The sequence below is a fragment of the Nomascus leucogenys genome, chromosome 4 (genome assembly GCF_006542625.1).
Source record: "Nomascus leucogenys isolate Asia chromosome 4, Asia_NLE_v1, whole genome shotgun sequence".
Classification (NCBI taxonomy): Eukaryota; Metazoa; Chordata; class Mammalia; order Primates; family Hylobatidae; genus Nomascus; species Nomascus leucogenys.
This window is the reverse complement of record NC_044384.1, coordinates 7364345-7436433: the sequence shown is the minus strand read 5'-3', so window position 1 is coordinate 7436433 and position 72089 is coordinate 7364345. Positions and strand designations below refer to the sequence as shown.

Genomic DNA, 72089 nt, shown 5'->3' with positions numbered 1-72089 from the left:
TTTTATAGAAAAAGTTCGCTGATCTCTATTCTATGATACATACGTAGATTCCAAAGGCTTACATCGGTATGAGTTTAAAAAATAAAAATAAATAAATCAAATGACTGTGAATAATGTTGTGATAGGTGTAAGTGGTACTTAGATAAAACATATAGATTGCTGTGATAAAAGCTATATATATATACATACACATACACACAAACACACACACATTAGCATTTCTTTTCTTTAAGTTAAAAAAACAGTAAACTTGTAATCACTCCCAGGAAACCAAAATAAAAACAACAACCAAAAAAAAAAAAAGGTGCTTGATATTTATCTCCATAAAATTATAAAGAATATGAGAAATTAATTTCCAAACCAGAAGAAAAATAAAAGATAATATTATATGAGAATACTCAACGCATGAAGCAAAATGTTCTGATTACTTAAACCATGTTAATTTTAGGTCCTTAAAATAAACAGCATCCATGACTTTAACACATCTTTATTTTATCCCTCTCGCTCTCTTTCCTCTCTCTCTTCCCTGTGTCCCCTCCAATTTAATATAGCATTCCTCTGAAGATTTGGCACAATTTCTTCCTCTAACAGGAACTTAAGATTTTAGATCTATTAACAGTGCATACATTATTTATTAACTTGCATCAGGAGTAATTTCACAATTGGCAAGCTTCAGAAAGCAGCAGAAATTATCACACCACCACTATAGTGTGTATTACTTCTCAGCACTTTATGACAGATAAAAACATTTAAAAGGCAGCCTTCTTTTCTGAGAGTTGGATATGGAAACTATAACCTATTGCTTGTTTCATGCACAATTTTCCCTCTGTCCATGTGGCAATAACTTGTGCATTAGCATGAAGGCTTAAAAGTACGTAAACATTAATCTCAGATTGCTCTGGAGGCTCATGTGAATTATTATTATATGTCATGGGTAAATAAAAGATATCTCAAGACACTAGGTGTGATTTTGTAAACTTTGGCAGGTGGGCTATATGATAAGTCACCTTATCATGTAACAGAATCATTGTTAGGTTACACAATTCCCCTGTGATAATTGATTATAAACAGAAGTAACTCACAGAACAGTACCTCCAAATTTATTGTTTTATGTGTCTGCTACTACCCGTTAGGGAGCAGTAAGCCATGCACACGTTTGGGACTTCATTTACAACAGATGACAGCTATTTGAAGCCAGCTATGTATCAGATAAATTGAGTGTATGTGTGTGATAGGTGAGGATTGATATGGGGTGTGAGGAGCATGAGTAGCAGTAGGGATGACAATGTAGGCCATACAGGGACAAAATTATAATTGAGAGATGGTGGAAAAGAGGATAAAATATATATCAAGCACAGGAATGAAATCATATAAGAAGGAAAGTAAAACATTTAGATATGATGGAAAAGAGGATAAAGTATATCTCAAGCATAGGAATGAAATCATATAAGAAGAAAAATAAAACGTTTGGTTTGGGAAGAACGTTTTCTCTCCTCCAGAGGTAAGATATGGTCCAAATGACCCATTTAAGTATAATTTCCCAGTATATCATTTATTGTACTAAAGTGATAGGAACACATTTGACCTAATTTGACTGATGTGGTTAGACGAGTCTCTTTGACTAGCCTTGGTATAAAAATTGTGGAAGATTATTTTATCTCACTATTTTGTTTTACTTTTATTTTAAACCAGGATAGCACAAATGCTGAATGCATATTTAGAGTCTTTGGAAACAGACAATAGTGGAAAATGAATCCTGCTTTTAAGGAGGCAGTTTAAAATGTTAGTCTGCCAAGTATAATTTAGGTTTGATGTTATGTAAAAATGTCTTCATGATTCACGGGGTTTTTAGAAGTTGGTTACCTTAGTGATTTTATTTATCTCTCTGATGCTGTCTGACAGTTGAAATGTGCTTGGATACACCTGCTGGCAGTTGCCAGTTTTAAACTACAGGAAATTGAAAGCAAGTTGCTTCTAGGATATTGAACCTAGAATTCCTTTTCCATTTTGGCAAGTGGTGCTCAAATAGCGTAAGTAATACCATTGTAAAACTTTGTCTTAATATTTAGAGAAGCCTCTCATTAAAATCAGCACATATAGTTACACAGATTTAGATACAGACATAGACATACCTATAGAAAATAATGAGCAGGTGCTACGAATGCAGAGATTAAATCATAATGGGGTAAAGCCAGATTTACACTATAAAAAGGGAAACCTAAAAGATGCAGTAAACTCAAATTATGTTTTTACAATTAAATTAAAAAAATACTAAATGGTCAAAGGTTTCTCAAAACAACCAATTTAATGAGTTATTAATATTTGCATTATTTATATAAGCTTTATTCATCTATAAGATGAGTGGAAATGGTTCTGAATGAAGACTTGTCAAAAATGTAACTTTATTTAAACTAGTCTATCTCTAGGACATCAATGAGATAGCTGATTAGAGATGCCTAACTTCCCCCCATCCCATAACACAAGAAGGAACAAATAAAATAAACGTTTTGATTTGAGTATCTGGACGAGAGCACTGGTGTACAGCAGGGAAGTGGTAAAGATTCAGGATGGCCACATAGAGAAAAGAAAAAAAGACTCTGCTCCTGCCAGCTCATCTTCCCAGTCAAGCTCAGCTTGGAAACAAGAGAGTTCCACGTGCACCACCCACAATTCAATAGGCCATTCACATGCTCCATTTGTTTGTAAACCAACCAAGAGTAGCTGTGGCCATCTGGTGGGCCAGCTCTGCTCCCCTCTGCACATGAACAAGTCCAGCAATTCACTGAAAAGAGAGCAGTGTCCAAGCCAGTGGGCCAGCCTTGCACTCTCTCAACATCCATACAAACCCAGCAACTCACTCCCAATGGAGCTATGACTGAGCCAGCAGACCAGCCATACAAACTCCTACAGCCTAGGCTACTGAGGCACTCACAGGCATTTCTGACATCCTATGAATGTCATTCTATGACATTCTAAAGAAATTGCATTGAAACCATGTCCATTAGAAACCAAAGCCAACACACATTACCCAACTGACACTGTAAAATGTACCTGCAGGTGGAAAACTTGCATTATGAAATCCATCTTATAAAACTAGAAAAGGAGACTGTTTCACCAGATATGTGAAAATCAATGCCTGGACACACACAAAAAATTAAAAAGCAAGGTGACATGATACCACAAAACAAATACAATTCTCCAGTGACTGATCCCAAAGAAAAGGAAATTTAGAAATCATCTGAAAAGAAATTCAGAATAATAATCTTAAGAAAATTCAGTGAGATGTAAGAGAATGCACATGGACAGTTCAATGAAATCAGGAAAATAACTTACTATTTCAATGAGAAATCCCACAAAGGGGTATCATAAAAAGGAACCAAACAGAAATTTTGGAGCTGCAGAATTCAACGAATGAAATAAAAATACAATCAAGAGATTCAGCAACAAAAGATCAAGCAGAAGAAAGAATTTCTGATTTTGATTTTGAAGACAAGTCTTTTGAAATAACCTAGTCAGATAGTCAGAGACACAATTAGATTAAAAAACATATACTAACTGGGCAAATTTTCTCAAAACAACTGATTTAATGAGTTATTAATATTTGCATATTAGAGATACAAAAAAGAATGGAAGAGAAGAAAATCTACAATATTTATGAGATACCATTATGTGAACAAATATTTGCATTGTGAGAATTTCAGAGGGAGAATAAATGAAGAAAGGCATAGAAACCTTAATTAATAAAATGATAGCTGAAAACTTCCCAAGTTTTGGGAGAGATATGAACATCCAGATCCATGAAGTTCAAAAGTTTTCAAATAGATTCAACCCAAAAAGATACTCTCCAAAGCACATTATAATCAAGCTGTCAAAACCCAAAGTCAGAGAGAGAACTCTAAAAGCAGCAAAAGAAAAAACACTAAGTCACATATAAGATTTTCAATAGACTATCAGCAGATTTCTCAGCAGGAGCAGTTAGGAGAGAATGAGAAGACATAAAGTGTTGAGAGAAAAAATCTGTCGGCCAAGAATAGCACTCAGCAAAGCTATCCTTCATAAATGAATTAGAAATAGTCTTCCCCAGACAAGCAAAAGCTGAAGGAATTCATCAGCAAAGACCAGCATTACAAAAAGTGTTTAAGGACATTTGGGTTGGTTCCAAGTCTTTGCTATTGTGAATAGTGCCACAATAAACATATGTGTGCATGTGTCTTTATAGCAGCATGATTTATAATCCTTTGGGTATATACCCAGTAATGGGATGGCTGGGTCAAATGGTATTTCTAGTTCTAGATCCCTGAGGAATCGCCACACTGACTTCCACAATGGTTGAACTAGTTTACAGTCCCACCAACAGTGTAAAAGTGTTCCTATTTCTCCATATCCTCTCCAGCACCTGTTGTTTCCTGACTTTTTAATGATCGCCATTCTAACTGGTGTGAGATTGTATCTCATTGTGGTTTTGATTTGCATTTTGATTGCAGGCCAGTGATAATGAACATTTTTTCACGTGTTTTTTGGTTGCATAAATGTCTTCTTTTGAGAAGTGTCTGTTCATATCCTTCGCCCAATGTGGCACATATACACCATGGAATACTATGCAGCCATAAAACATGATGAGTTCATGTCCTTTGCAGGGACATGGATGAAACTGGAAACCATCATTCTCAGCAAACTATCACAAGGACAAAAAACCAAACACTGCATGTTCTCACTCATAGGTGGGAATTGAACAATGAGAACACATGGACACAGGAAGGGGAACATCACACTCTGGGGACTGTTGTGGGGTGGGGGAGGGGGGAGTGATAGCATTAGGAGATATACCTAATGCTAAATGACGAGTTAATGGGTGCAGCACACCAACATGGCACATGTATACATATGTAACAAACCTGCACATTGTGCACATGTACCCTAAAACTTAAAGTATAATGATAATAAAATAAAATTTTAAAAAAAGAAGAAGAGTTGGTACCATTTCTACTGAAACTATTCCAAAAAATTGAGATGGAGGCATTCCTTCCTAACTCATTCTATGAGCTCAGCATCATCCTGATACTAAAACTTGGCAGAGACAAAAGAAAAAAAGAAGACTTCAGGCCAATATACTTGATGAACATTGATGCAAAAATCCTCAACAGAATACTTGCAAACTGAATCCAGCAGCACATCAAAAAGCTAACCCACCATGATTGAGTAGGGTTTGTCCGTGGGGGACAAGGTTGGTTCAAAATATGCAAATCAATTATATGATTCATCATATAAATAGAACTAAAGAAAAATGACATGATCGTCTCAATAGATGCAGAAAGGCTTTCAATAATATTCAACATCTCCTCATGTTCAACCCCCTCAATAAACTAGGTATTGAAGGAACGTACCTCAAAATAATAAGAGCCATATATGACAAACCCACAGGCAACAACATACTAAATGAGAAAAAGCTGGAAGCATTGGCCTTGAAAACTGACACAAGACAAGGATGCCCTCTCTCACCACTCCTATTCAACAGAGTAATTGGAAGTCCTGGCCAGAGCAATAAGCCAAAAGAAAGAAATAAAAGGCATCCAAATAGGAAGAGTAGAAGTCAAACTATCCCTGTGATTCTATATCTAAGGGATAAGAACTGAAGGATAAGAAAACGATTTTTGTAATGGATAAAACATCCCTAAATCCCATAGGTACATTCTAGTGGGAAAGGGCATCTCCTATAATAAATATGCTAATGCAGATCTTTATGGAATTTATATAAACTGCTACCAGGAACCACTAAGAATTGGACAACTTAATATATTTATAAAGCAAAAAGTGACTATTGTTAATTCTACCTTGAGTGATAGCTAGACTCAACATGCTCACCTTTTCAAGTTGATCTTTCCAAAATAAACATATATTATTTACTACAGTCTGTCTCATAATTTTGCTCAGCTAGGCCTATCTTATTTATTCATGTTATAGTTACCTAGTTCTATTCATTTGTAAATATTAAAAAAATACTCTTCTAATCATAAAAAAAAGTGTTTAAAGAAGTACTTTAACTGAAGGAGAAAGGATGATAGTTACTATCCTGAAAACATATGAAAGTATGAAATTCACTGGTAGAGATAAATTCATAGACAAATTCACAATAGTCTATTACTGTCATGGTAGTAATACCTATTACCATTACAGTATGGTAATACTACCATTACAGTATTTAATGTTATTACAGTATAACATATTACAGTATGTAGTACCACCATTCCAGTATTTGTAGTATAAATATTTCTAGTATGAAGGTTAAAAATCAGATTTCTAGTATGAAGGTTAAAAATAAAAATCGTCAACAATAACTGTAGCTAAAAAACTTGTTGAGGAACATATAACATAAAAAGATGTAAAGAAATGAAAAGCATAAATTGTGGGGCAAGGGCTGATGTCTAGAATATTTGTATGCAACCGAAGTTAAGTTGTTATCAACTTTAGAAATTCTATATGAGAATTTTTATGTAAGCCCCATAGTAACCACACATAAAAGGTACAGTAGTCACACAAATAAGAAAGAGAAGGGAATCAAAGCTTACTGCTACAGAAAATCACCACAACACAAAGGTAAATAACAAAAGAGGATGAGAGGTTCATGGTTGCATGACCTTGGTCTGAGCAAAGATTTTTTGGCTAAGTCCTCAAAGGCACAGGTGACAAAAGCAAAAATAGACAATTAAATTTACATTGAACTCAAAAGCTCCTGCATGGCAGAGGAAACAACAGAGAAAAAGAAACAACCTATAGAATGGGACACTATATTTACAAACTATACATCTTATGAGGAGTTAATATCCAATATATATAAGCAACTCAAATAATTCAATAGTAGGAAAACATATAACCAGATTTTTTAAATGAGCAAAAGAGCTAAGTAGACATTTCTCAGAAGAAGACATACAAATGGTCTGCAGGTATACAAAAAAATGCTAAAAGTCACAGATCATCAGGGAAATACAAATCAAAAACACACCGAGATATCACCTCATGTCTATTAGAACAGCTAAAATTAAAAAGACAAAAGATCACAGGTGTTGGCCAGGATATGGAGGGAAGGGAACACTTGCACCCTGTTGGTGGGAATGGAAATTAGTGCAGCCATCATGAAAAACAGTATAGAACGTCCTGAAAATATTAAAAATAGAACTACCATATGATCTAGCAATCCCACTACTAGGTATATCATCAAATGAAATGAAATAAGTATGTCAGAGACATTTGCACTCTCATGTTTATTGTGGCATTATTTACGGTAGTCAAAATAGAGAATCAACTTAAGTGTCCATCAACAGATAAATAGATAAAGAAAATGTGGTATACGTGCACAAATTCAGCCATAAACAGGATGAAATCCTGTCATTTGTGACAACATGGATGAGCCTAGAAGACATTATGTTAAGCGAAATGTCAGGCGCAGAAAAACAAATACTGCGTGTTGTCACTCATGTGTGGAATCTAAAAAGGTCGATCTCATAGAATTCAATAGAGTGGTGGTTACCAAGGCTGTGGAGGGCAGGAGCAAGGACAAGAGAAGAGATTTGTTGATGAGTAAGATGTTACAGTTAGATAGGAAGAATACGTTCTGGTATTCTATTACACAGAAGGGTAATTAACAATAATGTATAATTCAGAATAACTGAAAGAGAGGAATTTGAACATTTGCACCAAAAAGAAATGTTGTTGTTGTTATTATTATTATTATTATTATTACTTTAATTGAGACAGCGTCTCGCTCTGTCACCCAGGCTGGAGTGCAATCACAGCACACTGCAGCTTCCACCTTCTGGCTCAAGTTAGCCTCCTACCTCAGCTACCTGAGTAACTGGGATTTCAGATGCTTGCCACCATGCCCCACTAATTCTGTACCTTTTGTAGAGACGGAGTTTCGCCATGTTCTCCAAGCTCGTCTGGAACTCCTAGGCTCAAGCAATCCACCTGCCTCAGCCTCCCAAAATGCTAGGATTACAGACGTGAGCCACTGCGCCTGGCCAAGAAATGTTAAATGTTTAAGGTGACAGATATGCTGATTATGCTGATTTGATCATCGCACAGTGTGTGCATGCATTGAAACATCATACCGTATTCCATAAATATGTATGATTATCATATGTCAATCAAAAATAATAATAAGAAGAACTAAACTAGGATATTTCTGTTTCTGGAGATTAAAATGTGAATTCTTTTTAAAAAAATCCATTATGTATTCTATGAAAGTCCAAAGCTCTTCCTAAAATGTATGTGAGTGGTTTGGAAGCTAGCATTCTGTCAGTCACCTCTTGTTCTAAATTACTGCTTGTCCAGAATTATTATTTCCGTTATATGTCATCGCGATGCTGTTAGATCTGAGTTTTCTCTCTCAGGCATGTCCATACACAGACTCAAGCACGTTAGCTGATACCCGCACACAAATGCACATGAAATATAATGATACAGAATATGGAGAAGTGGAGGGTTACACAGACAAGTCAATTTCAAATTAAATATTTCATATTCTTATGCATTATTTCACAAAGTCTCCAGCCTCTAAGATGAGTTCTCGTCTTCCCTCTTTCCTTTTCTCTTTCTCTTCTTCTTTCTCCTGGATTACTCTCCGAACTCCAAAACTCCTATTACACAGATGCTCTCCCATGCCTTCAGGCTTAGCTTAGGCTTATTTTGCACATCAGACCCTTCAAGAAGTTTAACAGATCAAAAGGCCTTTCTCGTAATAAGATCTTAGAAAGCAGTTGCAAGCATACATTGCATTTATATTTATCTATTGCACAAGTTAAAATCACACAAGAAGCAATAATTTTCCATTAGAAATAAAAGCCTATAATAAAATTATTGTTAGGATTAACATGACATCACAGTTCTTTTTTGTTGTTGTTTACATACTCATTTTCACCTCTTTTCTCACTCGGAAGCTTTGATTTCATATCTTGTCACTTTTTATTTTGTTTCAGTACTCAGTTCTTCTGTCAAATGCCGCTATATCCATTATTCATTCTGTAAGTTTGATCTGTTGTGTATAACCAGTCACGTTCTAAGCCACTGGGACTCTCCAGGATCACTATCATCCATGCACTGGCTCCAGGGTTAAAACGAATGACTTCTCTATCCTCTAACAGGGTAATTCTCAAACTTTGGTCTCAGGATCCTTTAACCTTCATAAAACCATGGAGACCCTCAAATAGTTTCTGTTTATTAAGGTTACATCCATCGACGTGCTGGAGCCGAGAAGCATCATCAGCCAAAACTGATTCTGAACATCTCTCAACTGTGCTTGCTGTGACTTCATGTCGGTAGCTTCCAAATGACCACGGCAGGCATATTTCAATAGTGTGATGGAGTCAGCTAGCAAAAATGATTATTTATTAGATTTTCAGGAATTTTGCAAGCCAGTCTTTAAAAATAATTACTATAAAAAATTAAATTACATAAACTAAAAAAATAACTAAAATAAAAAATAAAAATAATAAACTAAAAAAATTAAAAACAAATGTAATAAACATTTCTTATTATTGTACTATTACCTATTCTTTTAGGTTAATTTCTACTATATTTGCACAGTGGAAATGCTATTTAATGTTGTGTTATTGTGCATCCCTTTAAGACTCCCTGTTCTGTGATGTTAGGTCCATGGCTTGAAATCAGCCACGGTAATGTTTATACCACAAAATTGGCAAGTGCTACAATGCAGGGCTTGATTTGTTGTTTTGTCGATTTAAGAAAATGTATTTTAGGCAGATTATATTTAAAATGTTTCCAGTCTCTAACAGTTATATTAGGAAGAGTGAAAAAAAACTGAGGAAATAATCTAATACTCAAAACATATCACATTCAGCTTAAAAGTCAATCCCTATGAATGAGTGAAGCTCCGATTTGTGGATTTGCTGTTTCCCATTTGTCTCCCTTGTTAATGCAGACATTCATGTTGAAACTTCTTTTGGAAAACTAGTTGTTAAATATTTACTATGATACTGCCGGAGTCTTTACCACAGGAAATCAGGACTTTTTATCTTTTTAAGAGAACCAGTTTACCAGCATGCCACTAGTGATACCACTGACATTTTGGACAAAATTTTTTTCTTTTTAAAAATAATAATAGTAAATTTTTAGATGTTAATATAACAATAATTTATAACCACTAAAATTGTAATATAAACATCATTTTAAGATAGCTGTATTTACTAAAACAAAAAACAATTTAATGAAAATAATGATATTTACATTTTTCCAAATCTTTTCAGTATCTGGTTTAATAAAAGATAGCTAGATTTTTACATCTCCCTCTGGAACCAATCAGTTATGATAAATTATTTTGATTTAATATATGAAAACAATTATCTTAGTGTGTTTGAAAATAAAGGAATACCTGAGAATGAGTAATTTATGAAGGAAAGAGGTTTAATTTGGCTCTTTAATTTCGGCAGGCTGTACAGGCAATGTGGTGCCAGCATCTGCTTCTGGGGAGGCCTCAGGAAGCTTCCAATCATGGCAGAAGGTGAAGGGGGATCAGGCCCCACACACGGCAAAGGGAAGAGCAAGAGAGAAAGGGAGCAGGTGCCACACTCCTTTAAATGGCCAGATCCCGTGTGAACTACCAGCGTGGGAACTCACTCACTCATCACCAAGGGAAAGGCAATAAGCAATTCATGAGGGATTCTCCCCTATGGTCTACACACCTCCCACCAGGCCCACCTTCAACACGTCCAACACTGGGGGTTACATTTCAACGAGAGATTTGGAGGGAACAAACATCCAAAGCATATCATCAATACAGTGTCATAGAGATGTATAGTTTAAATGGGAGACTCACAGATTCACAGAAATGTCTCAGAGACTGAGAAGAGTCCTTACATTTGTCACATTTAAAGGCTTAGAGGGTGACATTAAATTTCCAGAGAGTGTATACATACAATTGATTCTCATTATTTGTGGTGGTTATGTTTTATGAAGTCACTGTGAACATTGACTCATTAAATCCTAGAGGAATTATAGATTTTGTGAATCTATGGTCACATTTTTACAAACTGATTGATACTTAACCTTATATGTGTTTCTGTTTAAAGACACCTATTTAATATGTATTTTTGATTCATTAACTTAGCACTCGTGGCCAACAGCACTCTTTTCTTTCTTTCTGTTTTTTTGTTTGTTTGTTTTTTTGTTTTCACGGCTTACTGCAGTCTTTACCTCCTGGGCTCAGGCAATAGGCCCACCTCAGCCTCCCAGGTAGCTGGAACTACAGGCATATGCCACCACGCCTGGCTAATTTTTGTATTTTTTTTGTGTGTGTGGAGACGGGTTTCACCATGTTGCCCAGGCAAGTCTCGAACTCCTGGGTTCAAGCAGCCCACTCATCTCAGACCCCGGAAGTGCTGGGATTACAGGCGTGAGCCACTGTGCCCAGCCAGCCAACAACATTGTAACTCATGCCTGAATGAGGCTTATCTAACACATGCATTTTTTTCCATAAAGCACCTCACAGCCTTCCTGTGCTTGGGAAGACTAGATAGCACATCAACACTATACTTGTAGGACATCCAAGCATCAAAATCATCAACACAAACCCCACAATTTCATGAAACTCATGGCACAAAGTAAACTGCAGAAAAGGAGATAGGTTTCCAGTAAGAGAGCTGCAACAAGAAGGCAGAGTGTGCCATTTTTCAACCTCAGCTGAGATTGGCTACTAACTTTCTTACTGCTCTGAGCACATCCATCAAAGACTGCAATGGAGCCACCAAGTATTGATTTGAGGCTCACAAACAAATTTTAGTGATTAGGCAAATTCACAAATATATAATTTATGAATAATGAGGATTGACTCTGTGTCTGTATACCTTATATCTCTCTCCATATATTTGTTTGGATGTTTATCATATGTTATATATGTATATTTATATATTATGTATGCATATGTATACATTATATTTTAAGAAAATAGAAGATAAATATTTTATATTGATAGATGATAGAGAGTATCAGGGCACTTCTAATTTCTTAAAATAAGAGAGAGTGAAGCATAATTTCAAGGATGTCGTTTATCTAAATTAATACTTATTTTAAAGTCTGCAATATCAATTTTTTGAGCACAAATTTTAACAAGAAATCCTAAACACATAAGGACTACAAAATGATTAAAAATTAGTTTTACTAAAGGAGAGTGCAATGTAATTGGGCAGTTCTTCAATCAGTCATGTCACATGCTCATTGGCTAAAAATGGACACAGAGGACAAACTGATTGGTGACAGATGGAGAAGCCAGAAAAAAAGAAAAAGAAAAAAAGAGAGAGAGAGCATTGCCTAGAAGGTGGCAAGCAGTTGAAAAGAGCAAAAGTGGCAAAAGACATGGAGAAATTTATGGAGTAAGTAAATAAATCAGCCTGTTAAGTGCAGTGAAAGAAAATGAGTGGAATCATTGGTGCTTTGACAATTAGCTGTACATATTCTAAGAATATGATGAGATTTAATTCTGATGTGAACAGGCCCATTAACTACTTGATTCCACCACTTTCCGTGGCGATTCAGTATAGAATAACAGCAAACTAAACCTATTCAGTTATACACAGAGAAATGTTAGGACAGATCTAAGTGTATTTGAGCTGAATGTTAGCCATATGGAATCTTCCAGTAAACTGCAAAGACAAAGAAACATACATACAAAAGCTGTGTCAGACTTAAATGAGAGCGTTGACTTCTTAATCTAGAGAGATGAAATTTTTTTGCTATATTATTGATTAATGTAAGAGTAACATCATTGCAAGATATCAAAATCAGGAAGAACCTTCTATATCATTAAAGATGAATCTCTCATATTTAATTAGATTATATAATACCTTGACTATACAATACAATTTATCATACATAATTTGCTAGAACATGCACTGCTAATTTTAACATTGAGGCTGTGCTCTCTAAATCTTACCATAGTTACTGTGGAGCCCATAATCTAGGGTTTGGGCTCTGAAGACAGAAACTTCAGCTGGTCATTCCTCCCCATCTTCTGCATTATATGAAGCTCGTGGTCATTGTTGTATCATGCATGTGGCTCAACTGAGATTTTCCATTTATTTATAAGAACTAAGGATCCATTATCTGGCAGAATCATTGATTTTTTTTTTTACAAAAGAGTTTTATGCAAAAACATGAATCAAAGGAGTTTTATGCAAAAATATGAATATATTTTCAGAACTGTGTCTTTGGCATTTCATAGTCACTCTGTAGCAACAGATGACTAGTGGAATCTTTTAAAGTATAATTAGAAAACTACAAAATTTAAAATAATTTAGAATTCTTTTAAGAAAAGTACTTCTTACCATAATGTGATTGTTAAAGTTTTCAAATGTCCATTTATCTCTCCTGTTTCTGAATGATGGTCAAATTTATCCATGGCAGTAATCAACAAATTGATTTTAACTTGAATTATAATCAGTTTTACTGCCTTTTTTTGAGATTGGGTCTCACTATATTGCCTAGGCTGGTCTTCAACTCCTGGCCTCAAGGAATCCATCCACCTCAGCCTCCTAAGTAGCTGGGATTACAAGTGCATGTCACCATGTCCAGCTTGCTTTTGATGAGATAAATCTAATAAATTCTATTTTTAAGAGAGCTTCATGAATAGAATATTATCATAGTTTTTTAATTTAACAAGTCTTATGTGTTCATTATAAGACACAAAAAAGATTATTTTTATTATATATGAAAAAACAAAAATAAAATAATTTTTTAAAATTTAAGTATGCCAAAGGATAAGAAAGAGTAATTTGTATTGATAATTATACAGTCTCTCATATAAATTCCAAAACAGATTATCTTGATTAGTGAAGGAGTTTTTCTCTAAAAGGTAGTTCAAAGACCCAGAATTTTCTGTTTATTTTGTGGCTTTGTGATTTTCTATAAAGTTGCCACACTTGTTTTCAATAAATCGTGGGATGATAAAAGTGTGGGAAAGATATCAACATTGTAAAACTCAGGGCAAACACACATCACTTCTGCTCAGATCCTGTTGTTAAAATCTGCTCAGATGGCCCTACAGAATTTCAAGAGCAGCTGGAGACTGATGCAAGTTTTATTGCTGGGATCTAGCAAGAAATATTTGTTATTTGAAATAAATATCTTGGAGGGAAGGTAGATGTATCTATCACAACTGAAAGGTAAAATTTTAACATTTAAATCTGACATCCAATTAAAAGGGAATTATTAAATAGAACAGTAGGAGTGTCACACGGAATAGTTCCATTTCCCTGTAAACCTTCCGTGCTCTGCCTATTCATCTGTCCTCTCCTCCCTCCTTCTCCCCTAAGCCCTGGCAACCACTGATCTTTTTACTATCTCTACATTTTGCCTTTTATTAGATTGTTATATAGTTGGAAGCATATGTATGTAACAGTATGTAACATTTTCAGATTGGCTTCTTTTACTCAGTAATAGGAATTTACATTGCCTATGTCTATTTATGGCTTCATAGATCATTTCTTTTTAGCAGTGAATAGTATTCCATTGTGTGTTGCACCATAGTTCATTTATCCATTCGACTACTGAAATATCTTGGTTACTTTCAAGTTTTGAAAATTATGGATAAAGCTGCTATAAGCATCTGTGTGCAGGTTTTCATGTAGATCTACAGTTTTCAAATCATCTGGGTAAATACAGGTGGGTACAACTGTTGCATCTTATGGTAAGTCGCTTTGTAAGAAACTGCAACACTATCTTCTGAAGCGTTTGGACCATTTTTCATTCCAATCAGCAATAAATAAGAGTTCTTGTTGCACCACATCCTTGCCAGCATTTGCTGTTTTCCTTATTTGCTATTTTCGCCATTCTTATAAGTGTGTAGTCGCATCTCAAGCTGTTTTAATGTGCAATTCCCTAAAGGAATGTGAAGTTGAGCCTCTTTTCATATCCCTATTTGCCACCTGCATATTTTCTTTGATGAGGCTTCTGTTCAGGTTTTTCGCTCATTTTTTAATTGAGTTGTTCATTTTGTTTATTGTTGTGTTTTAAGAGTTCTTTATATTTTTTGATAATAGCTATTTATTAGATATGCCTTTTGCAAATACTTTCTTTCAATCTGATCTTTATATTCTCTTGATAGTGTCTTCACAGATCAGAATTTTTTAAATTTTAATCAAGTTTTACGGATTGTGCATTTGGTGTCATATCTAAAGAAATCATCGCCACTTACAAGGTCATTTCAATTTTCTCCCATGTTTTCTTTTAGGAGTTTTACACTTTAGACAACTGTTCTGAAGACTTTTGCTGCCACAGGAACAAAGAAACGGGGTAGTACCAGGAGAAGGGGGCTGTGGCCAAGAACAACATTAACTAAAATAATTATATCAAAAGCAGGGGGTTGCTGAAGGATATCCTTGTGTATGTGAGAGGTGATGGAATCCAGTGTACAGATGGAGGGGATAGTCTTAGATTGGGATCATGGCTCATTCATCTGTGTGAACAGCAGGAATGCAAAGTATACAGGTGCAGATGTTAGAAAGTGAATGGATGTGATAGTGAGAGGCTGCAAAGTTATATTCTAAAGGCTTAATTTTCTCAGTGAAAAAAAAATAGAGAACAAAAATGGGAAAGTGGTGCTGGGTGTCTGGGAAGAGAGGAACAGAAAAAAAGGGAGTAAACGAGCTAGGAAAGTATGTCATGATTACCATGAATCGCTAAGGACACTTTTGCAGTTCCCAGTGATAAATTTGAAGGGCAAATTCAGTCATCATGGTTGCATATATTTCTCCAACTATGTGAACTATGGAAATGCAAGCAAGGCTTGTGGATTATCTCAGGTTGTGGTGTTCTCCAGTGAGGACGATGAAACAGGTCGAGGCAAGGGAGTTGAGAGTGTATGGGTGGAAGTGATTATATTGAGTAAGCAGAGAGGGTTAAAAATGAAAGGAAAGGAGGCTTTCAGATGTAGAATCAACAGATTAGAGAACCTGGGAGGGTGGAAGTACGGTTGGAACTGGGCTGCTAAAGGGATGGAGCTGAAAGTATGGGAAGTGGTGGTTGGAGAATGTGATGCAGGTGCTGAGATAATGGAGGGTCTGGCATTGTTGCTGATGGCAAAGTCAGAGATTGGCCATGGCTGTGAGTGAGTGAGGTCGGGTGTGTGCCTGTCAAGATCATCAGAAGAGAGGATTTTAAATACCTTGAGGATAGGGTGTTGGAAGGATCATCCATGTTAAGACAGGGATATTTTGGACAGAGTGGCAATGAGTCAGGAGCTAAAAACATCGAAATGAGAGAGAACCGCTACGGGATATGCATATGACAATAACTGTAAGGAACAGTGGCTGACACAATCTGCTGAGGCGGGATTCAAATGGGAAGGTTTTTAGGAAGGGGGCGTGGTGTGATCTGAGAGCAGCAGTAAGAAGGGAGGTCCATGCCTCCAGTTCCTGTAGTAAAAGCCCTGTGGCAGGAAGAAGAGCCCCTGTTTCAAAGGGCTGCCGGGGAAGCCGGGCCCCCAGGAGGCGACTGGACGGAGTCCATAGGAGCCAGAGGATGAAGGGCCAGTCTCTGGAGAGGCTGAGGATGCAGGCGATTTTGTTGATGCTGGACTGGGATTCTAAAAGGGCCAGGGGTAGGACTTGGGGTTTGGAAGGAATGAGACAAGGAAAGAGAACGGGAGATGTGCGGTGACCTGATTGGCTGAGTAATCATCCCTAGAAGGTTAATTTTGTTTGCTAATTGCTGGAGTAAAACCATTTGATTCTGACCACTGGAATAAAAATAAATGAGGCAAGTCAGAGGAAAACAGGTTTTTCCTGGAGTGTAGCACCCTTTAGCCCTTATCACCCTAAACCTGAACCCTATACTTCCATTTTGTAAGCTATCAGTTACGTTATTCATTCAATAATATTTACTGAGAGTATACCATAAGTCAGGAAGTGAGTAGATGTTAGGGAATGGAGAGAAATTTGTTAGCTAAAACTAACATTAAACTAAAACTTAAACTAAAGCTCCGCAGTTTGCATGTTTACAACGGCAGGTATTTCTATGCAGCTTCTTCTTGTTTTCTCTGCTGGCCTTAGTGCATGTGGTTTTTTAATGGTGACTTTGCTTCCTATTTTGTTTAGAATGTGAGCCTTCTGACATATAACAGACTATGCGAAAGAGTTATGAAGTAAGCACACATTTTTTGCCTTAGAACGCTTAAAGCAACTTCACACCCAGTCCAAATGAGTATTATCATCAAGGCCAGAACATTGCACCAAATAGAGGTCACAGCTTGTCCACCTCAAATTTTGCCGATATTTAAAAAGTGCGCAGCAGGCCATATCATAATGAAAGCATAGATAAAATAACAAGTAAGTAAAAAGGAGCAATCTCTAATCAAAGGTTATACAAAATGAAATGAAAAGGTAGTGGTTTTAAAACTTATAAATGTTTTATAATACATACCCTCAATGCTATTATAACATTGTTTTCATATACTGCTGTCAAGGGTATAAATTGGTTCCATTTGCCCAAACAATACCAGTCAGCTCAGTTCTAAAATCCTTTTATTTAGTATCTATTCTGTGCAAGAGTCTGTGCTGGGATATGAGAGCAGAAAAATAAATACTAAGGGTTTTTTAAAGGAGATTTTAGTATTTTGGAAAATTAAAACCACATTTTAAGAGTTTTAACAATCACCATTTATCCTGACACAAAACTCCATATGTAAAAACCTACCTGGCTGTTAACTTTAGAAAATTAGTGATATATATATATACGTACATTTATTTTCATTCTAGAATTTTATATATATATATATATAAATGTGAATATTTAGAATTATAAAAAGTATTCGGTCCTTAAAAATTATATGTACAAAGAATGTTGATGGCAATAGAAATGCTTGTGATAAAATATAGGCTTTAAAATGGAGTTTCAATACTATATAAACATAAATATATATGAATATGAAAGAAAAAATATTGTGCTAATATATTAACAATGGTTATCTGTAGGGCATTTTTATTTTCTTATATATAATTTTTCTTTTAAAAAACCAATTTGCCACAAATTAGTTTTAAAATTTTTTTAAAAACACATTTTAAAGTGTATAGATGAGGAGAAGCTTTCTCATAAGTGTATCATTTTATTCTAGTTTATTCCATATTTTATTGTATTGGTGACTTAAGCTAAATAAAGGGGAGTATCTGAGGACAAGAGGTCAGAATTCTTAATAAGTCCATGCTGATCCCTGTTCTCCACAGCAAAGCATCCCATTTGAATGTGAGCTTCAGCAATCGAGAAAAACAGTTGCGGGGACTGAGAAAAACAATTGCAGGGATTTTCACTGTCTAAATGACTCCATCCTATCTTGTGAAATTAACACCTGGGTATTAACTATTTCTCAGATACAATTAGCCTCCATGGGCAAGAGCCAGTGCCAGTGCATGCAAGGTTTCCCAGGTACGCTCTGACTTGGTGCTAATTGGTGTCCTTTTATTTCTAATGTGCTTTGGTGCAATAACACAGATGGATCCATCACAACTGATTTCATTTTCATCTCGTGAGTTGCACATTTCAATATGTAGACGTATATGTTGTTCACTGAATATGATGAGCATTTGTAATGTAATAGTTTGTACTAAGAATTATACTATTGCCATCAGCATTAGAGCATTGTGAAGTGAATAAAGCATAATAAGACCACTTTCAAATCTCATTCTGATCATCGATTAATAATGATATGTTATGCTTCAAAGACCATATTATTTCATTTTTCTGTATTTGGCATACAGATTCTGCAGTCAGACAGATTGGGGTTGCTAGGTCAGCTCTGCGTACTCCTTGCTGAGGGAATCAGCGACCAAGTTCACTTTTTGAAGCTTCAATTCACTCATTTCTAAAATAGGGATTTTAGTACCCAGAGTATTGTTATAGGGACAAGCACCTGGTATACTATAAACATTCAATAAATGGTAGGTGTAATCTTAAAGTATTTAAAATTTAATTAGTAAAGTTTTCACACAAGTGTTACCATTTTAACAATTCCCATAACCCTATAAAGCCCGTGATCAATTTACTGTTTAAAGCTGTCTACCTGGAAATTACTACTAGAATTGTTTGAACACTTAATGTGTATTCAAAGATAACATGATGTATACATACAAAACATATTCTACTGATATTGAGGTAATGGAGACACCACCACCGCAGAACAGCTGTGAGCTGTATGGCTTGAAGTCATTCAATAACGAAAAAACAAAGATGAGAATAACTTTCTAAGCCAAAGTCAAAACCACCGGTGAAGATCATCATTTCTACTGTCTGGTACACTCTTTGTCCCCTCCTTTTTCTACTAAGTATGCTTATGAAGTTTTGTCTTTTAAAGGCTTACAGTGTTTCACATTTAAACCATTTTGTTTTTTATTTGTGTAAATCCTTATTACCAGGCTATTAGAGTCTGTGGTAGTTACTATGCAGTAATGTGGAAAGAACTCTCAATCCATTGATTTTTCATTCTTGTCTCCTGTAGTCACTCTTTAGTGTGTTACCTGCCTAGAAAAATGCAATAATGATGAAGGTTTAAGAAAAACATGCTTTTCTAAACTATATTCAGTTGCATGGCATAAAGTAAAATCAATATTCATGATGGAAATAACTTTCCTTTTTCCTCCTGAAAGCACCCTTCACCTTTCATTTCTTCTAAACAGTGACGCTGTGTCGCTATCTGTGCCGCTATCTGCGTCACAATCTGTGTCACTATCTCTCTGAGACGGAGCTGTCCTACTGTCACCAAGCCTTGGTCTAAGCTTGGTCAATTACAAATGATGTTCAATATCTAATGCACTGTGGTCTATGGTAGACATCTATTTGTTGTTTTTGAGTAAGAGAAGCAAGACATTGAATGACACCACTAATTGAACTGCTGGAGTAACACAATACTATTACTGCCTTTTAATGAAGTATCATTAAATAAGATAGTAAAATCTTCTCCAAAATTTAAAGTATAAATCACTCTGATGTGAATAAGAATTCCCACTAATGTTTTCAAATTCTCAAAAGCATAATGAAAGTATCAATCATAAATATATACATATATAACTCGCCATAATTAAAATGACTTATTTGCTTGATTTAATGCTTTTAGATAAGCTTTTAATAGTACTAAATCAAAGTAAGAAGTCTAGCAATTTCCAATTTCAAAAACACAATGTATTATTGAGCTGGAAGAATTTAGGCATATTCTAGGAACTAGTAATACCACGCCTGTAATCCCAGGACTTTGGGAGGCTGAGGTGGGTGGATCACAAGGTCAGGGGTTGGAGACCAGCCTGGTCAACATGGTGAAACCCCCATCTCTACTAAAAATACAAAAATTAGCTGGGTGTGGCAGTGGGCACCTGTAATCCCAGCTACTTGGGAGGCTGAGGCAGGAGAATTGCTTGAACCTGGGAGGCAGAGGTTACAGTGAGCCAAGATCATGCCACTACACTCCAGCCTGGGTGACAGAGCAAGACTCTGTCTCGCAAAAAAAAAAAAAAAAAACTAGTCATAAAAAAATAAGTCTACTCAATTTTTTTCAAGGCCTTCCCAGAACCACTAAATTGATTGAATGAAGATTTTTGGTCATATTATGTTTGTCTCCAAGGCTGTCATTTAGTCTCTGAGTCTTAACGCAAAGTTGGCCCTGCATTAAGGAAATGGAGAATTTAGGGGATAATAAAAATAAAGTATTTTGAAATTTAAATAGGTCAATAATTAACACTTCTGAAAAGAAATATGAAAACTGGAGTTTTATTCTCCTTTTTCAAAAGAAGATATGATTGTAGCAGTGCAACTACTTTTTTCCAAATTATAGCATAATATATATACAAGAAAAAATAGTAGGAAAAAATGGCATGGGTGACATTATAATTAATGATATTCTGACATTATAATTAATGATATTCTGATTTTCTAGTCATTGAAAAATGACTAGAAATTGTTCTTAAAAGCTAACAGGAAACTCAACTCTAAATATTATACTTTATAAAAATGCTTAAAAATTCATTTAAATAGAGGTGTCAACCCTTTTTATTGTAAAATACTAACTCATGCCGAAAAATACATTAAGGAAAACTATTCAGCTATTGACTTATTCCATTGCAAACACATACATAACTACTACCTAGAGCAAGGACTAGAATATTGACAGAAAGCCAGCATACCCTCAGAGGTTTGTTTCTATCATAACCCTCCCTTTAACCTCTAAAAAGTGACTAGTTATCTAAATATTATGGCATCAATTCATTGTTTGCCTTTTCACTACCCAAGTTTACATTCCTACATACTATGGTATAACTGTGGCTAATTTTTAACTTTACAGAATTGGAATCACACACACACACACACACACACATATATATATATATATACTTTTTGCCTTTCATCATTTGTTCACATTAAATATGATGCTTTTGAATTCATTTGTATTATGTTTTATAATTATATGTCATGCATTTCAAAGTATTTTATTGTGTAAATATACCACATTTTATTTATTCATGCTTCTGCTGATCAACATTTAGATTATTTTGAAATTATGTCAGTTATGAATAATGACCCTATGAACATTCACATTTTATCTCTCCTGGAACACATATACCTGTATTTTTGTTGAGTATTGACAGTCTGTCTTCTTAACCAAACTTCAGTCAGGCTCCTTTGAGCCCTCTTCTCAATAAGGCTTCCACCTTGGCCCCATTCTGCCTTCAGCCTCCTTAGTCCAGTATTAGCCAGTATTCGGCTAAGCCAGTTTGAGAATCCTCCCACCCTTGATATCTGACCACGTTTTATGTTTAAGTCCTTGGCTTGCCTTTTGCAAGAAAACTGTTAGGTCAGTTTATCAAGAATCCCCCTACCCTTAGTAATTTTCTATCCACTGACCACCTCACTCTGCTCTTTGATATAAATCCTCAGATATCTCTCCTGTATCAGGAGCCCAATCTATTTTCCCTTCACAGCAGTCTTGAATAATGTCTTCCTAACTTTTTTAACGTGTGTCAGAATATTTTTAATTGTATACCTTGAGGAATAAATTGCTTAGTCATATGACATATGCATTTTAAAATTAATCAAGAGTTCCTATCTTCTGCAATGATTATAACAATTTATATATCTACTATCAATATATGAGAATTTTGTGATTTCTCCTTGTGTGCCATCCCCTGGTTCTTTAAATTCTAGCCATTCTTACGGATGTTATAATAAATTTTATTACTCTTTAATTTGTATTTCCCTGGTTACTGATAAGGTGAAGCACATTTCTTTATGTATACTGACCATTTAAATCATTAGAATATCCCACTTTGTGTCTTGTATACGTTAACTTACACCTGTTTGGAGCTTTAGCTTATGTTCTCATGAGTTTTCTCTCTTTTTCTTGTTTACATGAAGTTGTCTGTATATTCTCAAAATAAGTCTTTGTGATTACATGTGTTGCGCGTAACATCTTTTCCCCTCTTTATTTTTTTTATTTTTTATTTATTTTTTATTATTATACTTTAGGTTTTAGGGTACATGTGCACAATGTGCAGGTTTGTTACATATGTATCCATGTGCCATGTTGTGATTTACATTTAGAGATGTTACATTTAATGCCATTTTGTTTGTAAATTTTTTCTCTATGATGAGTGTTTTTTGTATTCTGCTTAAATATTTTTCTAGCCTGAAGTCATATTCTATTAGTTAAATTAAATTCATTTGTTTGCCTGTTTAATTGGTTAGTTCGTGTATGTTTGTGAGTGTGTTTTGCATGTCTATGTTCAGTCTCTGTGGGTTTCAGATTTTTTGTGTCCAATATGCAAATAACATTCAAAGTTTTGGGGTTTTGTTTGTGAGGAGCTTCTCTTGTCTTCGCACCATTTATGAAAGGACTGCCTTTCCTCCACCGCTTCGATGTGACATTTCTGTTGTAAATCAAGTGTCCCAATCTCCACAGGGCTATTTGAAGCACTCTATTTTTTCCCTGTTCTGTCATCTACCCTTGCATCAGAACCATATGCTTTGGAACTTGGCTTTATATACGGCAGTGCAAATCCTCCCACATTTTTCTCTAAGAGTGCTTTGGCTATTTTTGGATCTTTGCATTTCCATGTCAATTTTAGACATACCTTGCCAAGTTTCATATAAAATATTGTGAATGAATGATTTAATTTGCAGGCAGAAGCCTTTTAGTGTCTCCTAACTGACATGATCTGAGTGTGGTGGAGCATCCGGGAACAGTATGGAGTTTGTAGGAAGATAACATCTTTTAAGGTAATTGACTTCTATCACTCAAGCTGCCCCGTACTCTGAGGCTTGTTCATTCGGATGTCAGCAGACAGGCACACTTGCCATAAAAATTCCCGGTTCTGGGAAGCAGAAACCTACTGTTTCTGATATGAGGCGAGAGATGGGAAGGAGCTTTTTCCTGGGGTCTGAGGACAAGATTAATAGGAGAGAATGCATGAGTTGTGCTGTGCCTCCTGCACTCTCTGGGAACCAAACCTTGAGTAAAACAGGTGCTCACACATCCTTTAATAAATGCATATAATATGTGCATGAGATATCGAGGACTGTTTAAGAGCAGGGGCCCACATACCCAAGTCTAAAGCCAATATACTTAGACAGATTGAAAAAGCAGTTTCCCTGGGATTTGTGGATCATGCTCAGATTAAACTCCAGTGGAAACTTGAGACCTAGAGTTAGACAGCAAACAGTCCTTAAGGAAGTACCATGATTTTACTTGGAATTACAATGCTTAATTTAGACCTACATCTTATGTTGCATGCTACATCTAAATATTTAAATGTTTCCCATAAAAACGCTGGTATCTCAGCCTGCCTTCCCAGGCAGGGTCTTCTTGCACCCTCTGTGAGATGGACTAGCTTTCTCCCTTCCAACATGAGTGGGAGTGAGAATTTGCAGAACTGAAGTGAAGAATGGAAGCTGGGCCCAGGCCTCGAGGGCAGGGACTAGACATGCCAGGACGAGGGTGGGGTCTGATCAGATTAAGACTCCCAGGTTGCCTGGCAGGCAAGTTTCTCCTTAAACTGAACATGTTTACCTGAAAATTTCCAATCCTTTTTCTAAGCCCCAGGCATGGTTAAAACCTTGAAAAGAGAGGAGGGAAGAAGTGCAGCTCTCTGGGATACCTCATCTACCTGGACTTTGGAGCAGCTCATGTTGAGCAAAAGTAGTGGCTCTTTCTTGGTTTTCTAGAGCAGAGCCTGCTATTTCCTCTCCATCCTTCACGCCCAGTCCCTCCTTGCAAACACAAACATACACTCATGCTATACTTTGGGGGCTCAATACCGCTCGCAGAGTGTTACCAAATCAGGAACTTTGCCAAAGCAGGTGTGAATGAATTCCATTTATCCTGGACATTGTAGAAACCATTCCACTTTAGCTATTTTTTCAACTTAAAAACATTAATTTCATAGATTATCATAACATTTATAACCTTATTTTGATATTTATTCTTTTTAAAAATATATATACCAGAAGCTTTAAAAAATGAAAATGGCCCAGAATTCTATTAATCTCTCAGAAACCCTTGTCTATAAAGCAACCAAGTGAGCATTCTTAGCACTTATAGAAATAATAAAATGTAATAAAGTACTCTGCAAAATACTTTGTGCAAAACCTTTGCTACATGTTAGAATCATGGCCTGGCCATCCCACTCCTGGCATTTTTCATCTTTGAGACTCAGGCTCTTTTAAAAGTTGCCCTAGCAATGTGATTGCACAGTCACACTTGAAAGCCATTGATCTCATGTTCATTAAACTCCTGTTCTGTGCAGGACACTGCTAAACTCCGTGAATACATTTTCCTTTTTTTCTGTAATAAAACTTCATCATCACTTTGCTATCATGACCTGGAGGGCCTGAAGGACCTGGTTCCTGCCTCTTTCCTCGCTCAGTTTTCTCCAGGACCTCTGCCTTCTGTTTGTGCATTCAAAGCACTAGCTGCAGACAAAAGGCCACACACATTGACTGTGCCTAGGTCACTTGTCCTGTACATAGTCACAGTTGCTGCTTGATTCTCCTTCAGGTCTCAGTTCAAAAGCCTTCTCCTCAAATAGGCTTTCATGACTCTTAGTCAGTGGCCTTCCTCCTGTCACTCTTTATCACACCACACCACCCTCTTGGCTCTCTTCAGAAAAAAAATTACCAATCCTTTTTTTTTTTTTTTTTCAAGACGAAGTCTTGCTCTGTCACCAGGCTGGAGTGCAGTGGTGCAATCTCAGCTCACTGCAACCTCTGCCTCCCAGGTTCAAGCGATTCTCCAGCCTCAGCCTCCCACTACAGGTGCACGCCACCACACCCAGCTAATTTTTGTATTTTTTTAGTAGAGATAGGGTTTCACCATGTTGGTCAGGACGGTCTCAATCTTTTGACCTTGTGATCCACCCACCTCAGCCTCCCAAAGTGCTGGGATTACATGCATGAGCCACCATGCTTAGCCTACAATCCTATTGTTTATGTATATAAACTGCTTATACATTCTTTTATAGGGAGAGAACTAAAATTGCTTATTTTATTTGTTACATTGCCAGTAGAAAAAAGACTGCTTGGGACATAATAGGTACACAATAAATATTTGTTAAATAAAGATTGAATATATAAACCTTAAAGTATCACAGGATCCTTGGGGTGTCACTTCACCAGTCAGAAAACTCTGTGGGCAGTGGCATCTTTGCCCAAGTTTTGATAGGCCCCACTGGGCTCATTCTGCCCACTAGGCCTGGCAGGCTGTGCTCAGCTGATACTACCAGCTGGGATCCCACAACTGCCAAAGGCAAGCCAGGCACAGAGCAGTGAAGGGTGTGTGAGCAAGTGAGCACAGGGTCTGTTCACTGTGCACAGCCAGACACACCAGCTCCCTGCAATGCTGCATCCGGACCAGGTATACCACAAGCAGCTTCCACTGCAGGTGCCAGGGAATGCAATGGTGCCCAGAAGCTTGGAGACGACAGGAACCACAGAGCCCCAAAAAGGGTGTCACGACCCTGACTCAGGGAGCTCCTAGATTTGGGCTCCCCAAAGGGCTGCAGCTCTTCTCTCCTTCTGTCTTCTCCTCTTCTCATCACTCGCAACACGGTGAGTGGAGGTGGACGTGTTTCAGACCCATTTGTGTTAAAGCTCTTTTAGTCCCACAGTTTGGCAGGTCCTGAGTTCCTGTCTTGCATCCAGGAAGAATGAGGTAAGCAAACAACTGGAGGTTGAGCAAGGTGAAAAGTGCTTTACTGAGGACAGTACCGCGCTCAGAAGATCTGAAGTGGGTAGCTCCTTTCCACAGGCAGGTCACACCATTGTCTCTACAGCCATCAGGGAGAGGAAACCCTGAGTAGGTAGCTCCAAGCCACAGGCAGGTCATCCCATCATCTGCCTGAGTGTGGCTGAGTCTGGGGTTTTTATGGGCTTTAGAGGGGAGGGAGTGCATGCTGATTAGTCCATGGGTGGTGATAAGTTCTCACTCCAGTTTGTGGAACTGACAGTCCAGCCACCAGGCCTCAGGCCATCCCTGGCTTGAAAGTGGGACTTCACCAAGGACCCACCCCTCTCCGCCCAGGAGCCTGTCTGCCTTCTGCTGCTATCAACCTCCAGGGTGCCCAGGCTATTCATACCAATGGACACCTGCAGACACATGCCAAGCCACCCTCAGTGCCCCCCTTGGCCTCCCTCTCATACCCATTGGCACACAAAGTCCAGAGATGGCCAAGACATCAGGGAGCTGGCATGTCAGCACCACCCCAAGTGTGTGCCCACATGGCCAGATTGCAACAGTGCTGGGGCTCAGCCCCAACTTCACTCCAAAATCAGAGTGAGCACCAGGAATGTGCAGATGCCAGGCAGCGGGAGCTGCCTGTGGGGGCAGGAGGGCTTCCCAGGTTTCCCAGAGTGCAGGGATACCCAGGTCTGCAGCTGCAGCTCGGCAGCTGCAGCTGTGCCTAGGAGGGCGGGGCTCCCAACCCTCCAACTCAGAAGGGGTGGGGCTTCTGCCTGTTCCTGGCTCCCCACTTGCTCCCTGGAGCATGCAGCCCTGGGCATGCCTCCCCTGCTGCAGCCAGTAACATGGCAGCAGTGCTCCAGATGAGCTGTCGTGGCCATCAAAATTATTCTTGTTTCCTCTCTCCCTTTTCCTTTTCACATTATTCCTCCATTGTATAAGTGTGGCTGGCTTTTTCTACTCCTTTTCTTTAATTTAATATGTATTCTGCAGGTGGAATATGTAAGTTCTATACACTAAAGGTGGGGGAATTTGCCAGAAATTTCTTTACCAACACTGTTACGTCCAAAACTTCTTAAATGGAACTAAGAGGTCTACTGAGGCTAGAAGAGAGTGAAACAGTGACTGTGGAAAGAACATAACTGTCATGTGGGCTAGTTTTCTCAAGGAATCACTGAAAGAAAAGTCATGCCCCATGCTTCACAAGTATTCTCTCATCTCATTTTAATTCATGAACGGTTAAGCATTCAGCTTAAGCCAAACTTGAACATTTTATTGATTCGTTCAGTACTATTCGTGAAGATCATTTGTACTCACACAGTACGTTAGTGACTGGTGTTATTAGGTGAAAATGGAAATCTAGCTGAAAAGAGAAAAAGGAGACATATATTGGGGAGCAATTACCATATAAATAGACATTAACTATCTAAGAGAATTCTCCAACACAAAATAAGTGAAATAGGTCTTTTGGGGTGTTATTTCTGAGATTTCAAGTTGAAATGCTATTTTAACACACCCTCTCTCTCTTTGGCATTAGCAGAGGAAGAAAATCCTAAGGTTAAAATTTTCAAATGTTCATACTATAGCTATTATATATATATATATATATATATATATATATATATATATATAAACATGTTATCCAGTTACAGTGTATAAAAGGGTACAAAGTTGGAAACACTGCTATAATTTTTTATATGGAAATCAAAATAGCATATCATCAACATTCAAATCACATATAACATATATATTATGGAGGTTTAATAAAATCATGCAGATTAAAAATACTCAAAGTTTTAATTTATTTTTTGTCAGTTTTTAAGGGTTATAGAGGAGTTTCCTGAAATCAGTTTGGTATGAGGTGGTGATATTTTCAAGATAAACAGAAAATACAAGAGAATATGAAACCTTTTAAATGTAAGTCCTTATGGAATTTGAATACATGTATTGATTTGCTTTGCCATTAACTTAATATGCATCTTGAAATATAAGTTATTCCTTTACTTTGTTTATCAAAAAAGTGAATTAAAGTTGTTACACAATAAAATAAATTTTTTAAAAGAAAGAATAATTTATTGCAGGGACTTTTTATTCTTTTTATGTATATGTTCAAATATATTTTTCTATAATCTCCCCAAAAAGTGAATTAAGTTTATTTAACTATAAAGAAAGTAGGTTTTAAAAAAAGACTACAAAGTTAGGAAAGATTTTTCTCTCTCCTTTATTTCTAATATCTGTTTTTTATATTTTGAAAATCTTATGTAACAAACCTGCACATTGTGCACATGTACCCTAAAACTTAAAGTATAATAATAATTAAAAAAGAAAAAAAAGTAAAAGTTACAGTAAACTAAGGTTAATTTATTATTGTAGAAAAAAACGTTTAAAATAAATTTAGTGTAGCCTGTCTACATTATTAATAAAAAAAGAAAGAAAATCTTACAATTTTTGCATATTTGTTGAAGATACAGGTTACTCTTTCTGTTTGACTTCAAAGACAATGATCGTTTACATTTGAATAATCTCACATTTCACAAAATCAATTTAAATTTTGTAGAACTGATAATAACTCTGCAAGGAAATTAATGCTCAAAGAGCATGTGCAATATAGCTAGTGTCTAAAGTTAAGTAAGAATTACTGAGACACAAAGCCAAGTGTAAACTTCCACTTCTGTATTATATCCAGTATACTAAACTGCTTCTGAAATAACAATGAAATTGATAATCTTTTTAAATAATAAATTATGCCTTCCTTGCAAGTATATACATTGGCTAATGTAATTTATAGGGTCCCTGAACATTAGCCAAGTCGATATTTGGCATTACCTAATATTCTTATAATAATTATCGTAGAGATTGCATTGTATTTGAATAAGGCTTTAGGGTTTATAAATCGCTATTATGTAAGTTGGCTCATTTAGCTATAACCAAATGTATGGCTTAGTCATTTGCTATATGACCTCATCCCAGTTCACATAGGAAAATTTCCATCCTGTCACTTATTCAGAGCTAAAGATTTCCAGGGCGTCTGTGATAACAGTCTTTGGAAATTCAAACAAGTGTGAGGAGGTTATGTTTATTCAGCAACAATCCCCTCTCCAAATCAGTTGATACTGACCTCCAAAACATTTCAGTGCCTTCTAAATAAGGTTTATTCACCCACTGAATCCAAATGTTTTGAATGAACCTCTAAACAAATATACATCTTCTCTTTTTCTTTTTTATTCAGGTGAAATTTTTATAACATGAAATTGATCATCTTAAAGGGAAAAACTCAGTGGCGTTTTGTACATTCACAATGCTGCGAAACCACCACCTCTATCTAGTTCAAACACGTTTTGTATTTTCAGTTTTGACTGTGTTCCACTCACTGTGCTAATGCTGACTGAAGGCTGAAGAGACATCATTTCTGAGCTCAAGAAACTCCCAGACTAGTGGGGAAGACAGACTTCGACAGGACAGTTTCCAGTGCTCTGTGTTGGTGCCAGGACAGAGGAGAAAACAGAACCCTCTTGGATGGGAAAGGAAAGCTCCTCCTGAGGAAGGGAAAGTGTTGGCGAAAGTGAAGCTTATCACATCTGATTAGATCTTTAAAGGCTAGAAAAGAATTATCCATCCCAAAGAGGAAAGGAAAACATTTGCCAGGCTCAGAGAATGCAGAGATGAAACTATGGAAGCTTGGAACAGCACCGTGTAGGGAACATTAAGTACTTCGCTCAAGCTGGAGCATAATATTTGGAAGGCAGGAAGGAAAAGTGCACGGAGATAGGACTAACACGTGGGCAGAAGCAGATCATGAAACACAGTGAAAAGCACTCTTCTTAGGAGCTAGAAAACATTATCTGGCATGAAATAGGCAAATACTGAACCATTATAGCTGCTCTGGTCAGGTGTTCATTTTGCATAGATCACCTCTTTGCGGTATAATTCACTCATCGGTAGGAGGCAAGAGTGGAGCCAAGGATGGCCACAAGAAGGTCAATTGCAGCTATTACTGAAATCCTGGATGGCCAATGGCAGCCACAGAAACAGAAAAAGAGCATTTAAGTAATAATTGGGGAGTAAAATCTATGAAACATGGACATTTTAGATATGTTTGCTGAGAGTAAGAGAGGCCAGAAGTAGTACCCATGTTCCTAAGTTGATTGACAGGAGAAAAGCTCATACCAACAAATTCAAAAGTAAATTCAAGTATAAAATGAGTTAATTTCATTTGTAATGAGTTCTGTTGAGATACACTGTATTTGCAATGCCCGTGGTCCCTCCAGTGGTGTAACCCTGGAGTTTGGGATAGAGGTGGGCCACAGATACAGTTAGCATACCAAATATGGGCTGTGGTTAAACTCAATCTCAGGCATGGATGAGACAGTATCAGGAGATAATGTAAACTAAGTAACTGGGTAAAAATCAAAACAACGTCACAGTCTAGAGATATTAAATAAAGATTAAAAATGAACATTTAGCAACTAGCAAATTCCTAACAAATCTATCAGAATCTTTATCAATATAATTATTGCTTTGCATAACTTTTTAAAAACCTTATGTAGGTATGTGGCAAGTGTATATATTTATGGTGTACATGAGATATTTTGATACAGGCATACAAAGTGTAATAATCACATCACTGTAAATAAGTTATCCATTACATAAAGCATTTAACTATTCTTTGTGTTACAAATAAGCCAATTAAACTCTTTTGTTATTTTGAAATGCACAATAAATTATTGCTGATTGTAGTCACCCCATTGTGCTACCAACTACCAGATCTTGCTCATTCTTTGTATATTTGTACCTATTAACCATCCTTATTTCCCCCATGTCCCCACTACCCTTCCCAGCCTTTGGTAACCATCATTCTACTCTTTATCTCCATGAGTTCAATTGTTTTCATTTTTAGCTCCCACAAATAAGTGAGAACATACAAAGTTTGTCTTTCTGTGCCTGGTTTATTTCACTTAACATAATCTTCTCCAGTTCCATCTGTGTTGTTGCAAATGACAGAATCTCATTCTTTGTTTATGGCAGAGTAGTACTCCATTGTGTATATGTACCACATTTTCTTTATCCATTTGTCTGCCGATGGACACAGTTTCCTTCCAAATACTGTCTATTGTGAATAGTGCTGCAATAAACATAAGGGTATAGATATCTCTTCAACATACTAATTCTCTTTCCTTTGAGTATATACCAGTGGATTTGGCAGCTCTGTTTTTAGTTTTTTGAAGAGCCTCTTTACTGTTCTTCATTCTAATTTACGTTCCCACAACATGCACTGATTTATATTCTGACAATTAGTGTACAAAGATTGCTTTTTCTTTACCTTCTCATCAGCATTTGTTATTGCCTGCCTTTTGGACATAAGCCATTTTAACTGGGGAGAGATGGTATCTCATTGTAGTTTTGATTTGCATTTCTCTGATGATCAGTGACGTTGAGCAACTTTTCCTATAACTGTTTGCCATCTGTATGTCTTTTTTTTTTAAATATCCATCCAGATCTTTGGCCCATTTTTAGTAGAATTATTGCATTTCTCCCTACTGAGTTGTTTGAGCTCCTTATATATTCTGGTTATTGATCACTTCTCAGATGAATAGTTTGCAATTATTTTCTCCCATTCTGTAAGTTGTCTGTTGATTGTTTCCTATGCTATGCAAGGGCTTTTTAATTTGATGTGATCTCATTTGTCCATTTTTGTTTTGGTTACCTGTGCTTGTGGGGTATTACTCAAGAAATCTTTGCCCACTCCAATGTCCTGGAGATTTTCTCCAATTTTTTCTTATAGTAGTTTCATAGTTTGAGGTATTATATTTAAGTCTTTAATATATTTCAATTTGATTTTTGTATATGGTGAGAGATAGGGGTCTAGTTTCACTCTTCTGCATATGGTTATCCAGTTTTCCCAGCACCATTTAATGCAGAGACTGTATTTTTACCAGTGTATGTTCTTGGTATCTTTGTCAAAAATTAGTTCACTGCAGGTGTGTGGTATTTCTGGCTTCTCTATTCTGTTCTATTGGTCTATGTATCTGTTTTTGTAACAGTACCATGTTGTTTTGGTTACAATAGCTCTGTAGTATAATTTGAAGTCAGGTAATGTAATTTCTCCAGTTTTATACTTTTTGCTCAGGATGACTTTGTCTATTATGGGTCTTTTGTGGTTCCATATACATTTTTAGGATTTTTTTCCCTATTTTCACGAAGAATGTCATTGGTATTTTGGCATGGATTGCATTGAATCTGTAGACTGCTTTGGGTAGTAGGGGTATTTTAACAATATTGATTATTGCAATTCATGAATATGCAATATCTTTTTCTTTTTTGCTGTCCTCTTTAATTTCTTGCATCAATATTTTATAGCTTTCATTGTAGAGATCTTTCATTTCTTTGGTTAAGTTTCTTCCTTGGTATTTTATTTTGTTTGTAGCTATTATATTTATTTGTAGCTATTATTGTAGCTATTATAAATGGGATTACTTTCTAGATTTCTTTTGCAGATTTTTCACTGTCGGCATATAGAAATGCTACCAATTTTTGTATGTTGACTTTGTATCTTGAAAATTTTTTGAATTTGTTTATCAGTTCTAACAGGGTTTTTTGGTGAAATTTTTAGGTTTTTCCAAATATAAGATTATAACATCTACAAAAAAGTATAATTTGGCTTCTTTCTTTCCAATTTAGATGTACTCTATTTCTTTCTCTTGTGTGATTGCTGTAGGTAGGACTTCCAGTCAGTGTTGAGTAACAGTGATAAAACAGGCATTCCTGTCTTGTTCCAGATCTTAGAGGACTGGATTTCAGTTTTTTGCCCTTGAGTATGATACTAGCTCTTGGTCTGTCATATATGGGTTTTTATCATGTTGAGATATGTTCCTTCTATACCCAGTTCTTTGAGCATTTTCATTATGAAGGCATGTTGAATTTTATCAAATTTTTTAGCATCAATTGAAATGATCATATGGTTTTTGTCCTTCATTCTGTTGAGATAATGTATCACATGGATTAATTTGCATGTGTCATGCATGCATAAGTTTATTGCAACACTGTTCACAACAGCAAACTCTTGGAACCAACCCAAATGTCCATCAATGATAGACTGGATAAAGAAAATGTGGCACATATACACCATGGAATATTATGCAGCCATAAAAAAGGATGGGTTCATGTCCTTTGCAGGAACATGGATGAAGCTGGAAACCATCATTCTCAGCAAACTAACACAGGAACAGAAAACCAAATACCACACGTTCTCACTCATAAGTTGGAGTTGAACAATGAGAACACATGGACACATGTAGAGGAACATCACGCATTGGGGCCTGTCAGGGGTTGAGGGGCTAGGGGAGGGATAACATTAAGGGAAATACCTAATGTAGATAATGGGTCGTGAGGTGCAGCAAACCACCATAGCATGTGTATACCTATGTAACAAACCTGCACATTCTGCACATGTATCCCAGAACTTAAAGTATAATAATAAAAAAAATTGCATGTGTCAAATCATACCTGCGTACCTAGGATAAATCCTATTCTGTCAAGGTGAATGATCTTTTTAATGTTTTGTTGAAATCAGTTTGCTAGTATCTTGTTAAGTAGTTTTGCATCAATGTTCATCATGGATATTGGCCCGTAGTTCTCTTTTTTTTTTAAATGTGTCTTTGTCTGGTTTTGGTATCAAGGTAATACTGTCCTTGCAAAATGAACCTCAAAATATTTTCTTCTATTCTGTATCTTGGTATAGTTTGAGTAGGATTGCTATTATTTATTTATTCTGTTTTTTGGAATAGTTTGAGTAGCATTTTTTGGAAATGTTTGGTAAAATTCAGCAGCGAAGCTGCGGAGTCCTGGGGTTTTCTTTGTTGAGATTCTTTTTATTATGGCTTTGATCATATTACTTGTTGTTTGCCTACTTAGGTTTTAGATTTCTTCTTGTTTCAATCTTGGTAGGTTGTATGTGTCTAGGAATTTATCCACTTCTAGGTTTTCCAATTCATTGGCATATAGTTGCTCACAGTAACCTCCATTGATCCTTTGAATTTCTGTGGTATCAGCTGTAATGTCTCCTTTATCCATACTGATTTTATTTATTTGGGACTTCTTTCTTCACTTCTTAGTCTTGCTAAAGGTTTGCCGGTTTTGTTTATCTTTTGAAAAACTCAATTTTTAACTTTATTGACTTTATTAACTTTAATGAATTTATTAACTGTATTGTGTTTCTTTTCAATTCAATTTCATTGATTTCTCTTCCGATCTTTATTATTTCTTTTCTTCTACTAATTTTGGGTTTGGTTTGCTCTTGCTTTTCTAATTCTTTAAGATGCATAATTAGGTTATTTATTTGAAGTTTACTCCTTTTTTCTCATAGGTGCTTATTGCTATAAACTACTCTCTTAGGAGCGCTTTCTCTGTATCCCAAGGTTTTTGTACATTGTGTTTCCATTTTCATTTATTCCAAGAAATTTTTAAATTTCTGTCTTAATTTTTTTTATTGACCAGCTGGTCATTCAGGAGCATATTCTTTAATTTCTGTGTGTTTGCATAGTTTTCAAAACTCCTCTTGTTATTGATTTCTAGTTTTATTCCATTGTGATCAGAGAAGATAACTAATATAATTTCATCATTTTTGAAGACTTGTTTCGTGGTCTAGCATATAGTTTATCCTTGAGAATAATCCATGTGCTGAAGAGAAAAATGTGTATTCTGCCGCCATTGGATGAAGTGCTCTGTAAATATCTATTAGGTCCATTAGGTCTATAGTGTAAATTAGGTCTGATGTTTCTTTATTGATTTTCTGTCTGGATGATCTGTCCAATGCTGAAAGTGGAATGTTGGCATCTAGGGCTGTTGTCGTACTGGGGTTTATCTCTCTCTTTAACCCAAATATTACTTGCTTTATATATGTCTGTGCTCCAATGTTGAGTGCATATATATTTACAATTGTAATATCCTCTTACTGAATTGGCTCCTTTATTGTTACATAATGACTTTCTTTTTCCCTTGTCATAGATTTTGTCTTGAAATCTATTTTGTCTGATATAAGTATGGCTACTTCTGCTTTTTTTTAGTTTCAATTGGCATGGAATATCTTTTTCCATTCCCTTATTTTCTGTCTATGTGTGTCTTTATAGGTGAAGTGTGTTCCTTGTAGGCAACGGATTGTTGGGTCTTATTTTTGTATCCATTCAGCCACTACATGTCTTTTGATTGGAGAGTTTAATCTATTTAAATGCAATGTGATTATTGATAAGTAAGGGTTTACCCCTGCCATTTTGTTACTTTTTTACTGGTTGTTTTGTGGTCTTTTCTTCCTTCTTTCTTTCCTTCCAGTCTTCCTTTTACTGAAGGTAATTTTCTGTTGTGTTTTGTACTTTTTGTGGATATGTTGTATGTTTTTTGATTTGCGGTTACATGAGGCTTGCAAATAATATTTTATTACCCATGATTTGAAACTGATGACAACTTAACACTGCATAAAAAAAGAAAAAATTAATAAAAACTCTGCACTTTAACTTCATCCTCCTACTTCTTAACTTTTTGTTGTTTCTGTTTTTATCTTATTATACTTCCTGTGTTTCAAAAAGTTGTAATTATTTTTGATCAGTTCATCTTTTCATCTTTCTACTTAAGCTATGAGTAGCTTACTCACCACAATTTCAGTGTTATAATATTCTGTGTTTTCTGTGTACTTACTATTACCAGTGAATTTTTTTTTATATATTAGCAGCTGATTTTTATTTTTATTTTTTTTCAGTCCTGATACCAATGCAGTAACATCTTTTTTTTGCTGAGTTTTTCATCATATGAATTTTCCAAAATACTGTAATCATTCACCAGTTGATGGACATTTGGGTTGTTTCCAGTTTTTGGCTACTATGAATAAAGTTGCCACGAGCATCTGTGTATGTCTCTTTTTTTTTTTGTATTTTTTTTTTATTATACTTTAGGCTTTAGGGTACATGTGCACAATGTGCAGGTTTGTTACATATGTATCCATGTGCCATGTTGATTTCCTGCACCCATTAACTCATCATTTAGCATTAGGTATATCTCCTAATGCTGTCCCTCCCCCCTCCCCCCACCCCACAACAGTCCCTGGAATGTGATTTTCCCCTTCCTGTGTCCATGAGTTCTCATTGTTCAATTCCCACCTATGAGTGAGAACATGCGGTGTTTGGTTTTTTGTCCTTGCGATAGTTTACTGAGAATGATGTTTTCCAGTTTCATCCATGTCCCTACAAAGGACACGAACTCATCATTTTTTATGGCTGCATAGTATTCCATGGTGTATATGTGCCACATTTTCTTAATCCACATGATTATCTCAATAGATGCAGAAAAGGCCTTTGATAAAATTCAACAACACTTCATGCTAAAAACTCTCAATAAATTAGGTATTGATGGCACGTATCTCAAAATAATAAGAGCTATATATGACAAACCCACAACCAATATCATACTGAATGGGCAAAAACTGGAAGCATTCCCTCTGAAAACTGGCACAAGACAGAGATGCCCTCTCTCACCGCTCCTATTCAACATAGTGCTGGAAGTTCTGGCCAGAGCAATCAGGCAGGAGAAGGAAATAAAGGGTATTCAATTAGGAAAAGAGGAAGTCAAACTGTCCCTGTTTGCAGATGACATGATTGTATATCTAGAAAACCCCATTGGCTCAGCCCAAAATCTCCTTAAGCTGATTAGCAACTTCAGAAAAGTCTCAAGATACAAAATCAATGTACAAAAATCACAAGCATTCTTGTACACCAATCACAGACAAACAGAGAGCCAAATCATGAGTGAACTCCCATTCACAATTGCTTCAAAGAGAATAAAATACCTAGGAATCCAACTTACAAGGGATGTGAAGGACCTCTTCAAGGAGAACTACAAACCACTGCTCAATGAAATAAAAGAGGATACAAACAAATGGAAGAACATTCCATGCTCATGGGTTGGAAAAATCAATATCGTGAAAATGGCCATACTGCCCAAAGTAATTTATAGATTCAATGCCATCCCCATCAAGCTACCAATGACTTTCTTCACAGAATTGGAAAAAACTACTTTAAAGTTCATATGGAACCAAAAAAGAGCCCGCATCGCCAAGTCAATCCTAAGCCAAAAGAACAAAGCTGGAGGCATCACGCTACCTGACTTCAAACTATACTACAAGGCTACAGTAACCAAAACAGCATGGTACTGGTACCACAACAGAGACATAGATCAATGGAACAGAACAGAGCCCTCAGAAATGATGCCACATATCTACAACTATCTGATCTTTGACAAACCTGACAAAAACAAGAAATGGGGAAAGGATTCCCTATTTAATAAATGGTGCTGGGAAAACTGGCTAGCCATATGTAGAAAGCTGAAACTGGATCCCTTCCTTACACCTTATACAAAAATTAATTCAAAATGGATTAAAGACTTAAATGTTAGACCTAAAACCATTAAAATCCTACAAGAAAACCTAGGCAATACCATTCAGGACATAGGCATGGGCAAGGACTTCATGTCTAAAACACCAAAAGCAATGGCAACAAAAGCCAAAATTGACAAATGGGATCTAATTAAACTGAAGAGCTTCTGCACAGCAAAAGAAACTACCACCAGAGTGAACAGGCAACCTACAGAATGGGAGAAAATTTTTGCAACCTACTCATCTGACAAAGGGCTAATATCCAGAATCTACAATGAACTGAAACAAATTTACAAGAAAAAAACAAACAACCCCATCAAAAAGTGGGCAAAGGACATGAACAGACAATTCTCAAAAGAAGACATTTATGCAGCCAAAAAACACATGAAAAAATGCTCATCATCACTGGCCATCAGAGAAATGCAAATCAAAACCACAGTGAGATACCATCTCACACCAGTTAGAATGGCCATCATTAAAAAAACAGGAAACAACAGGTGCTGGAGAGGATGTGGAGAAATAGGAACACTTTTACACTGTTGGTGGGACTGTAAACTAGTTCAACCATTGTGGAAGTCAGTGTGGCGATTCCTCAGGGATCTAGAACTAGAAATACCATTTGACCCAGCCATCCCATTACTGGGTATATACCCAAAGGACTATAAATCATGCTGCTATAAAGACACATGCACACGTATGTTTATTGCGGCACTATTCACAATAGCAAAGAGTTGGAACCAACCCAAATGTCCAACAACAATAGACTGGATTAAGAAAATGTGGCACATATACACCATGGAATACTACGCAGCCATAAAAAAGGATGAGTTCATGTCCTTTGTAGGGACATGGATGAAACTGGAAAACATCATTCTCAGTAAACTATCGCAAGGACAAAAAACCAAACACCGCATGTTCTCACTCATAGGTGGGAATTGAACAATGAGAACTCATGGACACAGGAAGGGGAACATCACACTCCGGAGACTGTTGTGGGGTTGGGGGAGGGGGGAGGGACAGCATTAGGAGATATACCTAATCCTAAATGACGAGTTAATGGGTGCAGGAAATCAACGTGGCACATGGATACATATGTAACAAACCTGCACATTGTGCACATGTACCCTAACACCTAAAGTATAATAAAAAAATAAAAATAAAATAAATAAATAAATAAAGCTGCTTGGTGTTCTATAACCTTCTTGTACTTGAATATAGATATCTTTCTCTAGGTTTGGGAAGTTCTCTGTTATTATCCCTTTGAATAAATTTTCTACCCCTATCTTTCTCTCTATCTCTACTTTAATACCAATAATTATTAGGTTTGCCCTTTTGAGACTATTTTCTAAATCTGGTCAATGTTCATTGTTGTCTAGGCATTGAAGGGTTAGGTATTTATTGTAGTCTTTGCAACCTGGGCTTGTCAGCACCCATCCTTCTTAGGAAGGCTTTCCATATATTTGAAGCGACTCCGTGTTGTGATCTAAGTCTTTGGTCACTGCAGCCATATCTACATTAGGGGAAACCCCAAACACAGTAAAGCTGTGGCTTTTGCAGACTTGCAGAGGTATTACCTTGGTGGTCTTGGGTAAGATTCTCAAGACTTTCTTAAATTACCAGGCAGATACTCTTGTTCTCTTCCCTCACTTTGCCTGAACAAACAGAGTCTCTCATTCTGTGCTGAGCTGCCTGGAGCTGAGCTCGGGGTGGCACAAGCAACCCTGTGGCCACTATCACAGAGATTGCACTGGGTCAGACCCAAAGCCCGCATAGTACAAGGCCTTGCCCAAGCCCCATGGTAACCATTGTCTAGCCACTGCCTATGTTCACTCAAGGCCCAAGGAGTCTATAATCAGCAAGTGGTGAATCCAGCCAGGCTCGTGTCCTTTTCAGAGAGACAAGTTCCCCCGTCCCTGAGAAGGTCCAGAGATGCTGTCTGTGAACAACGGCTTCTAGTCGGAAACCTTTGGGATCTACCTGGTGTTCTATTCTACTGAGGCTGAACTGGCACCCAAGTCACAAGACAAAGTTTTCCTACTCTTCCTTCTCCTTTACACAAGCAAAGGAGTCTCTCCCTATGGCCAGAACTGCCCCAGGCCCACAGCAAGTACTGCCTGGCTGTCATCAATGTTCAGTCAAGGCCAAAGGGCTCTTCAGTCATCTTGCAATGAATGCTGCCAGGCCTGAGTCTCTTCCTTTACAGACTTGGGTTCCCCTTTGGCCCAGGGCAAATCCAAAAATGCCATCCAGGAGCCAAGGCCAGGAATTGCAGATCCCAGCTGCCCACTTGGTGCTCTACACCACCGTGGCTGATCTAGTACCCAGGCTTCAAGACAGAGTCCCCTTCACTGTTCCTTCTCCTTTCCTCAAGCAGAAATAGTCTTTCCCCATAACCACCATATCTTGGGATGTGCTAGGTCACACATGAAACCAGCATGGCTCTGAGTTTCATCCAAAGTCCAAAATAGGTACTTCCTGGCTCCCACTGCTCATTATTCAGTGCCCAAGGGCTCTTTAGTCAGCAGGTGATAAATCCTGCCAAGACTGCATCCTTCCCACCAAGGAAATGGGTTCCCTTCTGGCCCAGGTTGTGTCTAGAAATATCATCTGGAAGCTAGGGTCTAGAATGAGGGCCTCGAGACTCTGCCTGTTGGCCTATTCTACTGTGGTTAAGCTGGTATCCAAGTTGCAAGACAAAGTCCTCTTTCCTATCCTCTTTCCTCTCCTTAAGCCTAGAAAAGAGGCCTCTTCTGGAGCAGTGAACTGCATTACCTGGGATTGGGGCAGGGGCGATGCAAGCACTCCCTTGGCCACCCTGGTTGGTGTTTCTGTAGGTCACATGCCCCCCAAATCCACTGGCTTTGAGCCCAGTTCAGCACTAGGACTCATCCAGGAGTTGTAGTCCTTGTGTCCTAGACTGTCTTTCTAGTTTGTTTTGGAACCCAGAGCATTTTAGCTCATGGTGGCAGGGTGCTCTAACTCAGGTTCTGACCACTCAGATGGAAAATTTGCTTCTGGCTATAGCTGATCTAAATGCTTCTTGTATGGACATCAGCTGAGTTCTGTCCTGTGTTACTTTCCACTGAGATAGGGCAGCACTGAGTTCCAGGGCAAAGTCCCACAATTGCTGCACTCTCTCTCCTCTAAGTGCACAGATTTTCTCCATGCCACACAGTCACTTTCAGGGAATGAGAGAAGGGTGTTGTAGGCGATTCAAGGCTGCCTTTCCTACCCTCTTTAGTGCCTGGTTCCTTAACATGATGTTAAAACGAGGTACTGTGATCACTCACCGGATTTTGGGTTCTTATGAAAGTGAATTTTTTCTGTAAATAAGATTCATTTTGGTGCTCCTATTGGAGGAACAATTTCTGGAGGCTTCTATTTGGCCATGGTGCTCCACTTCCCCCTCACTTTTAATTTTTTTAAACTCAAAGCTATCAATAAAATTTCTGCAGTAACACTGTGAAATTCCATGTCATTATTAATTTTTTAATTTTTAATGAAGTACATTCTTTACAAATTTTGTCATTAAAATTTGTTACTTTATAATTAAAAATCATTTAAAAGACAGTATTAGATAAGAATGGAGTTAAAACTTTTCAACAGAATAATTCATGGGTGGTAATACAAAAATGGATGTACCCATATTTGTCCATGATTTTACTAATGCAAAGGACTCTAGGATAACTTAAAATGTGAAAATATATGGGTATATAAAGGATATAATCTTCTTATGACAGTATCTAATTTTAATTTAGATTTGAACTTTTCACTTCCATTTATAGAACTAATTTTGTGGAGTTTTTTAAAAGGTATATTACTTGCTGATTAACCAAATTTGATATTTATATGGGGCAAATAAATTCCTTATGGTTAACATGGGATATTCATACCAGAGCCCATTTTTATATAGCTGCAAGAAAGATCCAGTAGAAAAAAAAAGAACAGCATAAGATACTGGAAAAAGAAGGAATAATTGATAAATCAAGGTCTGAAATGATCTGAGAGAAAGGGTCAAGAGCACAAGTGATGGATCTGGCTTTCAATCCAAGTAGGGATGCCCTGCATCTTGTGAGATTACAAGGAAGGCAGGTAATAAGAGAGTCCCTGAAACAGTTTGAAAGCAGAGAGTTACCTCCTCAGTGTCTCAGTTTTCCCAGTGAGAGGTGATGGCCCCAGGGCCAAGGCTGAGTGAGCTGGGATTCTATGGGAAGCTTGGAGAGTGGGACTGCCATGGCTATCCCTGAGAGGGACTTGACCTGCACAGGTTGGAATGAGAGCCAAGCCCCACCTGTGGTGAGAGCCTGCTCATTTGCCACTGCAGAAGCACGTGTGGCCACACCTGTTTCCCTAGCATCACAGAGAAACCCAGGTTTCCAGTTGGAATATGTTGGGTAAACAAATTTTGGTAATGTGAGTTGATCTTCCTATTGCTACAATAGATCAATCATTTGGAATTATAAATTTTAGTTACCAAAATTACTCAAAAAGAAGGAATCCGTATGATTATAAACTTGATCCTGAAATTGGGGTGTGTTGAGTAGGTTTTTGGAAAGTACGGTGGGAAAGGAATTTGAGATGGAAGAGGAAGTAGTTTCTGTGCTCAATATATGATTCAAATAGGAATGGGGCAGTGAAGAAAGTCAGAGGAATCAAAAAACGTGGAGCTCTGTAAGGCCCAGGAATAAATACTATGGGAATTTGGATGTAAAAGAATGGCAAGGCTAAATGTGAGACTAAGTGTAGTTTATTAGTGTTTCACAAATAAAATATTTCCTTTTGCAGACAAAGTCCTTGGCATGGCTGGAGAAGTCGTGGAGATAAGAATGATGAGAGTTAAGGGCCTGGAAGGATATGGAGGGAAAAGGTGTAATCTCCTAATGGGGTCTTCCTGCTCACTACACAGACAAAATCATTTCACTGAGACTGCAACACTGCAGTAAAGAAAGAGTTAAATTGACATGAGGCCAGTCACATAGGAGAAGGGGTTATTACTCAAATCAGTCTCCCCAAAAGCTTGAAGGTTAGGGTTTTGTAAGGATGGTTTGGTGGGTTGGGGCTAAAGAACTGAGAACAGTGATTGGTTGGGAATGAAATCATAGGGGTGTGGAAAACAGTTCTTGTGTGCTGAGTCACCCTCTGGGTGGAGTCACATGACCTATTGAGTCACAAGTCAGGGGTCCCAGTAGAGTCTGCTGTCACCAGAAATTCAAGTCTGAAAAGGCATCTCAAAAGGCCAGTCTTAGGTTCTACAATAGTGATGTCACCCACAGGAGTAAATGGGGAAGTCACGTAGCTTGTGACCTCTGTAACTGGATGGTTTTCATTTAACTATGCCTATATCTTAATAGAATTCAGGCCCTTCTCATAATCCGAACCTTGTGGCTTTTCATCGGTTTTACAAAGGTGGTTCATTATCACTGTTGTAAGGGCTATTATCATCCTTGCTTTAAGGTTGAAGCACAAACTCAATTTCTTCCCAAAGTTAGCTTGACCTATGCCCAGGATTGACCAAGGACAGCTTGGAGGTAAGAAGTAGGATGGAGTCAACTATGTCAGATTACTCTTACTGTCACAATTTTGCAAAGGTGATTTCAAAGGTTGGGATGGACTATTTCTGTAAGAATGTAGGATTCTCTCAGGTAGATAGAAAGGTTGAGGGTAGAGGGAGGTGTATGCCAGGTGCCAGCAATTCCATAAATAGATGTGTCCAAGAAGGAAATAGATTCTCCTTACACAGCAAGCAGGGGTCTCCATGCAGAGGGGAAGGTTTCCCACATAAATAAAGGAGTGGAGGTGCCTGTTAGCCCAAGTCACACCATTTTGCAGATGCTCACCATTTTACAAACTTGGGTCAAAGTGGAAAATTCCACCAGGGCGTGGGCCGTGAGAAACATCCTGTTGGACAGGGGACAGGTCCCAGGCCCAACCCCTGACTGAAGTAAATTCCTTCCTTATCAGCAGCCCAAGACACTGTCCCCACCCCATTTTGCAACAATCCCAGGCCTCTCCTGCCTGGGCCTATAACTGCCCCAGCCTATAAGCAGGAGGGGGGCTCCAGCGCTCACTGGTGCTCCCCCTCCACAGGCTCTTTTGTCCAATAAACCTGTGTTACCCTTGAGCTGCTTCTGTTCCGTTCCTTCTCCCTTTGGCTCTAACAGTACCCAGTCAGCCCTGCAGTGCCTTCCTCCATCACACTCTACTAGAGTAGCCAGTTTACAGCCCCTCAGAAGCTCCTGTATCTGAAGATGCCTTCCCTGGAAGTGCGCCGAAGCCTGGAAGGCCTATGGCCCTGCTCTAGCCCCTGCGGAGCCACATCTGGGCTCACTGGCAGATGAGACTGCGGGCTGACTGCACCAGGCTTGTTTGGCTGCATTGTTTGAAGCAGAACGAAGACATCCCCTTCCGGTCCCCCCAGAAGTGGTGCTGGTGGGACTTTTAGATGTCGGTTCAATTCTCGTGGAAACACTATTCATTTCACAGTTTAGATAACATCTTCCTTCAAGGACATCCTGGGATCACACAGGCCACTGCAATAAGGGAGGGGATGGCGGATGGCAAAGCCTGTTGCTGGCGGCTGTGCTCTAGGTCTGGTGAGGAGACAGCCTCTCTTCTCAGCATCCCCGTGCTGTCACTATGCTTCTGGTATCCCATTCCAATATTATTTTCACTTTGTTTCAACAGTTTCTCTTTTTTCTTTCAACATTTTTTTTCTACCTTTATTTCAAATTTTTATTGAGGCCTCTTTTTAACCCCTCATCCCCAACTCACCCCTGCATGAAAACACGCTGTGATGGTCAGTTGGATGCCAGCTCATCTTGGCGGCAGTCCCCAGCCAATCAATACAGCAGTTGTCATGGTGCTGCCGTGAAGGTGTTGTACAGATGTGGTTGAAGCCCATATTCAGTTTATGTGTAAGTGAGATTTTCCTAGATAATCTGGGTGGGGCTGATTCATTCCCTTGAAAGAACGTAAGGGAAGAGCTGAGATTTGCCACAGAAGAAAAAATTGTGCCTGGAGACAGCAGCGTCAGCTCCCGTTGGAGTTTCCAGTCCAACAGTTCTCTTCCTGACTGACAGGCTGCTCTAGGGGTTTTGGTCTTGCCTAGCCAGCTTCCTAATCAAGAACCCATTCCTTGCAGTAAATCTCTTAATGTTTATCTCTTACTGGTTTTGTTTCTCTGGTTGAACCCTACCTGATTCCACCTTTTTGTTTTCTCCCTCCATGGTGTGCTGGAGGCAAATAGAACACCATTTACTAGTGGGACAGGTTGCCTAAGCGATTCCATCATCTGTAAAAAACCAGCATATGAAAGCTTGTCTTCAACGCTCACTGAGAGGATTAAATGGTGTGTTACATGTATATGCCATGCCGCAAGGCAAAATCACAATCCTTTAGTTCTATTTTCTTCCTCTGTCCTGTTTCTTTTTCCTCTTATTTACATTGTTCCTCTTCTAGTAACATCTTTTACAATGTGTATTTGATTTTATAAAAATCTTTCTCATTTAAGTCTCCAATATCCATAAATAATAAAGTATCTTTTCAATGGCATGGGACTATTAGCACTTGAAATAACTGAAATCATCAGAATTTGTAAGCAGATCTCTTCATTTTTCATTCCAATTCAATAAGTGAAAGCTGTGGGTCCCTTTTTTTTCTCCTAACAAAGGATTCAGAGTGTAGATTACTGAATAGGCAGCATAGTAGAGATCAGTAGGTGAAAAGTAGTCACTATATATTCTTGAAACGGTCAAAGCTTTTCAACATTCCCTTAAAATGCTAATTCAAGCATTCATATCTCATTGTTTTTCTGCTCTTGCCTTGCTCAGGATAATGGATTCTTGGTAGTAAAAATCATATATTTCTTCCTTTTTGTAGAGTGTGCCTTTCCCTCCTCAAGTCCGCCTGCAACCTCCTTTCATTCATCATCAGTTTGAGCACTTCACTGCTAGACGTTCTCTTTGAAATGTTTCAGGAGCTAAACGTCTAATCCCAAATGCTCTATCCAGTGTATCATCAAAGAAAATAAAACCATACAAACTAAACTTAATTATAGATTGCCTAAATAATTTCAGTGGGAAATCAAAAACAGAAAAAATACATGGAATACACACATAAAGTAGCATAATGCTTCATCTTTCAATGGGAAGAAAATGGCCTCTAGAACTCACTTGCTCCAAGTAATAATCCTGTTATTTCCTAAAATGTGGAGCACAGTCTACACTAGGAGCTCTCTGAGATGGCTACACATGGAATCCCACTAGGTTGGAAACATCTTGACTTTCAACTTGCATCCAGCACCAATTACATCGGCATCCCTGAGGGTGGGGTCTAGGAGACAGTACTTCTCAAAAGGTACAATGGAATTTGAGACTCTGATTTACACTGATCTCTTCTTCCTCAAAGTGTGGTTCAGTGGTTCAAGGCCCACCAGCACTGGAGACTTGCAGAATCACGGGCCCCTCCTCAGACCTGTTCAAACAGTCTGCTTTTTAACAAGACTCATAGGTGATGCACTGCTCTAATTAAAGCAATGCTTCATTCCTCTACTTGTTTTGCTCAAAGGTCTTTCACAATTTTTTTTTTGTTATTTCCTGCACAGTAAGGAGTGGGTTTCGATTCTCCAGTATTCTAAGAAATCACTGTTTTGGTCATATTTATTTTGCATAATTCACACTTTTTATTTTATCAAAGTGTCTATTTACCTGACTGGCTAGCTTTTTAAGGTGGAATATCCTATGTTTTAAGCGACACACAATTTATTAAACAGTCATATTCTGTTGCCATGATTTGAGTGTTTTTCCTCTCCAAAACTCATGTTGAAATTTAATACCCAATATGGCAGTATGGGGGGGCGGGTTAGAGATGATTGAATCATGAGAGTTCTTTCTTCATGAATGGACTAATCCATTTGTTGATTGGGGATTAATTTGTTGATTAATGGATTAATGAGTTACCAAAGGAGTAGGACTGGTGGCTTTATAAGAAGAAGAAGATGAACCTGAGCTAGCATTCTCAGCCTCCTTGCCATGTGATGCCCTCTGCAGAGTCCTAAGGCCCTCACCAGATGCAGGCCCTCAACCTTGGACTTCACAGCCTCCATAAGTATAAGAAATAAATCTTTGTAAATTACCTATGTTGTAAGCAACCAAAAACGGACTAAGACATTTTTCTTTAGCAAGATTTTCAATCTGGCTAGACCAGGAGGAATGGCAAGCATATAATTATAACCTAAGTACAAAAGAATATTCCTTTAGACCTCAGCCTGTCACAGAAGAAAAACTGGCAGATTAGAGAAAATTTCTAGGAGAAATGTCCCTCCATTTTGTATCTAATTCGGTTCTTGTCATATCTAAACACTTGATCCTGCTTTTCACAATGAATTAGCACCTTTTCTTTCTTCCTCTCTTAAAACTTTCCAATTGAATTTAATTTACAGTCAATCAAAATATGATGGCCTTACCAACTTCCTCACATGCACATCTTTTTTTATTTTATTTTATTGTTCTAAAGTAATATTCATACACGCTGTGGAAATACAGGCATTGTTGTATTTAATTTATGACTCTACATGCTCTTCACTTTTACTTCCCCTCTTGGTAGAGATACTTAATGGTTTTTTAAACAAAATTCAGAAGTTAATTACTGACCTTCTCTTAACAGAAGGCAAGTTTAGAAACTAAACCCAACTGGCCTTTGCTAAAGTTTTTTCAACTTCTTATAATAGATGCAAAGGGATAATACAATAAATAATTTGAAACATAAAGTAACAAATTTTTATTAACGCATTTTTCTAACTTTAGTAAAGTGCTTTTTAAAATTTTATGTCAATTATGTCACTTCATACTGACACAGCTGGTGACAAGAAAGATAAGTCAAACAATGGAGGAATTTAGGGAATGTTTTCCAAGGGTCTGGCCCTGGTGATATTTATGTCTGGGGCTACTTCAAATTCACATTACATGTGGGTAGAACAAAAACTGATGCACTATGTAAGAGTTTTCTAATATATAATTTTCCCTCCTTAGGAGAGTTACTACTAAGAAAATAAAAAAACAAAGTCAACTTAAAGATGGGCCTCACAGCCCCAGCCTTCCTTCTTACTCTGATTTTAGATGTTACTTTTATTTCTATCTTGTCTACACATCAGTGCACACACAGAATAATTTGTGGTACAGCCAAACACTACAACGGCACCTGTGTGACTGTACCCTAAATATATTTAAAGAATACCAGAGCCTCATTTCCTTTTGGTCAAGTCTCAAAGCATTCAATCACTCCAGTGCCAATGTGGTTGATGGTGTGGAATTAAGCAGCCAGTCCCTTTGGGAGCGAGGCTGCCTGCTGCATTTGCTGTCACCACATCCTTGAGATTCTTCCCAAAGTAGAAAGCTTTTCCTATTCCTTAGGATTCCTTCAGACATAATAGCTGTGTTGTTTTTTCTACCTTCTTTTTTTGCCTTTTATTCCAAGACCCAAATCCAGTACAATTGCAACACTTTGGCCACAATTTTCATAATTATTGTACCATTTCAACACAATAGCTCTCCAAATCCGCTGTTACTACTATACATTTTCTCTTCCACTAATGTAGAACAGGTTAATGACAGATTGGCATATTAACCAATATTGAAATAGTTTACCTGTATAAGAATCTGTATGATATTTTCCTTTGAGGGTATAGTAGTAAGCTGTCAACTCCCCTACATATGCCCTAAGATATAGACATATTTGGGCATGTCTGTGTTTTCCGTAGAATGTTTTGAAAATGATGATTCTGACTACAACAAGATGTTTCCTTATGTCAGCTCCCTTAGAATCATATCCTAGTGTAAAATCTAAAATCTCTCAGAGAAACTCAAATCAAAGGGCACAATATCTTTTAGTCTTCTTTAGTGGTTACTAATGACTTCTTAATTGCGCATAGAAGAGGCTTAGCTGCTTAAGAAACAGGGCACAACAGAACACATCTGGACTGGAGAAGATACCAGCTCGGCCAGGAGTGTGGGGACCTCCATCCAAGGCCTCAGTGAGGATAAGTGGGACAGAAAGCTGCAGGTCTCACATGGTCTGGCAAGTAAAGTACTTGGCAAAAGCCATCACACAGAGGGTCAAGAGTGGGGAGGAAGAAACTGGAAGATTCCAAAGATGAGGCCATGGACTGTGCTCTTTCATGCACACAGTATGTCTCCCTCTTGGGGGTTGAATTGTATCCCTGTAAATTCAAATGTTGAGGTCCTAATCCCCAGAACCTTGGAATGCAAAATTATTTGAAAATAGTCACTACAGAGGTCATAGGTTAAAATGAGTTCATTAGGATGGGCCTTAACCCAATATTATTGGTGTCCTCAATAAATGAGGAAGCTTGGGCACAGGCATGGTAACAGGAGAACGCCCTGTGAACATGATCATCTGTGAAGCAGGAGAAAATCCTGAAACAGATTCTCCCTCACAGCCCTCAGAAGGAACCAACACTACCAACACCCTGATTGTGGATTTCCAGCCTCCAGAACTGTGAGATAAATGCCTTTTGTCTAAGCCATCCAGTTTGTGGTACTTTGTTAAGGCAGCCTTAGCAGATGCACACAAATCCGTTGAGGATCTCTGAGGTTAGCACCTGGGAAGGCATATCCGCCCCACTTGGAAATGCAAATGTGTTCATTTCCCACTCAGGAGATAATGAGCATCTTTTCTAAGGAGAAAGAATAGCAACTGTTCCCTTTCTCCTGTAGGATCAGTTGTGGCTACTTTCTTTTTATTCAAGCATTAAACACAAAGTCTAAAAGCTCTCTTCCTTGTTGCTTCTAGAGCACCCCACCAAACACAGATTTCATGGCTTCTTTTCTGACATGCTATGCTAATTACACTTTATTCTGCAACATTTTCCTTAAGTGTATCACCAAACTGAAGTGTTAGCCAAAATAACATTTATAGGAGCTATGTAGATACCTCTCTCTCTCTCTCTCTCTCTCTCTCTCTTCCTCTAAATTTAAAAGACTGAGTGGAGGATTGGGTCCCTTCTTTCCTTTTCAATTCATATTTTGAATTCCATCTTTTTAGTCTACACCCCTAATCAGCCATCCATTCCCCTCATCACACTGTCACTTTTATTGAGAGCATGAAACACATTACAAGCTTTTTTTCTAGCCACATCCAGCCGTAGTCTAATCAGTACCTTTCTGGCAGCTGTTTTATTTCCAAAGAGAATTGTATTTAGCACAGGCATATTTAAAGGCATATTCCCTGAACTCTTTCAACAGGCTTGCAACTTCTTATCTATTTTCCACCAAAATGAGCCATTCATAAATCTGTAAGGTTTTTTTTCCCCCTAAGGTTCATATGACTGCAAAAATATCTTAGAATTATACGTGGTGAATTTATAATAACAGTTCCCACACTACTTTTCATATGACAACTGCTTTATTCCTTGTAGACAAATCCTAGAAAGAAAAGTCCTTCATAAGAATCCATTCCTTTCCTTCATAGCTTTTGAAACAATGTACATTTCTGTTTTAGCCTCTGACTTCTTTTCTCCTGGAGGGATAAGTGCAGGGAGAATAAAAGAGTCAGAGGTTCCTGTCTTTTCATACTTTCCCTCCCCACTCTGTTCTTCCTTTGGGGCTCCCATGCACAGTGTCTCACATCATTGGCTTCTTTCTGAAGCCCTCGCCTGCCAGCTGCCTTCTTTTCCTGGGGTGCTGACACTCAACAGGCACCTGGCTGCACTTAAACCTTCATAAATTCAGTCTCACATTTCCTGATCTTATGGATTTCACATTTTCTAAATTCCTGATTAGTATTTTATTAGTAAGCAGCAAGTTGAGCCTGAAAGAGAATCAAACAAGCCTTCATCCTCTGTTGAAATGATATGAACCCCATCTTCTCATGTTCATGTGTAAGGAACCATTTTCACAGTGGGAAGTGATTGTGAGAAAGATTTGCTCCCACGTGCCTAGGAGCACCAGTGTTGGGGCTGAGGGGCCGTTTATTAGTCTGTTTTCATGCTGCTAATAAAAACATATCTGAAACTGGGTAACTTATAAAGGAAAGAGGTTTAATGGGCTCACAGTTCCACATGGCTGGGGAGGCCTCACAATCATGGTGGAAGGTGAATGAGGAGCAAAGTCACATCTAACATGGTGGCAGGCAAGGGAGATTGTGCAGGGGAACTCCCATTTATAAAACCATCAGATGTCATGAGACTTATTCACTACCATAAGAACAATATGGGAGAAACCACCCCCATGATTCAATTATCTTCACTTGGCCCCACCATTGACATGGGTATTATTACAATTCAATAATACCCATGTGGGTCACAGCCAACCCATATCAGGCCACAACAGAAAGGATGGAGAGAAGGTGTCTGTATCTCAGCAGAGGCCAATAAGGTAAATTTGACTGACTCTTTTATAACTTACTAATGCATATACATAAATAAAAAGTGTTATGGGCTGAATTGATAGAAATTTTTGTGGGCCTCCCATAATTTATATGTTGTATCCAAATCTACAGTACCTCAAATATGACTATAATTATAAATAGGGTCTTGAAAGATATAACTGTGGTAAAATGAGGTTATAGGGGTGGTCACTAATGCAATATGACTTATGTCCTTAAAAGAAGAGGGCATTAGACACATACAGAGGAAAGACCATTTGAAGACACAAGAAGAAGATGGCCATGCACCAGCCAAGAGAGGTCTCAGAAGAAACCAGGCATGCTGACACCTTCATCTCAGACTCTAGCCTCCAGAACTCTAAGAAAAAACTTTCTTTCGCTTAAACCACCCAGACTGTGGTACCTTGTTATGGCAGTCCTAGCAATCTGAAACCTATCCTGCATAACCTCTACCTACAGCTATGAGAAGCTGTAAAACAGCAATGTTTCTTCAACATGTCACACATCAGTTTCAAAGGAGGTTTCAATTTGCCATCCCCAGGTGCCATCCTTGTCACTCCTAATCACTTTCTGTAAGTTGGATGGGACGAGTAAGCATTTAGTTAACTCCATTTGAGAGCAAACTTCAGAAGTGCCTACTTCTCGATTGTCTTCCCATGACTGGAAATCGTTGTCACTAGCTGGCGTACAAAGCTTCTACTCCCTACTTCATGCCATTGGGCCCTTCGGGCAGTTCTGCTTTGCTCACAGCTGTCATCTGGGGATGGTATTCCCTGGGTTGTCCTGCCACAGCTGCGCCTGTCTCACGGACAGTTGTTGCCATTCTGTGTGTACAGGCAGGACCATTAATGTTCCCTAATGTTCCACAGGCTCCCTCAGCTGGTTGTCAACCCAGGGCCACCCACACTTTTGCAGGTTGAAATAGGACATACTCAGCTCTTCGCACCATGACCATCCTAATGTTTCTTTCTTTTAGAAATAAATGACGTAGGCTCTATTTATGGCTTTTCTGAGATGAGCTGTTGTTGCTGTTGTTGTTGTTAGCCTGAGCCTCAGCGCACTCCTCTCCCCCATCTCTCTTCCGCCCTGGCCACCCCTGTCCCTTCAATGCCAAGCACACTCCATTCTGAGCGTGTGTCCAGTGCTGTTTCTAGGGTACCCACCACTGGGAAGACAATGGCTCTTTCTCTTCCTTTCTTCAGGTCTTTGCTCAAAATGTTTCCCTTCCTTTAAACTTTCCTGATTATCTTAACTTAAAACACATCACTATCATTTTCTTTCTTTCATCTAGATTTATTTTTGTGTAATACTATTTTTCACTGCTCTGATACTACATCAAATATCTATGTATCTATTATTGTGCATTTACCTCCATTGGAATGTAAACTACATGAGGGAAGGGACGCTGTATATCCTGTCCACTACCGTAATCCCAGCACCTAGAATAATATTGGCTCATAAATGCTTCAGAATGTTACTCCTCTGAAGCAATGCAGAAATCAATAAGGAGCATCCCTCCTTTAAAGCAGTTCCAAGTAATTCCAAGACACAAACCCAGTGGTGGTAAATCTGGCTTAAACCATCCAACGACTCATTTAAAAATAGAATTTAAAACTTTTATTTTAGATCGGGGGCACATGTACAGGTTTGTTAACTGGGTATATTGCATGATGATGAGGTTTGGGATACAATTGGTCACTCGGGTACTGAGCATGGTACCCAATAGTTAGTATTTCAACCCTTACCTCCCTTCCACCTCTAGTAATCCCCAGTTTCTGTTATTATTATCTTTATGTCTATGAGTACCCCCTATTTAGCTTCAGTGAGAACATGTGGTATCCGATTTTCTGTTCCTGTGTTAATTTGCTTAGGAAAATGACCTCCAGCTGCATCCATGTTGCTGCAAAGAACAAGATTTCATATTTTTTATGGCTGCATAGTATTTCATGGTGTATATGCACCATATTTTCTTTATCCAATCTACCACTGATGGACATGTAGGTTGATTCCATATCTTTGCTATTGTGACTAGTGCTGTGATGAACATATGAATGCATGTGTCTTCCTGGTAGAAGAATTTATATTCCTTTGGGTATGAATCTAATGTCATCCAATTGCTGAGTCAAATGTTAGTTTTGTTTTAAATTATTTGAGAAATCTCCAAAATGCTTTCGACATGGTCTGAACCAATTGACATTCCCACCAGTAGTGTATAAGCATTCTCTTTTCTCTGCAGCCTCACCAGCATGTACTTTTTTTTTTTTTTTGACTTTTCAATAATAGCCATCTGACTGGCATGAGATGGTATTTAACCATGGTTTTCATTTACATTTCTCCAATGATTAGTGATGTGGAGCATTTTTTCATGTTTGTTGGCTGCTCATATGTCCTCTTTTGATAAGTGTCTGTTCATGTCTTTTGCCTGCTTTTTAATGGGTTTTTTTGGCTTGTTCCTTATAGATTATGGATTATGATTTTTGCTTAAGTTCCTTCTAGATTATGGATATTAAACCTTTGTTGGCTGCATAGTTTGCAAATATTTTCTCCCATTCTGTAGCTTGTCTGTTTACTCCGTTGATGGTTTCTTTTGCTGGGCAGAAGCTCTTCAGTATAATTAGGTCCCACTTTCCAATCTTTGTTTTTGTTGCAATTGTTTTGGAGGACCTAGTCATAAATCATTTCCCAACACCAATGTCTAGAATGTCTCCTAAGTTTTCTTCTAGAATTCTTATAGTTTGAGGTCTCACATTTAAATCTCTAATCCACCTTGAGTTAACTTTGGGATATGGTGAGAGATAAAGATCCAGTTTCATTCTTCTATATATGGCTAGCCAGTTATTCCTGCACTATTTATTGAATAGGGAATCCTTTCTTCATTGTTTATTTTTTATCAATTTTGTTGAAGATAGATGGCTGTAAGTGTGTGGCTTTATTTTGGGGGTTCTCTATTCTGTTGCATTGTTATATGTGTCTATTTTTGTACCAGTACCATGCTGTTTTGGTTACTGTAGCCCTGTAGTATAATTTAAATCAGGTAGCATGATGCCTCCAGCTTTACTCTTTTTGCTTAGGATCACTTTGGCTAGTCAGGCTCTTTTTTGGTTTCATATGAATTTTAGAATAGTTTTTTTCTAGTTCTTTGAAAAATGATGTTAATAGTTTGATGGGAATAATGTTGAATCTATAGATTCAAGTTGTTTGTTTTTATGTGTGTATGTGCCTGTGTGTGTGCACATGCAAGTGCACATGAACACTCACATGTGGGTCTGCTTTCTGCGTTTAAGAAACATAAAAGTTTACTTCCCTCAAACTAAGTGCAGGCTCCCCAGCCTTACATTCAAAGTCCTTTGCAGAATGGCCCCCTTACCTCCCTCCCTCCTTTCCTCTGGGTTGTTATCTTGCTCTGTTGGATGCATATTTTCTGTGTTTTTCTGTACTTAATGTCTTCCTCTAATAAAATCATCGCCTCTCTGCAATACACACAATCTTACCGCACCTGCTCCAATTCTGTCAACTGCTTTAAGGTTTAGCTTAAATGTCTACTCTGTGGAGATTTGTCTGATCTGAAACACCCACTTACCTTTATCCAGAAGTTTAAAATCCTACATGATTTTGTTTATTCTTCTCTTCTAACTCGTATTCTTGTTTTATATTTTAGGGATGTGTGTTTGTATTTTATTTCTCCCAGAACAACTATCAAGCCCTGTATGAGTTTGCTGGGGCTGCTGTAACAAAGTGCCATAAACTGGGTGCCCAAAAAACAGAAGTTTATAATCTCACAGTCCTACAGGCCAGAAGTCCAAGATCAAGATATCAGTAGGGTTGGTTCTTCCCGAGGGCTGGGAGTGAAAATCTTTTCCAGGCCTCGCCCCCCAGATTCTGGCAATTTTCTAGCAATCATTGGAGCTCCCTGTTTTGGGGAAGCATCACCCTGATCTGTGCCTTCTTCTATTTCTCTGTGTGCCTCTGTGTTCACATTTCCTCTTTTTATAAGGACACAGTCATTTTGAATGAGGGCCCATCCTACTCCACTATTATCCCATCTTAACTAATACATGTAAAACAATCTATTTCCATATGTGATCACATTGCTATGGTAGAGGAGGTTAGGACTTTAACTTATGAATTTAAGGGGGGCAAATAATAAGCTTCTTAAAAAGGGTCTTTCTTTTCTTCTTTGTAGGTCTCTCTATAGTGCCCAGACCAGTGGGTTTCACATTACAGTGACTTCATAAATATTTTGTTGGATTGAGATACGCCACTCACTCTGTCTCAAGAGTGCCTTTCCCAATATCTGGCACATAGCTAGCATTTCACAATTTATTTTTAAGTTATTATTAGTAATAGGTATCTTTTTTTCTTACACACTTTAGTTGAAAGATTAACCTGGAATTCCATTTCTGCCTTAATGTGGCATGCCCTGGTGATACCAGCCTTGGTACAAGCTTTGCTATTTGCAATAACCTAATACTGAACAATGCTGGGGTCAAAAGGAGGCAGGCTGTGAGTGAGGGAGTGTCAAAGAAGATGAAATGACAAAGGGGAGAAAATAGGACTCTTCTCAGGACTTCAGCCTGCTCAGAATGCAGAAAATCACCTGTTTGAACAGTATCTCTACACAGCGCCCCGGGGACTCATTTATTTACATGTTTTCCTCAAGCTATTGCTCATCTATTTCTTTGAAAACCTCATAGATTCCATGCTTGTTGACTCAAGAAGTGAAGCATCAGATTTATTCCTGTGCACTGTTGCCTTTCAAATTCATATTATCGACTTCCTTTTCATTGTCTTGTGGTATATGCAATTTGTATTCAAAACGTCTTCTAAGACAATATATCCCTCTAGCCCAGCGATGTGTTTTGAAGTTCCTTTGTAAGATAGTTCCCTCTGTTGCTCCCTGTCAAAGAGATTTTCTAAGTGTCCTCCAAGATCATGTTTTCCTTGTTACATAATTTTTAATAGCCCTTGGTACAACTTTCAGTTTGCTGCATAACTGATATCCTCAAAGGAACATTCACCTGAGTCAACTATTAATGAGCTTTACAAATAAAGTGGTACCTTTACCTTTGGGAGAGGAACAACAACTTTATAAACAAATGAAAATATGCATTTCTCTTAAAAGCTATTTATACATTTCAACATAAAAACAAATTGATTTAAATAAATTAACCAAATTTCAGAATTAAAATAAGTAACACATTGAACTTCTGTAGTCTCTATTTATGTATATTATTAAACAATTTAATGAAAGTATCACAACAGATTCTTAAGAGTTAATCAGGTAATATTGTTATTAATTCTGAGGTGTGATTTCTTCTTTCATTTAATTCAACAGAATTGCAAAATAATTTTTCAAATGTTTTGGTGTACATTAGGACTTCTTTCCAGAACGAATTATGTGGAAAGATTTATTCCATTGGATTTGGTGGTTTGAGAATTGCAGGTATGATTTAAAAGTGCCAGACTTATTTCTAAGTACAATGTTCATATACCATACCAACATTCATCTAACCATTGGTATTACAATGTAGCCTGTGTTAAATTCTAGGTTGTCAAATGTAAAAACAAATCACTGATTTAACATGATATTAAATGTAAAGAGATTTGGGACTTTGACAAACGACTACATAGTTTAATGTATTATTAAATTCATTCCTTTTGGTAGAGTTGTGTAATTTTTTTTTGATAACTAAAATATACACTCACCAAGCTAATAAAATTGTTTCAGGAAGATCTATCTTTTCTGGGTTTTAAAAATCTTTTCAATAATAAAGACTTCGTTTAAATTAACATAGTTATGTATTAAAAGAATATTTCCACTACTTTTCAGCATAATGTATGTCTATTGGCCTGAGCCTGACGATACTGACTATACACATAACATAGGTGGGCTGTTTGTCACTTAGCAACTTAAGGAGATCAAGTAAATATAAATATTATATATAAATATACATATGTATATTTATATATACAAATATATATTTATATATATATTTTAGAAGAAAATATATAAAATATATATATATATATATATTTTTTTTGAGACAGAGTTTTGCTCTTTGTTGCCCAGGCTGGAGTGCAACAGGCACAACCTTGGCTCGCTGCAACCTCCTCCTCCCAGGTTCAAGCGATCCTCCTGCCTCAGCCTCCAGAGTAGCTGGGATTACAGCCACGCGCCACCATGCCCAGCTAACTTGGTATTTTTAGTAGAGACGGGGTTTCTCCATGTTGGTCAGGCTGGTCTCAAACTCTTGACCTCAGGTGATCCACCCGCCTTGGCCTCCCAAAGTATTGGGATTGCAGGCGTGAGCCACCGCGCCTCGCCCAAGTAAAATCTTATAAGATGTGAATTAGAAGGTATATAAAATGCTTCTTATTGATTTTCTTTTACTAATACTGAAATACAAGTTTCTCTTGCACAATATATGTATATTAAGCATTTGTTTTGTTTGCTTTGTTTTTTATGATTATCTATGAAACGTGACCAGCAACAACATACTTATTTCATGACGTCAAGAGAATTTCTACAATATAACAAATGATGCACTCTAACTGATAATTCTAGAATGAAATTAGAAGACTTTGGCTCACTTTCAGGGGCTGAATATTCTATGAAGTTGTCTTCTGAAATGTGAGGTCCACTTGTATTAGTTTTTAAATATCTGAGAGAATAAATCTTATAAGGGTTTCTAACTTTCTTCCTCCTCTATGAATTAACCCTCAATTCTAAGGACTCCTGTCGACTTTTAACAGTAAAAAAAGCTTTCAGAAGTTTTCTAAGAATTACATTTTTAGTTTCCTCTTGTTTCAAACGCCACTGTGTTCCTGATAATGTTGAATTTTACCCACGTCTTATGTTCCTGGAAAATAATCAAGGTTAAGAAACGCCCCTGTCCTTTTGAAATCAATCAATGTTTTGCATTCCAGAAAGTGGCTTCTCATATATGACCACCCTGCTCTTTCATACCAAGATAAGACCTGCTTTAGTCCTCCTCCAGGAATCCCTTGTTTTATAAGGCCCAATGTTTCCTCCCTATATGTAGAGATGACATTCCTTAATGAATATGTTCCTACGACCGTTGCCTGAACAAAAACATTTCCTTAACTGGTGCATTTTTTCTTTCACTATTTGGGTGCCATGGCTTGGGTCATATAGGAACTCGCCTTTGGGTCCCCCTTTGCCCTGTCCAGGTCTGGAGGCTTTTGGTGTGCTTTGTGCTGTGTTTCTCATTGGAACACAATGAGGGAACACAATGGTGAGTCTGATTTTTGGTCTTTGTTCTGGACTCTTGCCCACTGGTAGCGTGGAAAGGATATGATTTTGATTCCTTTGAGTATTTGTTTTGAGTATGGATGCTGCAATATTTTTCCATTATTGTGTAAGCATGTGGCAATCTCTATAGATGGATTAATGGTTTATAGAGATCTTTTCTCTGTGGAGTAAAAAAGTGACAGACAATCTAATTTGTTAGTCTTTTCTGTTTGTCTATTTCATCTATCTTGAGCTCCAATCAATTAAAAATTCGTACCTTCTATGAAGAGAATAACTGCTTAATAAAGAGCAATTCGTTTTGTGTTTCTGTGTTTATGTTTAACCCACTGCTGAATTTCTGCATGTGTCTGTGTGTTTATATTTCTAAAATTCAGAAAGACCTTTATCTCTTATGGTATGTATGCAATATATTCCTAAATGGTATGGTCAAATTAAATCATTAAACTTTTTAACACAGTCTAATCTGATTGGCTTAGAGATAAATAAATGCTTATTTAAATGGTATATTCCTAATTTCTCAGAAATTAAGAAAATTGAACTTCAAATACTTTCCCAACACGCCTGGCTGACTTTCAATATACTTTAAACACACGTTCTTACAGAAACAAGCTCACACATCTTAATATATCTTACAAATTCAAGCTCACATATATAAGTAAACCTTTGGCAAGAGAGATTAGTATAACATTGTTAGTTCAATAGAAACACCCATGTATTCTCTGAATTACCAATGTTAAGTATAATACAAGCTTACATTCTTAGTCTCCTTGTGTATGCTCTTCGTAAACTTATACATGTTTACTGATTGAATGAATTACCATGAATTCTACTAAATAGTTAAAATTATGAAAAAAAGGTAAATGTGTATGTTACATAAGCAAATCAGATCAATATTATGACAAACTTTATTTAATAAAGTATATTTTATAGTCTATCAGTTACAAGATAATTTCTAAAGCCTTGGAATGATACTGAATTGAGTCAATTAATGGAATTTTATTAGATATCAAGATCATCCTAAGAAAGATAAAACATTAAACCATTAATTACTAAACATAATTTTAAGTATGCAGACATTTTGCCTCTCATGTTTTACATGATATAGAAAGGTGAAATTTATTTGCACATGCTCATAAACCTGTTCAGTTTTGCCACTTCGAGGAGTCGTACCATATAGGATGCTGTGAAATGCTGGTGTGAGTACAGATAGCTCACAATTATTTTCCTCCTGTTTTTCTCTATGAAGTAGAAGTCAATGTTGTCAAAACATATAATCTATATATGTGAATGAGACTCAGTTAGTAGTAATAGTGGAAAGGAAGCACAACCTGGTATGCAAAATATACTGGACGAGTTTTTGTTAAGAAAAAAGAAAGTAATTATGTTGTAAAATAAAATGACTGCTTATTCCAGAATGAGGAAAAGAAAATTATAGGAAAAAAATTAAATGGAAGAAAAAATTTTAGAAAGTTATCAGGGAATTTTGGCTGTTATGGTTAAACTGGTTAAGGTTTGATGAGTTTAATTATAAGATTTTCAAGTAGAGTTTGAGTATCAAACATTTTAGTGCTGTAAAACTAGATTTTGGTTTTCTCTCTGTTCTACTGAAATTTTCTTCTATTATTGGTCTTTTTAAAACAGACTATAAAAGTTTCCTTTTTATGAGATCTCTTTGCCAGCTTACTCCTTTCTGCCCACGGACGCTGTCAAGGAAGCATTGTTAAAGTCTCTCTTCCCCCTGCTGTCATATCTAAGTCGGAGTCTCCTAAAGAGCCCGATTAGCTGCGGGAGCTCTTCATTGTAGGATTGAGCTCTGAAACAACTGATGAGAGCCTGAAGAGCCACTGTGAGCAATGGGGAACACTCACAGACTAGGTGGTCGTGAGAGATGCAAACACCAAGAGCTCCAGGAGCTTTGGGTTTGTCACATACACCACTGTGGGGGAGGTGGATGCAGCCGTGAATGCAAGGCCACATAAAGTGGATGGAAGAGCCGTGGAACCAAAGAGCTGTCTCAAGAAAAGTTTCTCAAAGACCAGGTGTCCACTTAACTGTGAAAAAGATATGTGTTGGTGGCATTAAAGAAGACACTGAAGAACATCACCTAAGAGATTATTTTGAACAGTTTGGAAAAATCGAAGTGATTGAAATTATGACCGACTGAGGCAGTGGCAAGAAAAGGCTCTTTGCCTTCATAATCTTTGATGACCATGACTCCATGGATGAGACTGTTATTCAGAAACACCATCCTGTGAATGGCCACAACTGTAAAGTTAGGAAAGCCCTGTCAAAGCAAGAGATGATGAGTGCTTCATCCAGCCAAAGAGGTCAAAGTGGTTCTGGAAGCTTTAGCGGTGGTCATGGAGGTGGCTTTGTTGGGAATGACAACGTTGGTCATGGAGGAAACTTCAGTGGTCATGGTGGCTTTGGTGGCAGCCATGGTGGTGGTGGATATGGTGGCAGCGGGGATGGTTATCATGGATTTGGTAATGATGGAAGCAATTTTGGAGGTGGTGGAAGCTACGGTGATTTTGGCAATTACAACAGTCTTCAAATTTTGGACCCATGAAGAGAGTAAATTTTGGAGGCAGAAGCTCTGGCCCCTATGGTAGTGGAGGCCAATACTTTGCCAAACCACGAAACCAAGGTGGCTGGGGTGGTTCCAGTAGCAGCAGTAGCTATGGCAGTGGCAGAAGATCTTAATTACTGTCAGGAAACAAAGCTTAGCAGGAGAGGAGAGCCAGAAAAGTGACAGGGAAGCTACAGGTTACAACAGAATTGTGAATTCAGCCAAGCACTGTGGTGGCAGGGCCTAGCTGCTACAAAGAAGACATGTTTTTGACAAATATTTATGTGTATGGGCAAAATCTCGAGGACTGTATTTGTGATTAATTGTATAACAGGTTGTTTTAGTTTCTGTTCTGTGGAAAGTATAAAGCATTCCAACAAAGGGTCTTAATATAGATGATTTTTTGTACCCATGCTGTGGATTGCTAAATGTAATAATCTGATCACAATGCTGAATAAATGTGCCTTAAAAAATGAAAAGTTTCTTTTGTACCTTCTGTGTAATCCGCCTGGATAGCTAAGATTCCATCTTACCAAAGTAACCTTCTATGGTTTGTACAATTGTCTTGGCCCTTGATTATTTATGAAAGCAAAGGTTTCTCATTTATAGAAGAGCTAAGGGTCATTACGATTATCTTAACTCCTACTTTTACTTTTAAAATATGTTTGTTGTCCCTAGGTTAAATAGATAACCAATTGTAATTTCGTAGTAACATATTGAAGCAGGATATTTTCTTGACCCCTTAATAGGATTTGTGACAGAGGTGCCTTTCCCTCATGGGAGGGAGCGTGTGAGCAAATGAGTACAGGAACTGAAGTGAGCACTTTCAGGCACTGGCAGGAACAAACTTCATTTACTCAGCTCACTACCCCTTGTAGGGGGAACACATGGGTGAGCAAGTTAGGGATCCAGCTGGCTGCTTTTGGGCACCAGCAGAAGCAAACTCCATGCAGGCCCCACGGCAGTGTTCGGGTAGGGGTGTTCCACTCTGAAACCCCAGAGGGCGTGTTGCAGCCCTCTTTCAGCTCTGCCATCCATGGACAGCTTAAAAATGTTCACAGCTCAGTAAGCCCTTTGCCTTCTTGCATGGGGTGGCTGCCTTTCACCACCGAGGGCAAAGGGCCAGTGTGACAGCCTTTTTTTGAGCATCTGCACTTGTGGCTCCCGAGCTCTTGTCTGGAATCCAGGAAAAATGAGGTAGCAGGAACGAATTGAAGGATGGTGAATGTAGAGAATTTTATTGAATGATGAAAAAGTGGCTCTCAGCAGGAAGGGGAGCTGGAAAGGAAATAGGATGGGCAGGTAATCTTCCCCTCAAGTCTGGCCATCTCTGGCAGGACTCTTCTTCGAAATCAAGCCATCAAGCCTTCCCTCTGAAGTCAAGTTCCTTCTTTCAGATGTCTAGCTGCTTCTCCCTTTCTCTCTGACTGAGTCTGGGTTCTTTATAGGCACAGAATGGGGGGCAGAGTGGGCTGTCAGTAGTATAGGAAAAGGCAACATTGCAGCAGAAAAACAGGGATGGAAGTTCTCACTTCAGGCCATGGGTTTCAGGATTTTCTGCTTGAAGGCAGGGTTTTGCCAGGGACCCACCCTCGTCTGCCTAGAATTTCTCTGCCTCCTACTTCTATCATTGTATCAATATGAACTTGCTCAAGTGTTCAGATCTTCCAACAACTTTTGATATTTTGCCTTTCCAAAATTGGATTATTATTTTCTCTAGGAAATCTGTCTTAAAAACCACCCAGATGGTCCCAGACATAAACGTGTTTTTTTCACATTATAAAAAGAAAAGTGCTATAAATAATCAAATCTATTTGATACTTTACAACTGATAAGTGCATAGGAAGTGCTAGAAAATTAGAAGAGATCCTGAGCTTTCCCTAGGTGAAGTTGGTATGGGTAAAATATTGTTAATATAAATATCTCAGAAACTGTATGCTGGATTGGAATTACATGGAAATTTGCCAGCGCCCTTTCTTTTCATATGTTTCTATTTGTTAGAGTCTGGTGTTGCTTTGCCTGGGTTAGACAACGGCACTGTAGCGTTATAATTCTAGGTATTTAAGTATTGACTTGGTCACAGTTTTACCTCTTTAATTTGAATCTAATATCTTCTAGACCAGTGGTTTTGGAATAAGAATTTACATGACTTACTTCTGACATTTTACTAATACTCAGGTGTTGAGGATCTCGTCTAGACTTCCATAATATTTTACGTGATATTTTTGATAGAACTATAAGCTTGATATATTTGTGTTATGTATCAAGATTAGTATATGTAACATCTGAGCTTTTTCTTTGTAAAGATTACATAGAATATCTCCTCTTTTTGATAATAATTAATTGTTATATTTATAAATATTCTGTCTAAAACCTTTTTGGATTGACTTTATTACCTTGTGTTGCAAGCAACAAAAACAACAAAATTTCTTTGCCTACTGAATTATTTTTTAAAACAAATCTCATCAGGCCTTGCACTTTATAGCCTTATAAGTAAGAAATTAACCACAGCCATTTTAAGTCTTTGGTCGTTTCCGGATATAGTTTGTTTTACCCTGAAGCTTCCGTGAAAGCTCTGGTAATCTACTACAGCTCAGAATTTTCCATCCTCAGCAAAGGAGACTGTATCAGAGCCCTGCAAAATAGGTCTATGTCATTTATGTTTGGGCATAGGTTTCCAATGGTATCATTGCTTAAATGAGAACCTACCAGTGGAGTGAGCCAAGATTTCCAAAACTGATGGAAAAAAACAGCTTTTCAGTTGAGAAAACAGCTGAGAAACCGATGGATTCATATTCATGAGACTGTCAACCCAAGATCGAGTGGAACACACATTAATTACATTGGACTGAAAATACTGAAAAGGGATGGCTGTGGGTTTTGTTTGTGGTACTATTGGCATTTTAATTTTCTATTTTTATAGATATATAGGAAGGCTTTTCTCCTTATCTGTAACTAAGAACAATGCAGTAGATTTTGCTTTTGTAAACTGAAATGAAACATTTTTAAATGAAATATTTTTCTCTTTGCCCAACACTCTCAGGATTGTGAACCTCTTGAATGTTCTTATTTTCATAGCAATATAGTTCTGTGCATACATTCACATTATATAATATAGTTATTTGCATGTCCTTGTCAAAAGAACACAATTAGAAACATTGCTTATGCAACCAAGATCTTGCTTGGAATGTCATATTTGAGAATGATGCTCATTTAATCAGATGCAACTAGATACTTTAAGCTAAGGTTGATTTTATGGGGCCAATGCTTACAATGCCCTCTTGGAAACCTGGCCTGGCACTCAGTTTACAAGATTCTCAGCCTTATGAGTGAGTAAGAAAAGTGACTTACTGGCAAGTCCAGAAATCAGGATATTTTGAAAACTAGAAAGGAGAGAAATTTGCTCAAATTTCTAGTGCTGAATTGTTGCCTTAGATTCCTAGGCTTCCCGAATATCTGATCTGAGATCCCTTATAAAAATTTCCAGCATGGCAAACATAAGAATGCCTGTGTGGTAAATTACCATTCTTGCTGTACCTGTGTACATAATCAGGCCAAATCTAAAGAGACCAGCCTTATTTTGTGATTAAGAATGCACTGTCTTTGAGGTTACTTTTGATCAAAATGCTGTAGTGAAAAATGACAGGTCTCAATGGAAAACCGTGTATCACATGCACTACACCCCTCCGTGTTATCAGATTTTATCCCTGCTCATCGTCTTTGAGCTATGTTCTACTTCTTTGTAAATTAAACATAACTTATGGATATGTACACTCTATTTTGCCTGGTGTATTAGTCTGTTCCTGTATTGCTATAAAGAACTACCTGGGACTGGGTAATTTATAAAGAAAAGAGGTTGAATTGACTCATAGTTCCACAGACTGTACAGGCATGGCTGGGGAAGCCTCAGGAAACTTACAATCCTGATCAGAGGCACGTCTTACATGACAGGAGCAGGAGGAAGAGAGCGAAAGGGGAGGTGCTACACACTTTTAAACAACCACATCTAGTGAGAACTCACTCACTATCATGAGAACATCGTGGGGGAAATTCACCCCCATCATCCAACCACCTCCCACCAGTCCCCTCCTTCAACACTGGAGGTTACAATTTGACATGAGACTTGGGTGGGGACACAAATCCAAACCATATGACCTGGTAAACACTTAATTGATTTCTACCCTCCCTGTGGAAAAAAGGAGGGTTGGTACTTAACTGCAAATTGGGCTGGAACATGTTACCTTTCCCAAACGGACAATCCTTATAAAATTCTCCCTTTTTCTGTATTTTCTTTAATATCAGGTCACTATCCTCCAAATGACCTTTTCCAGTTTTTCTCATTTGTACTTGATTTGAAGTCACTGAAGACTAAAACCGAGCTGTCCAGAGCCTTTACTGGGTCTCTTTGTGGCCTGGAAGCTGTCTCTGGATCTGAAGAAGCCCTAAGAGCTGAAGCCTGATGACTTTGTGTAAACCTCAGAGACCTCATCACGCTGTAGGCCACCACTGGCCTGAGTTTGCCCTGGACAAGCTGCTTGTCTACAAACTACTCATGTAGTTTGAAGAAATGCTCAGGACATGCATGCCCTCATACGAGAGGGGACTCGGATTGTGAACAACATTACCGAGGGCATCAGCACCCCAGCTTGAGAGCTTCAAGAAACTCAAGAAGTTCTGCGGCATGACAAGGGATTTGCTTACACCAATCTTCTAGAATTCACTGGACTGATCGCTCTCAGAGTTCGACTCCTGGATCTTTAGTATAGCCTTTAAAAATACTTCTGCTTTTTATTTCAGGAATCCCTCCTTTATGTCAATAACTTGCTCTCTGGGAGCTGAAGTCACCTGGGAACTTCACGAGAGGTTTCTGCAAACCAGTTGAATTTTTTAGAAACATCCTCAACAAGAACCTTTCAGGGATTATTTCTTAAACTCTCTTCATCTCATTCAGGAAGTCTATGACATGCTCGATATTGCTCAGTGACTCACAGTGGACACATAGGAGGACTGACAATGCTGAATTTGTCTAAGTCCAGCACTTTCAGAGGTCAGTGAGGGTTAAGAAATCCAAACCCCTCTTTTTTTTTTTTTTAATTTAGGAAAATGGCTAACCACAAAGGACCATCCTGCCCTTGCATACTCCAGACCCATCTCTACCCTCCCTCTTAACGCCTTTCCTTCGTAAAACCTCATGTTTTTTCCCTCTTCTTTGAGATGTTTCACTTACTATTACAATTACCCTAATTAAAACTATCTTCCTGTAATGCCAGCACTTTGGGAAGCCGAGGCGGGTGGATCACTTGAGGTCGGGAGATCAAGACCAGCTTTGCCAACATGGTAAAACCCCATCTCCACTAAAAATACAAAAATTGTCTAGGTGTGGTGGCACATGCCCATAATCCCAGCTACTCAGGAGGCTGAGGCACCATAATTACTTGAAACCAGGAGTCAGAGTTTGCAGTGAGTCAAGATTGTGCCACTGTACTCCATCCTGGGCGACAGAGCGAGACTGTCTCAAAAAGAAAACCAAAAACCTATCATCTTAATTATCTTTTTCATTCCTGTCTTTGACACATCATATAATAATTAAAAATGCTTAATTTTGCTGAGATAGCTTATGTTTTCCTTACATAATTATGTGTGTGTGTATTGAATAATTGGTCTGACAATTAGTGCTCAATGCACCTTGCAATTTCTTTTTACTTTACATACTATTTAAATATGGGGAGAAGAAAACTTTAATAAAAAGTTTTTAAAAGTTGTCAAATACTAAAAGAGGCTGGTATTAAATCGTGTTATACCAATGTATGGGGCAAATGATAATTGGAAGCAGCTTTAGAAAAAATAAAAATTTAGGAAAAGTAAAGAAAAAAAACAAAATTGTTTTCCCGGCTTTAGAATTATTACAAGTAAGTGAAGGTGCTTTAGTGAGCCTGTCTCCATAAAGTCTTATCATCAGATAGGCTTTTACCACCCTTTGTTAAGGATATGGTGATTTGGGAAGCATATTTTCTAACTCATATAGAGAGATTACCTCAAAATCTTCTGGGAAATAACAGCCAGGAGTCTGAATGTCAGAGGGGTGAGAGGCACATTGAGAATCTGAAAAATAACAGCCAGCTGAGCCATAACTACTTTGTATATTTAATGCTAAGTTTCATGTCTCTATCCAGTTAACGCTGAGAGTAACTCCGGCTGTGGATGCTCAGGAGGACAAACAATCAAGCCTTTCTCCCCCTCCTCCTCCCCATCTCTCTAAATTGGGACCCTCCTTGTTCCTTCTTAATATTTTCCACTCTTGTAGTTTTATGTTATTGGTGTGATTTTTAAAATTTTGTCTCTATCTCTAGATTTTAAGTTCTAGGAGTGCATCAACCATGATGATTTTTCTGTTCATTCTTGTATCTGTTGCACCAACACAATGCATGACACACCATAGCAAGTATTTGTTACATGAATGAATGAATGTATAAGTAAATGGGTCTAAGAGTAATACTATATATATAGTATTACTCTATTATTATATTATTATATTAATTATATTAATTATATATTATATATAATATATTATATTAATTATTACAGTATTATTATATATAGTACTATATGTATAGTACTCTATATATAGTACTCTATATATAGAGAGAGAGTACTATATATATAGTACTATATATATATAGTACTCTCTCTCTCTCTCTCTCTCTCTCTCTATATATATATATATATATATATATATATACTCTTGTCTGTTAGACCAAATGCTGAAGATTTTCTTATACTATTTTGGATGTGTTGTGATTGAGGCTACTCCTTGGCAAAGTTGTGCAGAAAGCACGATTTGTTTTCATATTTCCAGTCATTTATCACAGCTTCCCAGCTGACCATCACTCCCTACCTAGCCTTGTGGTCCAGTGAGAGCAATGTCTCCATCACAGAAAATATCCCTGAGGAAAGAATCTGGGATTCATTCATGGCAGCATGGAATGACCGAAGGGTTATCTCCCATTCAGCAAACATTTTTCATTTTTATTTTTTTGTCAAAAATTGGTACAAGGCATTGGGTTTACAAAGAAGAATAAGAAATGACCTCTGTCTTAAAGAAGAAGCTGTAATGTATTGCTTTCCCTGGGAGTATTATTTTAATCAGTTGGGGACAATGTTGTAAAAAGTCCAACTCTTTACGATATTGGTATTAGCAGAATTTCAAATCAGAGTCAGGTTAGTTTGAAGTTCTTTTGGTGACATCAGTGAAAAGTATTCCATTAGCCATACACTCTCCTGAAAAATAGTCACCAATCCTTGATGTGTAAAAAAGAAGTCCACTTTGGGAGGTTGAGGCGGGTAGATCACCTGAGGTCAGGAGTTCGAGACCAGCCTGGCCAACATGGTAAAACCCCGTCTCTACTAAAAATGCAAAAATTAGCTGGGCATGGTGGCAGGCGCCTGTAATCCCAGCTACTCGGGAGGCTGAGATAGGAGACGTCTCCTGAACCCAGGAGACGGAGATAGCAGTGAGCCGAGATTGCACCACTGCACTCCAGCCTTGGCGACCGAGCGAGACTCTGCCTCAAAAAAAGAAAAACAACAACAAAAAAGAAGTCCAGTTCATGACCCAGAAGGAGCCAAAAGGAAGACAAAGCAACAAATGGTGACTCTGATTTGATGACCACTAGCTCAGGCAGAAAGTCTTGACACTGAATTGTGGCTTTCATCCAACCTTCTGCTCAGCCGCTCAGCCTCTCTTTTCGTGTGATCCAGACTGAACCCAAGGATTTTTCACCTCATTTCAATATTTTGGCTTCTAATGCTGCAGGTTTGTTTGCCCGTGTTAGAACTTTATATAAATGGACACATGCAGTGTGTACTCTTTCGTGTTGGCTTTCCCACTCAACATTATTTTTGGGAGACATCCATATTGTGTCAGGCAGTTGGAGTTGATTTATTTTTACTGTTGTGTGATATTCCATGTGTAAAAACACAGAATATTAAAAAAAGAGTATCTCTTGCATACCCATTGAATATTCAAGTGGAGAAATATGCATTGCATCACTAATAGACACAAACTAAAATTTACCCAAATGGCAATCAATAGCAGAATGGATAAATAAATATATTCAGGATGCTATTTTGACTGTTTGCTTTTCTTCAGCAAATGTAGCATAGCACACAGTACAGAACATATGTTATTCGAGGAGTTTCTTTAAAAAGGAAATGTGTCAGAAAACATTTTATATCTATATGAGGGCTTCATAATTGCAGTGATATTTTTGTTAGTAATATAATAATAATAATTTATGTAAGAAGATGTTGCTGCGTGGCAGGCCCTAATAGGACGATGCGTTGCTCAAATACTCTTCGAATGGGGAGCTCTGCTTGCTTTGAACACTGTCTACTGCTTTGAATACTGTCTACTGCTTTGAATACTGTCTACCGCTTTGAATACTCTCTACTGCTTTGAATACTGGCATCTTGATCGCCACAGTTGGTTGTGCTTCACCAAATCCCAGTAATTATTTGTAACAATCATCTGGGCCATGAGGCCGAGAGGCAGATACTTTGAGGACACTGCATTTATAACAAGAGAACAGATTAAGAGGGAGTGATCAAAATATGTGCAAGCACGATCCTAAAACCTTTTGAATGGTGATTGCACATATTAGTAATCATGACATTAGCTCACATTAAGATCAGAGCCTTTCTAAAATTTTAAGTAATTTCACTGTCTTTTGTGCTACAAGTGTTAAAAGTTCAAAACTTTAAATAAAAGTTGTTCTATTTCTTATATTTATAGCTTCGGACATTGTTGTTCTATTTCATGCAGTAATTTACAAAATTATGTTTCTTGTCAATGTGTTTAATAAAATGCCTATGGCCAAATTTTATTACCAGGAATTTATTTGCATGGCTCTAAAACTGTCCCATTCTTTGCATTTTCTTATGTCTTTGTATTATCTCCTGTGGTAAATCATCAGAAATATGATTATGTAGTCTCTGAATTCTTGATGACAACAGTGATTTCCACCTCAATAGGGCTGCCTTGGTGGGCATGCAATCAGTCTCATCACATTGGTCCTGCCTGTAGAAGACTCCACGCTTGGTTTAATGTTCTGCATCACCATCTAGAGTCTTACAATTTTTTAAGAGATCCCCTGTGTGTTGATTTTGCATTGGAACTTGCAAATTATGGAGCCAGTTCTGACATTAAATAGAAACTGAAAAACTATTTGCAACAGTCAGGTTTTCCAGGAGGCAGGCTCTGCACTGGAGTTTATTACATAGGATGTTTATTAAGGAGGGCTCTTGGGATCCATATGTGTGGGAAGTATGGGAAGGACAAAAAAAAAATGACAGAGTGAGAAACTGAGCTGTCATTCAGGACCAATCACAGCCCCAGCTGACCCATCAGGGAGCTCAAGGGCTAGACTGGCCTGTCTGAATTGTCCAGCACTGGACAGAGACAGCCCGGCCTTTATACTCCTTCCTGCCTCACAGTAATCAGGTAATGGATTTTGGGCTGCTCCCGCAAGAGAAAGGGGTGAGGCAGTCTCCGAAAGGGCTGAGAGCCAAAGGGACATGTCAATAGTGCTTGAATCATCTCAGACAACAGTCCTTCATTGAAGGGGGAACTGTTTCACACATTCCTTCGTCCCCTACAGCCTTCTACATTTATGGACAAATGTTTGATTTTTGAAGGCACTTATGCATCATCCTCAAATATCCTCTTGGCATTAGGAATCAGCCAGTTTGTCACTATTCAATCATTTCCTAGCTGCTGGCTTATAAGCTGCTTTTGTTTTTCTTAAGTTGTGACAAGTTTTTATGGATCCATCCCCATATTCTCATTATTTCCCCTTTGGCCTGTGCGTAGATTTATTTGTTGGGTGGATATCTGTACTTAGAAATTCAGCCCATGGAAATGAAAAGGGGCAAAGCTAATTGAAGTGGAATGGAATCTATGACCTTGACCGTATTAAATATGCCTTGTAGACCAAACAAAATGACCCCATTTACCTTACTAAACTAAGCTGTTCCAGTCCCAGACAAAGAAGCGAGGACTTCCCGACCATCTGCTATATTTACATGTAGAAATTTAAAGAGTCTACTGGTCTTCTTTTAAGGATAATGAAATCCATTTTTGTTACTGATTAATAAAAAACAAGTGCTTAAGTGTTTCAACTACACTAACAATGTAGCAGAATTTGAAGTGCAAGATAATTGTTCTACTTGGTTTGCTCTATAAAACCAGGCAGAACATTGAAGAAGCACACAAACACAATCAAAAATTTAAAAGCATGTCCTAGAAACTAAAACTCCCATACTTATGTATAGTATTAGTATCCTTTATAAGAGTAAAGGAATTAAGATAAAGAAAACAAAGAAGATGATAAAAAGGCAGTTCATTAAGTAAAAAAAATAAAAATAAAAAGCAATGGCCTAGTGACTTCTAGGTAGAAAGAAGAAGAAAACAGATTACAATTGTTTTATGAAAACATTTCAGAGATGCTGGGTAGGGCAAAAAGAAGAAATCTAACTTTAATTTTGAATTCATGATTTATATTGACTGGATTTATTGCTAATTCTTTTAAGTTGAAGGTCCCTCAAAACATCTTACTATTTGCAAATATAATGTTTGGACTCTCGGAAAGCCTAGATGGCAATATTTCACTAGTAACTTGACTTCTTTTTCCTTAGGATTACATAAATGCTGGCTGGTAACTTTATTTAAAGAACAGAACAGACAATGTAAAAAATATTGTATAGATGTTTTCATTATTCTTAATATTTCAAATAAACAATTCCAAGGATCTCTAAATATTTCTGATACCGCAATTTTTATATTTATATTTTTTATATTCCAGAGATAACTGGAAATCTATTTGAACCAGCCAACTTGTCTCTTAACCAAAAGATACCAAAGTGGAAGTTATAAAATTAGCAGCTAAATTGTTATTGCTTAAAAAGGGAAAACAAAATCTTACATTATATAATTTTAGATATAGTAGAAGTATCTGACTACACTAGCTGAAAATGTATGAATTCTATTACCATGGCTTCATACGCTTGAGATTTTGTACCTATAAAACTGTCAATCCCCTGGAAGACTATATACTAGCATGGTATCACTTTTTATACCACAAAATGAATTATCATTCGATGTCTGGATAGCAGCACTGGGGGTATAAAGGTAGACAGGAAGCTTAAGTGGGTCACAGAAAAG

The 72089-nt window shown here is 37.6% G+C and overlaps 1 pseudogene; it reads left to right on the top strand.

Annotated features, from left to right (window-relative positions):
- Positions 1 to 44175: 44175 nt before the first annotated feature.
- Positions 44176 to 61349, top strand: LOC115834634 (annotated as a pseudogene).
- The last annotated feature ends 10740 nt before the right edge of the window (positions 61350 to 72089 follow it).